Source organism: Pithys albifrons, chromosome 3, assembly GCF_047495875.1.
Source record: "Pithys albifrons albifrons isolate INPA30051 chromosome 3, PitAlb_v1, whole genome shotgun sequence".
Lineage (NCBI taxonomy): Eukaryota > Metazoa > Chordata > Aves > Passeriformes > Thamnophilidae > Pithys > Pithys albifrons.
In genome coordinates, this window is record NC_092460.1 from 29,046,365 (window position 1) to 29,118,453 (window position 72,089).

At 39.4% G+C, this 72,089-nt stretch overlaps 3 protein-coding genes across 3 annotated transcripts in view; 2 read left to right on the plus strand and 1 right to left on the minus strand.

Moving 5' to 3' along the window:
- Positions 1–5,113: 5,113 nt before the first annotated feature.
- On the plus strand, positions 5,114–33,216 carry FAM180A (family with sequence similarity 180 member A). Its single transcript, XM_071549758.1, has 3 exons — positions 5,114–5,356; positions 28,709–28,809; positions 30,321–33,216. The coding sequence occupies exons 1-3, from the start codon at positions 5,281–5,283 to the stop codon at positions 30,660–30,662; spliced, it is 519 nt and encodes a 172-aa protein (XP_071405859.1). The 5' UTR covers positions 5,114–5,280; the 3' UTR covers positions 30,663–33,216.
- A 2,078-nt stretch (positions 33,217–35,294) lies between these two features.
- SLC13A4 (solute carrier family 13 member 4) lies at positions 35,295–60,429 on the plus strand. The gene is made up of 16 exons (XM_071549759.1): positions 35,295–35,408; positions 41,723–41,851; positions 44,155–44,291; positions 44,498–44,679; positions 45,357–45,411; positions 47,032–47,071; positions 47,770–47,847; positions 49,351–49,541; positions 50,755–50,874; positions 53,382–53,483; positions 54,603–54,704; positions 55,752–55,849; positions 56,997–57,124; positions 57,920–58,081; positions 59,490–59,627; positions 60,230–60,429. The coding sequence occupies exons 1-16, from the start codon at positions 35,310–35,312 to the stop codon at positions 60,365–60,367; spliced, it is 1,899 nt and encodes a 632-aa protein (XP_071405860.1). The 5' UTR covers positions 35,295–35,309; the 3' UTR covers positions 60,368–60,429.
- Positions 60,430–69,502: 9,073 nt separating this feature from the next.
- STMP1 (short transmembrane mitochondrial protein 1) overlaps positions 69,503–72,089 on the minus strand; it is a 6,268-nt gene continuing 3,681 nt past the window's right edge. Inside the window, exon 3 of the mRNA XM_071549760.1 lies at positions 69,503–69,964. Coding sequence (XP_071405861.1) covers positions 69,884–69,964 — 81 coding nt within the window. The 3' untranslated portion in view covers positions 69,503–69,883. The remainder of the gene's footprint in view (positions 69,965–72,089) is intronic.

Sequence of the window (72,089 nt, forward strand, 5' to 3'; positions counted from 1 at the left end):
AGGAGATGACTTCTCAAAGAAATAAGTCACAGTAAAATATGTTTTCTGTCTTCTTCCTGAACATGTGGAAAAAAACTGAAACATGTAAAATGGGACTTGAGAGGGGGTCTTTGTAGTCATGTTTTTATAAGTATTGAGGCAAGTCTCAACATTTTGTTTAAAATATGAAATAGGATGCAAGCAGATCAGTGTTTTCAATGCATATACAATGATACAAGCATTTAAGAAGCCTCAGAGGCAAAGCTTAGGCACACAAGGAATTCAGATATCTGCAAAGCTGTATGTGTAGAATTTAAATTCCTGTTATTTAATGTAAATCTGTAAAGTATCAGCTCAGCATCTGAGTGCTCTTGTGAATGTGAGCTCAGGCAGCCAGGTGAAGACAGCAAGGGAGCTCTGGGGTACAAGGACAACTAAAAGTTCCTCTAAGTTGCTTCCAACTTCCAATTCTATTGCACAGGAAGGCTATATAAGATTCATCCTGCCTGTGGCTGCTCTGAGGCTTGGTGAGATTCTGGCATCCAAATTGTTGCTGCAGAAAGTTGCAACCTTAGCTGAGAAGCCTGCAAAAGTCTTTATGGACTATGCAGTTCAAATGCCAGTAGTCTAGTTTCAAAAGAACTTTTCCTCTTCTAGGAGTTGTGCACAGCTATTTTTCCCCTCTATGTGCTCCTAGTTATGAGGATAATTCTTGGCCTCTTGTGGAAGCTACTTTCTCTTTTTATTAGATGGCACCAGTGTTATGGGAGCTCTCACAGTGTCAGATCAGGCCCTTTTATTTTGGACAGAGGAATGGGTCAGCTCTTGGTGTCTGCCCTCAACTCTGCCATCAGTTCATTCAGTGAGTGAGTCACTTTTTGTGTATGTCTCCATTTATCCATCTCTGTGGTGGGAACACCAATGTCTGTGTCATGCATATTGTTCCACTGTGCTGACACTAACAGGAGATACTGCAATGCCTGTGCTGCAAGGCAGGGCTGTGGCTGCAGAGCAGAGTTTCTTGTTCAGAGAAACTCCACACACACACTCTGTTTTGAACTGAAATGTGGTAAATTAAAAAAAAAAATCTATCTGATGGAAGATTTGCAAGGGACTCTCACAGTGACTGAGGTGTCAGGGCAGACTGCAACCCTGCCTTGGGTTTGGCAGAAGCTCGTCAAAGCCAGAGCTGAATTGACATCATGAGCTGGTATTTCCCAGTGATACTGAGATTATTTTTCTTGAAAGTCCCATAGGCTCCTGATCTTGGATTACCCATTGCCTTGTTCCCCTTTCCATTCTCTTTTTAGATTATGTTTTTTCGCATAATGAGCTATGAAAAAAGAACACAAATGGCACTTCACCAGATGCACTGGTCACTTCAGAGCATCCCCTGGAAGTGCAGGATTTCTATGTACCCAGCCTGCTGAAGTTGTCCTTTCACCATGACAGCATCTGTGATGGGAAGGAAGACAGATTTGAAGTAGCACTACCAGTCCTGCTCTCACCCTGCCTGGGCTGCAAAAACACAGCTGGCACCTCCCCTGTCTGGTCTTCATGCACTTCTTTCCACCCCACCCTGTTTCCAGGTTCCTTAAAAAGACTGAGAGTATCAGGATGAGAATCAAATGGAAAAGCTGCTCCATTGGTATCTAGTCACTGAGAGTTGCATAAATGTCCATTTTCACCTCAAACAGCCTGCCCAAAGCAGCGGTCACACCTTTCCTGTGCCTGAAAGGTGTCAGTGTCACAGCTACTGGGAGCACTGGAGGACTTGCAGCTCCAACACCTAAATTTATGAGATGGTAAAAAGGTAAACATTCAGCTTAACATAACTGTGACAGTTGTCTAGCACTACACTTATTTAAGACCTGAATATTGACCAGTTGGCAGATCAGCTCGCAGCCTCCTGGCTTCAGCAGCGTGGTACCCTCTCCTTCTGGATGTGTCTTCAGGATGAGTTCTTCACTGTAAAGCTCCTCTGCTTCATACTTCCAAAGCAGTGTAGGAATGTTTAATATTTATAAATAGTGAGGATTTTTACCCTGCTTCAACGCTCATTATAGTTGCAGTGATCGAAACCTCCAGCATAGACAGAAACTGCCTTGAGCTGAAACTGAGCAACTACCTAATAAAATACAGTCATGAGATGAATAGAAGCTATACAGTTGAAATGCCTTGAGCATGCTTGAAAGATTTATTTCCTGGCTTCCTCTGGAGGGCTTTTTAATAGGGAGGATTTGACTCTCTGTGTATATACATCCATATGAGAGAAAAACATTTTAGAGTTTTAAGGGGGGACAGGGATATTTATGCTTCCTGAGGACATGTTACAGAAAAAACATTCCTTATTTTACATGGGCCTGTTATACTTACAGCTGCATTTCCTATAAGAAAACAGATGCAAGTACATCATTCACAGTCTTTAAGACAAATTTGCCACACAATTGTGGTACATGCAGAGAGACAGACAAAACTGGAATGCTTGAAGACTGCACTGTGGACCGGGACATTGAAACACAGATGGGCAGAGATTGTATTTGAGCTCAGATGAGCAAAGGGCTGCTAAAAAGGATTTTTTTAATCCATATTGAGATTAAGGAGAAATAAATAATAATTTTTAAAAGTTGTGTATTATGTAACTCCAGGACAACACTTCCATAGTCTGAAAAAAGAGAGCTCAGTAAACATTTCATAGTCTCATATACCTTTGATTTTTATGACCATCTTATGACACATCTCTTCCATCTCAGCTGCAACTTCTCTGATGCTCCTAGGATGCTTGTTCCAGAGGCTAGAGGTGGAGGGGAGATTAAGCAAGGAAATTCCTAGGATTTTGCTCCTCAAACTTTCTACATTGGATATATGAAGCAGTGACAATTAAGAAGCAGAGTAAGTGTCCCATTGTTGCCAGCCAGAAGACATAGCCATTTTGCAGGGCTCTTTCTGCAAAATGGTTCTGATCCTGTCTTAGAGGGATGTAGAACCCACCTGGATTCCTTAATCATCTCTTATCAGCAGTTGCTTCCTTAGACATAAGCAATGAGATGATACAGCACCTCAGAAGCTTCCACCCAACCTCCCCAAACACCACTGTAAAGATGTTGCTCTGATACTCCACAGGATTCAAAGTTTTCCCATGATTTTCTTTTATTTCTCAAGCTTACAATGTGCACCCCAAGTGCTGCTTTTCTCTTGTCTACCTGACTTTGAAAAATCCAGTTCACAGACTCTGCTGACATTAGAATCATCATGTTAGGGTAACTCATGCAATTAAGTTAATGAAGCCATCTATACCCAGAGCATTTGCTTATTGGAGGGCTTTCACTAGGGTTATTTACTAAATTAAAGTGTAACCTTCTCAAGCCCTCCCTATTGAGTGAAACCTTTCCAGTAGGAATTATACTACAATGTTTTTTTCTCAGTGGTTGACTGAGAAAAAAGTGGTTGACTGTCCCCTTGCTATGATGAAACTTTCACCTTCTTGATGAGAATCATCTTGATGCACATTATCCCACAACTGGCCATGCTGATCTACCTTCTTCAAGAGCAACTCATCCTGTCCTAAGTGATTTGAGCAAAGTAAGAATAATCATCTTCCTGTGGCATCTCTCTTTTTCTCTTCCCCTGTCTCTAGGGAACATAGGACTCAGTTTACTTCAGCTCCATAATTTCCAGTCAGATACACAAGTGAGCCCATGCCTAGATTGAATCCTGCATTCAGACCCATCCTTAATTTGTTATGGTAACAAGAGTATATACAGAGTTGTTTAGCCACCCTCTACTTGAATTGCACCTTTTGTAATTTCCTTGGCATGTAAGATACTGTCTTCCATTCATGTGCTGTTCATGTGGGAGTAACCTGAGGCAGTCTGAGCATAGGAAAATCTGTACATGTAGGAAAAGAAGCGGAGTTGCCTTCAGTGAGACAACCTTATTTGACCCTCCTCCTTCCTTTACAGCTGCTGTTTCAGCTGGGACAGAGAAGAATGAGGGGACTGAGGCTAAGGCCAGATGTTGGCATGAGGCATGCAGGACCTGAACAGGTTTTCTCCATGCCTTCCTGCCAGTGCACATTAATCCTGAGCCACAGTGCCCTCTGTCTTTCCAGCCCTTGATCCTTTCCCTTAATCCTTCTATTTATATCTTCTGAGCTGGAGTCTCCTTTCTTATGTGCCAGTTTTACACTAGTGTAAATTCATGGCTGTCTGTAAATTTGTTCCTGGCTTAGTCTCACCTATATAAAAAGAGAACTAGACTCATCACTTCTAGGTACCAGATGGAGTATCTCCTGTCCCTTGGTTATGTAAATGCTCCCTGTGTTCCTACTTTTCGTTGATTTGTTGTAACACACAGCTGCCTCTTGTTAATCTGGTGCTATGTTCCCACAAAGCACACACAATGCTGCTGCTGAAACTGTGACAGGTACAGTACATAACTGCAGCTTCTTCCATGATGAGTCACTCTGGGATAAACTCTTCCAGTGTTGTCTTCCTTACACCAACTTCAGCAAAGTGATGTCTACCAGTAGCCTTTTTTTTCCAGCATCACCCATCCACATTCAGCCTGGCCATTGTAGATTGTCCTTAGGATGGTTTAGTGTTCCTCTTAGTACCATTGAAGAGAGCCAGTTAAGGATTTGGACCTTCCTGTTCTCTGGACTGGCCAAATGTAGGAAAAGGCCAGGACTCGTCTTGCAGAACTGAAGCCTAAGCACAGCATGATATGTTCTTAATAAAGGAGAGATTATATGAATCACAGTAGCAAAATGTTCTTGCAGAGCAGATTCCCCACTCCCTGACTTAAGCATCCAAGGGTGGCTGTACATCATTTCAGAGGAGGGAATGACACACACCCTTAGACAGGGGTTAGCATATAGCCCCCTGCATTACAGAGGAGTAGCTACAGAGCTTGGATTCAGGAGTGTCTTTTAATGAAGTTACTTGTGGCTGTTTATTGGACAAGAATAAATTCCAACTGGCCCATATAACAAATGAAACTCAACTACAAAAATGTAATGATATTTATTCACCCAGCTGCCAGCAAACTCACATGCACTATGAGTCATTCCAGATGTGGATAAAAACAAAGTCTGTCTGTGAAAGTAAGTTTCCTGATCCCGAGGAGACTTGGTTTGGGAAAGGAGCTGCACACTGACTTCAGCTGTGCTCAGAAGAACAGACAGGTTCTTCTTAAAAGGGGGGGGGAGGAGAGGAAAGGCCATTATTTATTCCTGAAAAGAAAAGAGGTGGGAATTAAAAAGCTACTATACAGCTAGACATACGTATTTTAAAGAGAAGGATGCTTTGGAAGACTTTGCTGCTGCTGCTGTTCTATTACAGTGCTCATGCCACTGTGACCCACAGATGGAGCAGAGGTAAGATTTAAACATAAAAATTATTTAAGAGAAAAATTTGAGTTTGTAGATTTTGTCTGAAATTATGCTGCATTATACATGTATATACATACATACATATATATATATATATATACACATTCAATTTGTCCCTCCCAACTCTGGAACTGTTTTTCTCCATTAAACAGGTCAGTTAAAAATTATATATATAAATAGAAAAATACACATGAATAGGAGCAAAAAGGTAAAATTATATATACATTCTATAAAAATAAAAAACTATATAAAATATCCCAAGAACCAAAATTACATTCTTGCACTTTTTCATTTCTCTCTTTCTTCTCATTTTTCTCCTGCATGAACAAAAATTATAAGTTATGAAATCTGAAATAAAAACCTTTGCAGTCACAGGTGGCATAGTCTTCTGCTCTACCAGGCAGATACCTGGTAACAGTAAAGACAAGAATGTCTGGATTGTGTAAGGTGCCTGGGAATGTCTGCTTCCTTACCCTGACAGACTAGCACAGACAACACTGGGAAAGCCACCTGATGTGTTATCAGGCTTCAGCTGCCGGTATGGCAATACATAGTTGTGTCATATTTGTGTTCAGGTGTGTGACAGTAATATATGGAATGTTTTGGGACTATTGGATTGCGTAGAAATCAGATTATTGGATTGTTTAAAACCTAGTGATGATGTCCTTTCCCTTTTTTGGTTTTATTCTCTCCTCTGGTATTTGGCATGGGTTCAGTAGCTGCTGGAAGAGGAGAAAGGAAACACCTCCCAGAATATTTCTTTGGTTCTGATATTGAGATTCACATATATTTAAAGGAACCAGAGCCTGCTAAAAAAAATAGAGCATTCAGATGCTTCCCTCCCCATTCCAATCTTCCTTGTCCTCCTCATCAAAGTTGGCACATTTCTAATCTGCTGCTTGGGGTTTGTTTTGATTTTGTAGGAGAGGGAATAGCTGAGTGAATTAATGAATAGCTACACAGTTCTGCTCAGGCTGTACAAATGTTTTATTGTTCCTTACACTTAGCAGGAGCTCACTGACAGGGCACTGACCTGGGGCTCACAATGACAGGTTCTTTCCCCAAATTTTCCATCAGCCTCTTGGATGATACTGCATGAGTCATTATACCTATATGCACCTTACTTGTCCCTTACTGTATAATAGAGGAAATAACCCAAATTCTCATCATAAGGTCCCTTAATTGTGTAGGTAAGGGTTTGTTGTTCCAGGGATGACACATAAAAAGGTGAGGAAATCAGAACTAGATCTGTATATATTAAAAACTCCCACAACTCCACCTTTTGGAAGAATGAGATGACCTTACCTAAGAAATGGACAAAAAAAAAAAAAAAAAGGCGTTCATTTTCATGGAATAATCACTACGCAATTTAAGGATGTCCTTCACTTTTGCTAACACAGTGATTCTAATTAAACAACAACATCATAAAAGGAATGCATGTGACTATTAAGATCCAATTTTAATCACCATGAATATTTAAAGAAAAACATCAGAACTCTATTGCGCCTTTTGGGAAAGCAGATTGTTTTCAAGCTGGAAGCTCTGGAGCTTGTTTTTGGAAACTTCAGAGGAAAGAGAAAATTCATTCCCTGATGTGATAAGGAGTTCAGTTGTCACAAATATCATACGCAGATATTTATTGAGCAGGAACTCAAATTACTTTTCCACAGCTACTAGGACTATTCAGCTCTAAAGGTGTTTTAAATGCATGACTCCTTCAGCAATAACTACTTCAGAGAAACACCACTCCCCTGAACTATCTATGTGTCAGCCCAACCAAACCCAGCCTAATCTGCAGTATTTAGAGTGAGCCAAAGCATTGTCCTAATTTTTGAATTGGTTAGAAACCTAAGACAAGATTTGACAACTGAGATATAACCTATACTTCCACACAATCAGACCTTTTCTCTCCCTCCACAAGCATCAACTAAGTCTTGTTTAGGTTAAACCTCAGTTATTTAAGCCTTATCCAATGCCTAATCTGAGTTTTGCAATGAAAAAGCAAAGACAGATCAACATCTGGTCTGACGGAAATGAAAGACAGATCTGTGTATCATCTCCATATTGACTAGTAGTCCAAATTGTTTACAAAACAATAAACAAAAGATCTTACTGTACTTGCCACCATTGTTGTTTGCAATAGAAATGAACAGTCAACACTGGATAAAACACGGTCTAGCTTGTACTGGTTTTTGCACTACAAGGTACTGGGGGAGCCCTCGATCCACAGCTCAATCGTTTAATCTTTGGTTCAAGAAAAAGTCAGACATGAGAAAAGATGAACATACTTGTGCTGATTCATGACTGGGAACTCCAGACTGCCACCTCCCTTTTGCCTTTGCTTAGAAACATCAATAAATGGTTAAAAAATAAAACAAAAAAACAAACAAAAAACCTCTGGCAAGAACACAGAGAGTGGGGGTTTGTTGTTGTTTTTGGGGGTTTTTGTTTAGTTTTTTTAAGTCCCTTAGTGATTTGCATTAAAAATGTCACACACTCCTCAGCCCTCTTAGGCTGAGCTGTGGATTGGTCCAGAAGTCACAGGTTTGGTCTCTAGGATGGACATGTTCAGAAAAATAAAGAGAAGATCCTGAATTATGATGAAATAATTTTCTCGTCATCATATCAAGTTTCCTTGAGCCTCTTTTAGGCTTAACTATATGGAATTTCCCTCTTGTATTTTGTATTTTTCTCCCTGTCTTGGGAGAAAAGGTAAAATTAGGTCTCTACTGAGTGTTATTCCCTATGCCATGGCAGAGGTGAGATTCTATTAATGTCTATAGTAGTTTTGGCTTTGGTCAGCATAGGTCCCCATTTAGGCCTCAGTTTTTAGCAGGCCTCAAAGGTTGTGACACAGATTAGAGGGGACAGGTATCATCTGACTTAAGCAGCCAAAGAGGTATTTCATATCATCTGACATCATCAGGAGGTGTCGGGGAGTATAACGAGCAAGGTGGGAGGAGTCTCGCGCTCTCTTTGGTCCATGCTTCTGACCAGGACGGTTCCAGCTCCCTGACTGCTGATATCAGGCCCTCCTGCCGGTCCGCGCGTCTGTTTACCCGGGGACGTGAGCACATTGCTGTTAATTCCTCTTTCGCTCTTGCTGGGAGGTTTCCTTTGGGGAGGGGGTTTGGTTGGTTTGGAGTGTCACTTGTTAGCTGGGGTGACCTCGGTGAGCCTGTTGTTGTTTTCTGTCACTATGTGCTATTTCATATTCTGTGTTAAGCTCTCCTCTTCTCTGTATAAATATAAAAACCTCACTGTGTCTAAAGGCTCGTTTCTGCTGTTTTCCCTCACTCTCCTGCTCTGGGAGTGGACTTTTTGACTGGGTACCAGGCAGTTGGCATTTTGCCAGCTCAAACTATAACAATGTCTTAAGATTCCAAATAAAAAATCCACTTCTTAAGACATATTTTTACTGGAGAAACAAAGGAACAAATCCTGATTTTTGACAACAAAAATAAACAAAAACAAACCAAAACCAACCAAACAAAAAACTCACACCAAAAAAACCCAAAGCACACACACAATATAAAAAAAACAAACCCATGCGACTGTGGTAATGAGAGACAGTGTCACTACTTCCCACCCAGTTGCTTTCATCAAACTTCTTTGACAAATACCAGTCCACTGGAGACCAGAAATTAGCTTTATGAGCATTCTAAGAATTGTCTGTTCCCTGAGGAGAAACCCTAAGACAATCTTTATTAGCATGTTTCACCTCAGCTGGCTGTAGTTTATTTGCTGTAAGAGCTTCCTTATTCTAATAAATGGCACACAAACAGTAGCATGCTTGCTATGTGGTTACTTAGGGAGTGAACATGCAGATTTTTTATGGTTGTGGCTTTTAGCCAGTGGAGAAGCAGCTGCAAGAGTAAGTGCACTCTTCAGTGGAGGCTGGAAAAGGAGATGTTGAAAGACACAAAATAAGCAGGTAAAATGCTTTTCCCCCATCAGTGAGAAAAGGATATATTAGCACCATTGAGGTTTCATGCTTTTGGGGAATGTCTGTGCAGTTCCTTCCAGACCTCAAAAGCAGAATTACAGTCCTATCCATATCTATGTGGTCCACGTGCATTATTTTCTACCCAGTCTCTAATAGCTGGTGAAAGTCAAATGGCTCTCCATAGCATCAGGGGAACAGTTTCTTCCCCTTTAAAGCCTTTCTGCAGAAGGAATTACTTGGAAGAACAGAAGACACATCCTCCTTCATTGCCCCAGAACAGTGCAAACTTTTAGTATTTACTCTAGTTTTGTGCTAACTTAGTTTGAGAGTTTGATGGAGCAGCTGCTATGTGAGCAGCCCTTGCCCACTGTTTCTACCTGTGGGCTTAACTACTACAAGTAGGCAGCTCTCCAGTGCCAGGAGAGGGAAGACTGTAGAAGAGAAAGATAAACTGGCTGTTGCTAAAAAGTCAGACAGTACTTTTACAACGAAAAAGTGTTTAGTGTATCCTAATCTTGGTGATTATTTGTTGGGTACCAGGTTGCTGGTGATCTTTGCTGTGTGTGCAAAGATCGAGTCCCTTGGAATTTAGGAAATGCCCTGCATCCCCACAGCTTTTAATCTTATTTACCTCTCTTTCTCACTGTATCTCATATTGCATCCTTACAGCCAGGTACTCCCAGCTCAAGCAACTTCCACCACTGACAGTAACACTTGTGGCATTTTTGGCTTGGACAGCACAAGCAAAGGGAATGTCGCCTGAATGCAACACAAATGGCAACACAAATAATCAAACACACATACACATATGTGCCCAGTGGTCCCTAAGTATCCCAGGTTATAGTCTGGGCTTATTTAGAACATGATAATGTTTCCAGAGGTCTGGTCCAAGCATAAAAAGAAATTACTCCAGCTGGACCAGCTACCAGAACTTCTTTAAATGCAGCATTGATTCAACTTCCTTTGGTTTCTATAAAGTCATTGTTATCCAGTTCTTAATATGTTGTGCAAATGAAAGATATGAGATGTCATGAAACAGAGCCAATTCTGTATGATCCTGGCTGTGTAAAGAGTGTTATTTCTTATGGAGAAAATCCAATATTTCCCTTTTCTTTGGTTCTCATGTGATCCCTTGGAAAGTTGTCTCAACTGTCCCAAATTCCCTACTTGTTGGGGCCATTCCAGTGGCCTCACTGAAGCTGCAAAAGAATTGATTGATCTGCTGCAGAGATTTTTCCCACCTACCCCAAGTCTGTTCCATAAATTTATCCAGTTCCTGGGAATGCATGTTCGTAGGTTGGAGTCCCCTGATGCAAATTATTACTACAAGCTTAGCAAACATACCTGTAAAGAGAGGAAGGCACTTCCTGAAGGGCTGCCTGAGATTGAAATTCAGAGGAATTAGCTTTGCATCTGAATAGCCTGAAGAAGATAAATTATATATCTGTGCTTTTACTTCCCAAATTCTTTTGCAAAGAGATGAGCATAATTTTAAGTCACAGACCTAAAATTAGGTCCATAAAACTAAAACCTTCCTATGCTGTAAGGTGTTGGAAGGAGGGAGTAGAAGAATATTTTCTGCCTTATAACAAATAAGAAGAAAGACAAAAATACGTTTTCAAGCATATTTTCTGGAAAATATTTTAGAATTAATGAACTAAGGAGGCAACTAAAATATCTGCATGACACAATTGTGTGTGGGTCAGAGATCACAGATCCAGGACTGAGGCAAGCTGCCTGCCTTGCACATCACAGGACAGTACAGGGACTCTAGCTGATGTCCCAACAGGGTGATAGCCATGTGCATGGTATGTGCCCAAGGAAAAGAGCTATTCCTTTCAATGGGGATCATCTGGTTGGACCCAGTGCCACAGTGATATGATCATACTGCTTCTGGCTCTGACATCTCTGCCCTATGCTTTGCCTTGCAGTACAGACAGAGCCTTCCCATTCCTTATGGCACATGCCTTGGGCATCAGCTGTGGTGGCAATCTGAAAGTATCAAACAAAGCAGTAATGCAGGAAGCACAGAGAGAAGACTGAAGTAAGACCTGAAAATGGATTAGTTATTAGTACCTAGTAAAGCTGGTTGGTATTCGAAAAGGTAGCTGGAATTTAAGTCACTGAATGGATTTAACCTCTATAGGTTAAATATCCAATAGGGTAGAGCTGTGACTGTAATCAAAGTCCTTTCTAGCATGTCCTTATTCCTCAAATACTCCTTTAGGGGCAAGATTAATTAATTTAACCTGCATGGAGGATGATGCCTGAATCAGAATTCACAGTGGATACCTGAAACTGAAAGACATAAAAAAGATGTTTAAAAGAAAAATAAATAAAGTTTCTAATCTCTTCTAGGGTAATGATGCTAAACTGTGATGAGATCAGAGGGAGGATAGATTATAGAAGTTTCCATACTTTAGTTTAGATCACAGATGGATATTATGCTCTATAAGTGATTCTGAGGCTTTATTCACCATAGGAAGCCAAGAAAAAATGGCTAAGCTTACAGCTCATACAGTCATAAAGTGACAGAATGAAAAGTTAAAAAGAGAGAGGACAATTTTGAGGAAATCTGGGTAAGCAATAAGAGGAATACACATGAGGTAAAACAGTTTCCTCTTTGATATACGCTAGATTAAATGAGAACTATTTGCTGAAGGTAACACCAGTAGAATCTTCTCAGTGATCCCAGTTCCATCCCAGTATTGAGGACTGGCAAGCCAGTAAGACATTTGCTGCCACTGTGGTCTTTTTTTTTTTTTTGGATTCCTGCATGCTGTAATGTCACATCTGTTTACCTCAGTCCCAGGTACAGAACTATTATGGAATCTGGATTAGTTTGCAGAAAGGTCCTCATGTCCCAGCTAAAGTCCAGCTCAGAAGCACCTCCTACCATACAAATCTCTCCTTACACTTTCACAAGCAAGTAGCTTCCTTCACCTTACCTTTATCAAGTGCTTCCTGCTATTAATGTATACTCATCAGCCAGTGTTCTCTTCCAAAAGCGAAGCAGCTCTGTGATAAATGAAATAGCTTATGTACTCATAGACTGTGGGTACCCTCCTGATTATCTTATACTCAACTGCTGGGCCCAGAGACTTCATTAGTACTTGGCATTATACAAACACACAGAATAAAAAAAAAATCCTTCTCCAAAGAACTTTCAATGTGATTTCATTGTAATTAAGGAGAGTAAATGTTAACATCCCTTGGATGGCATGGAGTAATGAAATCCCTTACCCCAGAACTCTTCAGGATGACTCTGTGCATGTAATCCTGTGTATTGTTAATACTTGTGATATTATTTTTATTCTGTTTCTGAAGCATAAAGCGCTTTTCTTGTTTTCTCTGTTTAGACTGTGCCAAATTCAGCAGGAGTGTAAGGACTTCTCATGCAGAAAGAAATCCTGTCAGAAACCCTGAATAGTACAATCTAATTGAAGAGAAAGACGGCAGGTGTTAATGAACATCATCAGGCTTCAGAGGCTCTGATTACCCACATAGTGACAGGAAAGATGTAAATTGCTGAGGTAAAGCACTGAGTGGTGCAGCAATTCACTTTGTACAAAGTGCCAGTGCTCAGGTTCAAGTCAGGGCAGGGCCCATAGGACCAGCCTGGAGTGCTGGAGGCAAACACTTGGTTCTGCCTGCAACCAAACTGAACTGGGGCTCTCTGAAAATCTCTGTTTGCACCCCGATGGCTCTACTCAAAGAAGTTGAGTCCATCCAAACTGAAGATAAGCTTTTCCTGGGTTCCAGGATGTAGCTGCACCAAAACGGAGCTGTGCTAGTGTTTTTGTTTGAAGGGGGCAAACCAGCCTGTTCCTTGCTTTAAAAGCACTTAAACATGAGAACCAGTGATAAAAGTCAACAGAAGCATTTTGTTCTCAGAAGTGAGGCCACAATCTCATTCATTATCTGGAATTTGGCTTCCTGTGGTAACCCTGGTTGTTAAAATCTTCCAGCCCAAACAAGTTACTTGTTAGCTAAAGGGTTTTTTAGTGAAATGGCACTGGTATGGGTGAAGATGTTGGAGGTCATCTATATAGATAGCTGATGCTGGGAAGCAGAGGGGAATATGCATCAAAGCATCATTGAAAGTAACAAAAAACAACTTGAGGATGTGCTGCAATTAACATTTGTTATTTAACACTAATTAAAATCCCTAAGGGGGCCATTTTCTGTGGGGTTTTCTCTCCCACTGGAAGGAAAAAGAAAGCCAAGGAAGGGATCCTGTCTCTGTTGCCCCTCTCATTACACTAAAATCCTGTTCAATTTGGCTGTTTCTATGGCAGCTCTGTGGTATATCCCCAACAGCATACTTGCTCATTCAGAAACATTAAACTAGTTCAACTCTGCACCACAGTTTGTGGGGCTGCCTTGCCTACTCAGTGACCAGCCCTCAGCCAACAACTCCTTTTATCCTCCCTGAGATGCTTCAGGCTGCAGCAATAACCTGTCTCCCCTTGTCTCACTCTCACTGTGCTTGTGGGAGTGCGAGCTCTGTGCTGGGCTTGAGAGCAAGAAGAATGTGAGGAGAGAGGCAGAATTAAACAATCTCCACTACTCCCAGTTTCCACAAACATTCCTTTCCTCTGGTAAAAGTGTATGTGGGGCCTTTCCTGGCCCAGTTTGCTGGTTAGGTTTGGCAGCCTCCCAGTTCCCCTGAGAGCAGCACACATACCACTCGTCCTCTGGAAATTCCTCCCAAGCCACAGGGAAACAGGTCACCAGCCAGAAGCTAGGCTCCAAACCACTGAGTCTCTCTCTGCTCAGGAGGAGCCAGGTGGGTAGCTGAAAAAAAAGTTGCTGACAAAGGGAAAAATAAGTTGTTCAAAGGTCAGAGGTTGTTTGGGAAGAAATGTGGCAGCGGAAGGGCAATGCTTAAGTCTCATGTTGGAGATGCAAAAGCACATGGTCTTCTGTGATGCCTGTAGACCCATCCAACCCCTAGTATGGCACGAGGGAAGCAGAACATTTCAGTTAGGTTTTGCTTAATTGTAAAGAAAGTAAACTGCACTGGACTGGATGTGGATATCTGCTCCAAGCCAGAGCATCAGGATTTAATCTCCGTCTATTTGGCAGGCGGTGGCATGCCACAAAAGGAGTGGATGCTTCTGATCTCTTCTCTGTTTTGGGAAGAATGCAAACTTTCCAATCTAACAGAGATAATTTGAGCCACAAAGAGGGAAACAGCAGCAAAGGCAAAAGACAGAGATGCTGAGAAAGAATAGAGAAAAAGCTGGAGGCAAAAATGGCAAATGGAAGAAAGTAGTACAAATGACAGGAAGAAAGAAGAGAAAGGAAGTGGAGAGAGAGAGAAAATGTGATAACTGTGGATGGGAAATATTAAAGCACGCATACCTTCTAGATTAGGGTGGCATTTGCTCCCTTGTCAGCATGGTATGCAACCCCATTTGAACCCACCCTTCAGCAGATGCCCATCTGCCACAGCTGGTCTTCATCTTACCCATCTGCCTCTCAGGCTCATGGAATGGTTGTTTTTCTTTGGTGCCAACACTGCCTTTTTCTCATGTAAGCAGGACTCAAGATTGCTTTTGGTCCCCACCAGTCTCTCAGCCCATCAGAATACTGAGAGACACTAGTCTGGGCAACTCACCTTCAGTCACATTATAAAAGTTAAAGTTACTGCTGCTGAATCATGAATATGTCAAGATTTCTTCACTTTCCTCCCTACCCCACAACACTTTGATCTTCTAAACTTTGTAGGTATGCAAAAAGGTTCCTGCTACTGCCCAAGAAACAGCCTGTTTTATTCCACAGAAGCTGCAAGAAACTTGTTGTTTTACAGGACTATGAAGCTACAGCATTTCCCATTAACATCAGTCATAGGAAATTGTGCCACAGCTGCAGAAGTCCCTGTTTCTCCCTATCAGTCCCTGGAGGAATGGATCAAGTTCTGAAAGACCTCAGTTTCCTCCCTGGTTTTCATAATGCTCACAGCCATGACATTACATTTTTGTTTATGCCTGGATCTGAAGAAACACAAAGTGTTTATTCAACTCATTTATTAAGCACAGATTTTATGTCTGAGAGAACTGTTCAAGTCTTAAGCCCACTCTTAAAATAAATGACACTTAAGGCATGCTTTATTTTTTATTTGCTGCAATTATTCATGGCTTGGCACTGAACAAACTCCATTTCCAGTTAAACACTGCTTGTAGACATCCTAATATAGTACAGCATGTGTTGAGCAAAACTATTCATTTGTCATAGTCACAATAACTCCTGGTTTTCTGCATTGCCAAGACAATTTGGCAGAAAATTTTGGAAGGTAATCGATCTACTGGTAAAAGTATGTACACTGTTTATTCTGTTGCTTTCTACCACCAGGGTTTTCAATAAGCACAACTCTAAGGGGCTGACCTGCCTTGACATGTACTTAGCAAACATAAAACTCAGTTGTGTCCTAACAAAGATACAAGGATAGAAAAGTATCCAAGGATTTTTCCACACTGGGCTGTCCCGTAACAGGCATTAGATATAATGAACGAAAATCAGATACAATCAGACCCAGTTAGGCCCAAGTGGCAGAGGGCATTGTGTGGCTGCTATGTTGGTCTCTTCAGCAAAAAGAGGATGATGATACAGTCCTGTGTACACATGGGGTGTCTGGGAGAAGCCAGGGTGAAATGAATGGGCAGCAAGGTGTTCAAGTTCACCTTAAAGGATCACAGTGTTGATGAAGGAAGATATCAGGCATCCTTAGTCATCCATAAAAACCAGCCAAAACCTGTTTTCGTATGTTCACTAACCCTCCTGCTTTCCTGTACCAATTCACTGTCCCTCATTATGCTTTTTCTCTCTCTAAAACTAGTCCTGCAGTACAGAGGGAAAACAGCAGCTACTTGGTTGAGGCCTGGCCCATGCTTCATGCTGAGGATGGAGGAAATCCTCCAGGAATGCAAAGGTGGGGTTTGAGATGTTTAGCAATAGTACTGAGAAAGATGGGGCAGTCAAAAGCTGGCAGTCATACAGACTGAGAACTAGTCTTGCCATGGTGCTCCAGTTTCCATGTTCACAGAAGGGAAATGCTGTGGGTTCCAGCTGATGAAGTCTGTCTTTAAAAAGTCTGTCCGGTACATAGTTAAGTGTAAGGGATACTATAAGAAATTATATTTCCCTAGAAAGACACTTCTTTTACTAGTTATAAATTGTATTTAGGTAGCAGGCTGCTGGACATTTGCTGGGAATTTCTGGATGTCCTTCAAACCCCGAATGACTAACTGCATGTGCCATAGACCATCAATCCAACACACGCCCAGTTATGTCAGCCCTAATCTCTGTGCATGCTGCTCACAGCCAGTGTGGTCCAGGAAAAGTGAACACCAAAGCTGAACAACGTGCTCTTATATCCTCCAAGGAACATATGGGGACTCTTAAGTAAAATATCAACCATCAAGGCAAAGAGCTCAGTTTCTACTTGGATAAGTTGGACCGTGAGGTAAATGTATCCAACTTGCCACATGTCTTAAATATTCTATACTCTTCCTATTTACATGTTCAAAGATAGAAATGTGTATCATGTCCAGCTGGCTTTTCACACCCATCTATGATGTCCCCCACGAGCTTTTCCCTCCTGTCTGGATTCACGCTGCTGAAAGAGGTGTAAACTGTCAGTGAAGAAAACGTATCACTCTTGATGCCTCTGTATATGAATGCTGCTGAACTCGAGGCTGGACTACAGCACCCCCTTCTTATTGAGTCCCTCTCATTGCAATTCATCTGCGAGCAACTACTTGAACATATTGTGTTTTGCTTATCTGTTTTCAAAGCCCAGCGCATTTCCCCATGGGTGCTTTTGCTGACAAAGTAGTGCATGCATTATTTAGATGAAGTTATAAATCATCTGAGTGGCCATTTTGCACCAAATTGGAGCACTCATGCCAGCCTGTCTCTGCATCCCAGTGCAATGGTTAACAGCTACTAATCCAAGGACCTCAGCCATGACAAGCTGGTTTACATTCTGCATCACCCTTAATCCTCAGCACTCAGAGGTCAAAATAGACTTTAAAGATTACTGGGGGCTAGCATTTAGAAGTATAAATTGGGAAACAAGTAGTCCCTGCCTTTTTTTTTTTTTGTGGCCACACTAAATGTCAATCTACTCCTATAAACAATGTTTGTTGTATTAGTATATTCTCAATGATCACCTTAATATGACAAAAGGAAGAGAATCTAAGATGAATATAAATCACATTCATAACCAGATGATTTCTATAAAATTACCTGGGAGATCATCATCACTAACAGAGAAAGACATGCCATGGAGAATTACTACATGATGAAGTCCAGTTTTTGCAAGGAATGCTTCTGTAGGCACAAGATAACAAACATCAGACTGATCAAAAGAATTTATACTAGCAGTCTATAATGACAACCCATGAAGTGCACACATGATGGCAAAAACTTTTCTAAATAATCTCATTTCAATGTGCAAGCTTCAGAGTGCTTGAATTAGCTAGCAGAAAGCTCAAATCTAGGAAAAAAAAGGGGGGGGGGAAAAAGGGATAAAATTTACTATGAGTATCACAACAACTTATCCAAAGTGCTTTTTCACAGAAATAGTCTTTACCAATCCTCATGGAAAGAGGAGTTAAATCAAAGAATGAACTCTCAGCTGGTTTCAGTCAATGGTATGCTAGAGGATTTCACTGGAAACCAAGCCTGTCTCCCTTTCTCCAAATTTATTCTTCCTAAGTTTAGAACATGAGGTCGTTAACATTTTTTCCTTAAACATTTACTTAGACTATTTTCCCATAAGCCAAATTCTGTTTCACAAGTTCAGCTCAAATGGCTCCAGAAGAAGAGAATTCATGTTAAGGAAGAAGAGAACTGAATCAAATATATGGGACAAATTGGGCCGGGAGCCACTGAGAGATGGCACCTGCAGGGGCAGGAATTGCAGCAGTGAAAGAGGTTGAACTTTAAATTTCCATCCATGTCAGGAGCAGCTGTCAGCATTTTGTGCCTTTCAGGTCCCACTCCTTGGAAATCAGGATATGTGAGTTATTTTGGTTCTGTAACCCTGAATTTGACTTTCTTCTCTTGCCTGTGATCCCAAGTGTGCCTTTCACAGCACAGGGCTCTCTGTGAACTGGCTGCCTGCAGAGCAGCATCACAGGGCTGGTGATGCCAGCTCAGGTCATCTGAGGACCTCATACACAGTGTCCAGCAGCTTTTAGCAATTTGCAACATTTAGAGTTTTGGCAAGGCTTTCTGTATTTAGTGGTGAATCCAGTTGTACATCAGTATCAGCGTTATTTCAGCAGACTGTGAAACCTGAAAGATCTAGAAATAGTCAGTTTTTAGAGAGCATGAAATAACAATGAAGAGTGGAAAAATATCAGCTTTGTAAAATGGAAATTCCATATGTGTGTTTGTGGAGTGGGGAAGGCAGCTGCAGATAAAATCCATTTTACATTCATCCTTCATATTTCTTTGCTATGTTTATGACAATATCACAAAGACTGTCTTGGCCCACCATTGCATCTGCACACATTGAAATCCACTGATTAGATTTTGTGGATGATTATATTTGAATGCCATTAATATTTTAATATTATTTTCATACAGATGCAGAAATTACCATAACGGGGCCCAGGCATTCATGCAAATACGCACTTGACAGAAAACATGACTTCTCATGCTGATCTTCACTTACATCTCCAAGAAAAATGTGTGGTTCCCCTGACTCTCACTCAGGGATGCAGTCCAGCTTTCCTCCTGTTCTGCTCATGTGGCAAAGCAATTGTACCAATCAACTTCAGGGACAAACCTGAATCCATCCATTCTTGTCTTTAACCTGACTACTAGAAATCATACAATGTTTTGAAAAGGCATTTTCTTCAAAAGTAAAACATTTCCTCACAAAAAAGACCAAGTATTCCCATATTTTTTGTTTACTGGGTAAGGCTAATTTATACTGCTTCTCATCTAGCCCATATTCCTGTTATTAAGACAATCAGCAGCAGCAGGTGCACTGACATTTTGAGTTCAATGAACAGCTGGATAGGCAGCTGGGGTTTCCCTACATTTGAAGAACAAGTGAAATCCCAGAGCAGAGCAAGAAGAAAACTGGGATTTATGTACAAACTTCCTTACAATTTATTTCAACTTGGATGTGGACTTGAAGGAAAAAGGAAGAAATTTCTGGTTGCTTTTAATTGAAGGGAGATAAATGGTCTAGATAGTGTTTATTCCTCCTCAGTTTTGAGCTGTGACATTAATACTTAGTGAGTATGAGGAACAGCTTGTTGTTTCATGTTTGTGCTACTGTATGTGGGTGAGCAGTTCATCCATGAATTAAATAATAATAATCAGCTATCAGTTCAATAGCTGCTCCTAGACCCACTGTCAGACACTTGAATGTACTTGCTAATGGAAACCAGATGGCTTAAGTGAATGAGTTCCCTTTATTTCTGAGCCATCATGTGATAATTAAATTAATTTCCTACAGACCTGATAGATCTGTTAAAACTGGGCCTTTGATTACTTTCTCACCATCCACTTTGGGAATAAATTTTACATATTCTTTGTGCCAATTGAATTTGCTTTGTTAAAAGTTCAGTAGGATCTAAGCCTAGAAGGGAGGGAAGTGTTTGGCAATAAATGGTCCTGCAGCTGACCCTCAACTCTAGCAGGAACAATGACTATCCTAGTTGAGTGGTCATCCTCAGAAAAGAGGTTTTGAGCCTGGTGTGTGAAAATGATAGAGGTCTTCTGCTTTTCCTAACCAGTGCTGATGTTCATTCTTATGCCATCTGAGAACTGGAATCACCACCACATATTCTAAGACAGTTAGACCACACTTGCACTGTGAGTTTCCCACATGTAGAAGTGCTGCTGGCATACCAGATGTGATGTGAAGTGAGGCCACTAAAACCTACCATTCTTTTTTGTTTGTTTGTTTGCTTTTCCCCTTCATTAATGACTAGACAGATTCCTGGCTTAGTGCCCTGTGTGGCCACACAAAGGGAAGGAGGGGAAACCTCACTGCAGGCAGATGTGCTGGACTGCCCCTTGCAGCTACAGCTGTGATGAGGTCAGACTCGGCAAAACCCTGGCTACACACCCACCTCTGCCTCCCACCAAACCCAACCATTCTTAAATACTGGACACCTCTTTTCTGGGCTTGGTCACTCAGCTCTGAGGAAATATGTACCTTGGAGGTGGTTCAAGGCTCCAGCCCATTCCTTTGGGATCTGTGATGCTGATATAAAAAGGGCAGAGTCCTAGAAAGAGTGATTTGGTTTTGAAGAGCTTTCCTTTCAGAGTAGCAATAGGGAGGAAGGGTAGGCTCCACAATAAAGAAAGGGATATAAAGCCCTGGTCCATTCCCCAACTCTGCCTGAAATTTGCTGTTACCAGAATTATTTATTGCCTATGTGTTAAATTGGTAGAACAGAGATGATATTTCCTATCTTTATTGCTGCCTTTCACTCATATAGTTTTCATCATAATCTATCCCCAGTTTGTGGTAATATGACAGCAAACTGAAGGACAACAATATATTTCACTTAATTCTTCTTTATTTCGGTTTCTCTATGTACCTTTTTTCTTTCCACACCTTCTGCAGAAACTTCACTCGAGCATGTTATAGGCCTCCCCTGGCTGACTGGAGCTTTTTTAATAAGCATAAATAATTTCGGGTGGGTCCCCTCCTTATGACCAAGGGAAGAATAAATAACACAGTATACATTGCTCCAGGCTACTAACAGGTGAAAATGCTGGATAATGGAAATTCCTTATGAGGGAATAAATTCTTAAACCATTTTAGTTGGTTGATGTCAGTGATATCTTTGAAACCATTTTACTTAAATCATAAATGAAAATATCCTCTGCCTCTCATAAACACAGGCTCAGATACACCATTTTCTTCTCTAGCAATATCCATTTCTGTAAACGTAAGGGGTTTTTGGTCTTTCTAATACACCTTTACATTTCTTATGTGTGCCAAGTAGCTAGAGAAGTTATTACCACTCTAGTTTTTTATATGGAAACTCTGTTACACATTAATCTAATCTCATAGATCTCGGGACATATGAAGTCAGAAGTGTATGTTGAAGAGGGTTCTGTTTTATGCAACTGAGACACCATTTCAGAATATATGTGTTTCTTAAAAAGGAGATAAATTAATAAAAGCTAACTTAGAAAAAACTGATCATGTATTGCACTATGGAATTTAATACAATCTACTGTTAATCCTAAGTGTTTAAAACTGACTTTTTTCCTAAGAACAGTATTGCCTGTTGCCAGCTTTTGCAAGGAGATATACTTCCTACATACTTTTTGACGAAACTTAGATTTTAAAGACAGAGCTTTATTTTTCTTTTAACCATTTTTAATAACTAAAGAAGGTGTTAATGTCTATTCTCACTTTTAGACAACAGGAATAAAGACAGACTGTTTTCACTATTAAGTTTAGTCTTAGGAGCTAAGATAGCAAGGATATGAAGTTGAAAATAAAAAGAGGCAAATTCTCTTTTAAACACGCTAGTTCACGTTGGTTTGTAATTAAAACATTTTCTCTATCTCGCTGTTGTGTTCTCTAAGGGCCATTTGGATTTAATCTCCCAATAATGGAGATTTAAGTGTATTAAAGTTGGAATGTACAAATCTCTACATTGCACTTTTTGTCATGAGAGAGACTTATGTGAGTAACTGCAATTCCAGATACAAGTTTCAGATGCTGGGCTATTGCATTGCAGTATTTTTTCTTGTCTTTCTAGGTTTGTGTATGTGTTTCTCCTATTTCTTCCTCTTATTCTTCCTCCAGCTTCTCATTCTCTCAATTTCTCTTGTGCTAGGGCATTGTTGAACCAATTCTAATGTAGTGGTTTTGATACAGAAAAGCAAAAACTTGTTCTGCCCTGGCAACAGTTGCAGACTATGATAGTATGAACACATTGCAGATGGTGAAGATGCACCCTTCTGGGGATGAATAAGTGCAGGGCAAGAAATAAAATGCCTTTTCTGCTATTTACAGTACTACTTTCACTGCCCACTACACACCTCTCATAGGTCAAAGCCTCTCCACTCTGGAGAAAGTGATGCTTTTGCTGCCACTGCAGGAGGGAAAGGACAGGTATTTCACAGTTAGTCTGAGGCAGTAAATAGGGGATAGGGAGTTGTTACTCTAGCAATGAACCAATTCAACATGGACCTGCCAAAGTGCCATCTGACAGAAACATAACTCTTTATGTATAAAATATACATCTAGTCTGTATGTAAGCCCTCAGATGCAAGGTTATCAAAGAGTAACATGGAACAGATTTTTTCAAGTGTTTGCAAACTCCGACACTCATGCCCTCTTCTGTGGGGTATAGACAAGGAGAGTCCGAAACAATGCTACCTGTACACTGTCACAGTATCACAGAATGGGTTGGGTTGGAAGGGACCACAGTGGGTCCCACAGAAAGGACCCACCCCATCTGGTCCAAACTCCCTGCTCAAGCAGAGTCATCTGAGAACACACTGCACAGAATTGCATCCAGATGCTTCTTAAATATCTCCAGTGAGGGAGGTTCCACAAGCTCTCTAAGCAATCTGTTCAGAGCACAGTCACCCACACAGTAAAGAATTCTCTTGTGAGTATTTCAGACATTTGCCTTAAGATCCAAACCAACAACTTCTAGGAACTGCCCAGCAGTGTCTGCAGCAAAATGGCTTCAGCCAGCCTAGATCACTCATAATTTTTGCTTGGCATTAATTTTAATGTCTGCCTATACAAACAGTTTGTGGACAGTGCTGAGTTTGTCTTCTTGGGCAAAAACTTGAATTCACCTTGAAAAATCAACTTCATCTTTCAAGAAAGTCCATGTTTGAGAAAATCTGTTACCAGGTTATCAGCAAATGTCTTCTCTTGACAGGAAGTTCTGTGTGTGCTGAGATCAGTTTAGTGCAAATTCCAGACAGATAAGAGAAAAATGTCGTGACATGAGGAAAATTTTAAGCTCATTAGTAGAACCAAGGTATGCTCCAGGCTGACTAGCATCAAGCTTAAAAGAGTGGTGCATCTGGCCCAGGAGATGGCTTTTTTGACTCTTGTAGAAGCTGGCACACACAAAAAAAAAACTAAAAAAGAAAGGTCACTGATGTCTTATGTTTCCTTTTTAAGATATGTAGTGTTTAGGCTAGGGAAAAAGTCACACTGATGGAGTATAATTCAAATTATCTGTTTTTCTGGGCTTGTTATAGGACAGAACAATACAACAATAGACAATGAATTTATACTAAAATACTTTACATATCTTACTATGAATTCATGAAAAATAAACTAAGAAGTTTGTTTTCCTTTAATTTAGGAGTATGCATGTTTGTTTCCATGCATAAATGCACTCACAGCACTGAAAGTAAACACTTTTATTCCCTGCTTTACCAGTAAGATGAAGCCAAATAGGGAGAAATTACTGTTTTTATAATTTGAGATGCACTAACTTTTTTCTAGTGAGGTCAAGGAGTTCAGTCTTCAAAAGGCCTGAGCAGGAAAGGGAAAATTTCACTGTGATAGACTAAGCTGGATGTATTGCTAAGCTTGCAGTAGCTTCTCAATTCTAAGAGGTGACTGGGACTTGTAGTAGAAAGTCAGTTGTGGTGGTCTATGAGGACATGGTTTGGCAGACCCCTCATAATTCCTGTAACAACTACTAGAGAACACATGAAGGAGTTTCAGAGATCACTGTCCCTTTTTAAGTCCAACACGGAATAGGAACTGCTGCTGCTTGTGCAGTCACTCCCTTGCACTTCCAGAAAGAGAGTGCTGGTCCCAGAAAGCCAATGATGCCCAAAGAAATTACTTCCATGAGTTTCTTTAGAGTCAAGCCTTAGTTATCTAAGACATGAGCTGCAGTTTCAGTCAGCTGACTGAACTTGGCTTATAGGACAACTGGACCACTTCCCTTCCCTATGTCAGCAAGTGACTCATGTTTGCTTTGCTTGCAGGGAATCAGAAGATTTGGGCCACAATTCCTTCTTGTTCCTCTCTTCCTTCTGCCCTTCATGAAGGTGGTCCCTCTGAAGCAATGTGATAGTCCTTTTCCATGCTTCTGATGATAAAAGTAATTCCTACTGAGTCATAACCCCAATTAAACTGTGTTCATGTCCCAAAACCCCAGGGAGCTGTATGTGCTTTGGAGTTTTGGCCTGCACAGGGCCCAATTCATGCTTCATACCTTTCCAAAGGCTTCATACCTTTTTGTAGGGAAAGAGAAGGACATTGATAATGCACTCCTGCACTCCTACAGCTATGCTCTGTACTTACTGAGCAAACACATCACAGGCAGCAACTGGGAAATCATGAGCAGATGCATGAACTGGAAAGCAAAACTAAACATCTGCGCCCTCATCAATGAAACTGCACAGAAAACCTGGGAGAGGATCCCAAATATTTACCTCAAAGCTAATGGTGTCCAGAAAATTCTGGCAGAGTTCTTAAGAAAGATGAAAGCATCTCTAAAATAAAGCTATTATCAGCCTCAAAGGTGATGTTATATTTAAACCATATAGATGCATTAGCTAAATAGTTAGGAGCAAGTCAGGGAGTTGGAAAACATGGCTGAAGCTTTTTTTAAAAAAACATGGTTATTCTTGAAGAAGATTGGAATTGAATCAACAGAGCCATAGAAGACTGGCCAGGCTCCTGCAGTAAGTAGTGCAGAAAATAGGAACTTCTGAGCCACGTTTTGATGGGCACTTCTAACCACTCTTGGGACTAGACTTGTGGGCAGCCCGCCATCTTCAGGCAGAGGCATTGGTGCACTCCAGGGCACAGGATGACACCATTCAGGGTCAGGCAGGTAAGCTTGGATTGAGTGGTTGCCCTCAGGCACACTGCTCTCTCTCATCCACCTCCAGCCCTGATGCCTCAATGGGCAGAAAGGGAGGTCAGATCAGGAAGAACTCCCAAGGCCCCTCTGAAGAAGGGATTTGGAAGAAGATGAGCCTGGCAGTACTCAGATATATAATGGAAAATGTTTTCAGTAAAGATAATCAAAACCTTATTTTTCCTACCTCATCTCTGAGAATCATAATTTTTTGTTACATGACTGATCAGCCCTTAGGACAGAAGCCCCCACATCTCCATTGGAGATGTCTTCACACATTTGTAAAAGAAGGAAAAAAAATAAATCAATAGGAGACTCTCCACTGACTTCAGAGATCACTGGGTTGGACTTTCTCTATTAATACTAATTAGGGATCTCTGTTACTTAGACGTTCATGGCTACTGCCATTGAAACAAATTGGCTGCAACATCAACATAAAATGATGCAAATCGCTCTGCATCTTCATATGAAATAATTGTTTGAAAACTTTGCAGGGAACCCCCTTGGGGAAGAAAGTAGTAATGATTTGGTAAATACCGTAATACTCCTCTGCTGTTCTTTGATGCTGCCCACACAACTCATTTGGGAGATGGAAATAAAGAAGAGGTCAGCAGAAGTGTTTCAAGTGAAATTTGCAATCACTAAATGCAGAGAATGGCTTCAAATCTCTTGACTTTTGTGCTTAACTTACAGGTGTGTTAAGTGAGTATCATGAAAATCAGAGAGTGCTTGCTTTATATGCTCATACAGTCTTGAAGGAACTCATCAGTTCACAAAGAGAACTATGAAGGGGTGATGGTGGAAGGACTTGACTACTGTGCAGAAAGAGGGAGGAAGGGAAGGACTGAAACAAAATGCAGATCAGGAAAATCAGATTACTGTGACAAATACAAATGAGCTCTGAAAGACTTTCTGAGTAGAGTCTCTAAGGACTGTAACAAAGTTTAATATGTTTCGGGAACAAGATAATGAGATGAGGGAGTCAGGGCTAGCCTAGTCCCTATAGAGGAGGGCATGTTTCTGATGTGCATACAAACTCCTTTGTCACAACAGCTCAAGCTCTTATCCCTTTAAATCTCCTAAACTAATCCATGTTATCCTGGGGACAGCGGGCTAGGAAAACCCTGCTGCTTTCTAAGGCATTACCTGTGATTCAGCAAGTGGGTCAGTACTGAATCAATAATATGGCATTCATTTCTGTGGGAGTCTTTCACTGAGGTTTTTCTGGGTGAGAAGTGATGGACTGAATCTGGTGACTCCCACCTCAGCTCCATGGTGGAAATCTGTGCTTGAATTGAAATTTAAAAGCAATAGTGGAATGACAATAAGCTTAATAACACTGAAGGAAGATGTCACAGACACTCTTTCCATGGCTCAGGGGATATTTGAGATGTAAATCACCTGCATATGTAGAGGTACTCTGTACTCTGAGTCTGCTTTCACTGAAAGGGCATCTAAAAGAGTTAAAAATGAATAGTCATCATTATAGACTGGATTTCTGCCAGCTGCTTAGTAATTAGAGTTTTAATTGCCTGGTAGCAAAAGTTTCAATTACTCAGCAATTAGTGCTTGAAGTTTCAAGTGCTTCCCATGCACTCAATTGCATTCATGAATTGTCAAGAGCAAAAGATGAAGCAGCTCCAGTGTGTCTCAGCAGAGGTCTGAGCAGGAGGGAAAACATCGGGGAGGGGGCAGCAGCAGCAAATGGGCATAGCCCCAGTTGCCAGTGGTCAGTCAGGCAAACACTCTAACAGAGCAGAACCTGCAGGCAGCTCATGACATTTCCCAAACTCACCACCTCCTCGGCTGGGCCAGACAAGATGCTTGAGCAGTAAAGGCATCATGCTGGGTGGGGAAAGGCTGCTGCAGAGACCAAGTCCTTTACTACATCTCTCTTCTTTTCATTGGTGCATTCATTCCTTCAGGACTTTAGTCATATACCCTTCCAGTACTATTGATTGTTGTAAAGAAGTTTTAAGCTAAACTTATGTGGATTGAATAGGAAGCAGCTAATTCTGTAGGTGTCCTAGCAAAATGCCTGAAACTCATCCCTGCCAAATGTATTTACTGTTAGTAGTATCTAGCTACAGTATCTTTACTGCAGTTCAACAAAATATTTAACTACACTTTAACCCTAGCTAATTCAAGCCAAAAAATACCCTTTCCTGTATCAAGTATGGATTGCTTCATACTTAGCATTATCTCAATTAATTTTCTTTATGCTAAATAGTAAAGGTCCTGCTAGTCTGGTTTATTTCTTCTTGCATTACTAGAACTTAAATATCCTTAACTAGTTAAACTTTATCAAAGTTAAGAGTTGGCAATGGCACAGGAAACAAGACGGCATTTAGGCTATAGAGTTTAGAAGGAACTACATAGTTGTGACCTACTTGAGGCAAGTTATCTGATAAACCATGTAGTCAGGGAGCAGAAACTTTTCTATAAAATAATTACAGTTGCTCCAGCTTTCTTTTTCATGCCCAGCAAAGAGTTTTAAATGATGTTCAGGTCTTCTACAGGCAGCATGCAAAATCCATCACAAGAACTTTGACAAAGCAAAACAAAACTGATCTTGTAAAATTATTTAATAGAAAAAAATCTGGTAGAGGAAGGGTGGGATGCAACTTTTCAGAAATTCAAAGTAAGCTGTTATGTTCTATAAAATGTTACTCATAATTGTAGAAATCTAATTTTTGAGGAGGGACTCATAATGCCTCTCAAAAGGTGGGGGTTTGTTTCCTTTTTTTCTTAGACTGGCTTCCAAATGTATGTATTGGTAAACAAGAGCTAAAGTTGAGAAGCTGCAGTTCACTGGGGTGCTGAGTTCAGGGACTATGTTTTCTGTCTCATTTATTTGAGACCATATCTGTGGTGCACTTCACAATGGTGAATAAATATTTGATCATAGCAGACACTGTTGTTCCTAGCAACAGGACACTGTGAAGTGCTAAAGCATAGTAAGCTGGGATCCATGTTATTGAATGTGGTTCTCTTGTCTAAGCTGGAAACAGGTTCGATGAATAGACACCGACATCTGGTGAACCACTCCTTCCAAATCTAGATGCCCTGGAGATACGAGGTGATTATTCTCTGGTGGAGCTTTCACTATTAAATAAGGAGAGACCAACTTTCAGACAGTTGAAACCCAGAGAAATGTAGAGTCTCAGAAGGACAGAGTAGGACAAGGGACTGAAGAAAAGAGGTTTTGTTGAGTGTCCAGGAGAAGGGCCTGTATTTCAGATAATGTTCATGTCATAATCACTATTCCTTTCACCTCCGAGGCTGCAACTGAGAGTCCCAGGCTTGGATAATAAACCACCCTGTGTTAGACACCATACAGATATAGGACAAACAGCTAACATCCATTCCCAGTAGATTAGAATCAAAGCAGTCCATACCATGCATTTTATTTACAGTGAGAAGTCATACAATACAGTAAGTCTTTGTAACAGGCAGTTCTTTTATTGACTCTTCTGTTGAAAAGTGCTTGCTCTTTTCAGTGGCTGGCACCTTATGGAATGTCTCTTTTCTATTATTTTCCAGCTATGCTTTTCCCAGCTGCTCAGAGAGTCAAGAGGTCCTCAGCTGCCTTCTTTAACCCAGTGTTACAAAACTCGCTGGAAGATGTGGTCCTGCTTTACGAGGTTCAGTATATGGGAGCAGATGGTACCTTAAGCCTTAACCAAGACTGGGGTTACTGTCCGTAATGGGGTTATCCATTATCATCTTGTCTTCATGTCAGTTTTACGCATCCCAGGAGTAAACCCATTGCTGACCATGTGATAGATCACCAGAAGGGTGATGATGCCGAAAGGGTTTTTGTTCTGATTTTCACATTTTGTAGATTTTAGGAACACGGTAGTTGTAGATTTTTAGAGGGTTAATATTTCTAACAGTTTAAGTTTAATGCCTTTCTATCACTACCCCTGTCCCAGAACAGGGAGCTCAAATTCCTTTAGTTAATTAATCTTGTTTAGACTTCTTTCCAAGGTAGAGCTGAAGGATATCACAAGGCCTACAGAATGAAACATAAACATAGGTCAGAGTGACCCAAAAGCCAGAATTGGATGAACTCCAAGAGACCTTTGTGTGCCTGAGGAAGAAGAGCTGATGAAGACAGAGGGTCCTGACGACCCCAGACCCAATTCCAGGGGGTTGGACCAGGGGTGGGACTGGGGCTGGACTGAGAAATGTGTAAAGCAATGATTGGAGGGATCTTATTATAAAAGCCATGGAAACAAGAACTAAGACACATGCATGTCATCCTGTATTCCTGTGGGCTGTAGGCCCTGTGTTATTAAAGGACCTTTACTTTTTATCTTACCCTACACTAACGTGGCTCGAAGTCCTGTTTTTGGGGGGAAGGGTCATTCACGGCATCAGTGAGAACAGATGTATATATATGACAAATTCAGTACTTTGAGCACTTAAAGCAGGCAGAAGCTGCCTGCTGTACCTCAAATGTGGGTTCTAGCTCAGCAACAGACAAAATGAAAATCAGAGCAAAAGGCATCCACTTCCTTCCCAAACAGTTGCCTATTAACAACACACTCATCTAAATTCTTTGCACTAAGTCTCAGTCCCAAATTATTAAGACTACAAGTATCAGTCATTGCAAAGTAATCTCAAGGGCATGACTGTTTCACTTCAAAACAATTAGTGTTCCCCTTTTCACAGGAGTGGAGACTGTAATCTATAAATCACAGGCTGGTCATATGGTTACCTAAAGGAAAGTGGCTCACCTGAAGAAGGTTCATGGGTCAAATCTATCTGTCTCACACCTCAAGAAACTAGCATTGGATGTCCAAACAGAGGAGATGGGCTGGGAAGCTAATGCTGTGCTTTCTCACACAGAACTAGGTTATCCCTGGCAGGGTGCTAGCAGCAACCCATGCCTGGTTTGGACAACAGAAGAGGATCAGTTTTTTCCTTTTACTCTGTACTTTTTTTTCCATAGCCTAACTCGAATTTTCCTAAGTAGCTAATACAGGAGTCCAATGCTCATACAGAAACTTTCTGGTCTGCCCCACCTCCAGTCAGTGCAATTGTCTCCATTTGACATAAAGACCTAGGGCCATGTTGTTGATGCACATTTACTCTGCCTAGAGTCTGTGGGAGAAAATAAATAGTTTTCTGTGTTCTGATTTTGTACCAGTTTCTTTTAGCTGAGCTTGACATTGACAAAGGCCAGAGAATCTCCATCAAAGATGAGGAGCTCGCTTCACTGAGGAAAGCAGCCGAGTTCGACACCATCTGCAATGAGATTATCCCCAAGAGCATCACAGAGATCCGCAGGCTGAGTAGCAGGCTGTCTTCCTACCCAAGGGTCCTCAAGAAAGAAGACTTTGAAAGGACAGTGCTGACGATGGTCTACACAGCCTACAGAGCTGCTCAATCCCAGGGGCACCAGAAAGACACTTGGGCTGAATCCTTTGTCAATCTTTACAGAGCCCTGAAGCATGACTTGATGTTCCCACACAAGAAACAGCCATCATAGCAGGAGACTAGATGCAATAGAAACTCAGCCACCTTTTCTGGTTGATAATGGACACATGTAGCACGTCCACCACTTTATTCTGTAAAGAGTTTAATAGCCCGCTTTGTGAAAGATTATTTGTTTTCTAGCTCCCTCTTGTGGCATCCACTTTATAGTTCCATTTTAAATAGTGAAAAATGTCCAGTCTTGAGAAATCCATTTTTATGCTGGCTTGGAGGCACATTCAGGGACAAGAAAAGAAGGGAGTCTGGTGTACACTCATACAAACCCTTGATTCATCCTTTGCATTTCCTATAAATAATACATAAGTAAACTATGCTTATGCTCACATGCCTATGAGTAAGTGCTAGAGAGTTACTTTCCTAGCCAGGGAAAGGAGTTCATGTTCTGACTGTCTAGCAAAAGAATATTATAAAGAGATGCAAAGGTTCTCTGTAAAAGGAAGATGTTTTCTAACTGTCAGTCTTCAGAAATTATGGCATATAATATTAGTTCCAAATGTTCTTTTAAATAAGCACTCTCTGATTCACTTCATTTGGCTGAGGCAGTTTTTAATTGCAATAACATTTGCAGAACACAAAGGGCATTGTGAACCCCAGCAGCAAACAATGCCTGTGGACATATTCCCTGCTTCCTAGAGCTGCCCTCCCAAAGAGTCTGCAATGATTCTTTCATTATTTGCACATGACTTTGCTTTTGCTGCTTGTATTTTTTGAAAGAAACATGTATTTTTCTGCAGTGGTATCAAAGGCAAGACAAAGGCCCTATTTAATTTAATAATGGCAGATTTTTCCTGGTTCTGTCAATGGAACGTAGGTCATCTAAACCCATGCTTCAGAATCCCCCTGAGGCAAGGGAGGAAGGTGCATTAAAACATACTTGGTGCTGAAATTAGCACTTTGGCCCTTTTTTTTTATAGTAAATTGCATATTCATTTGAGTATCCGTGTGTGTGTATGTCTGTGTATGTTCATGCATGTGTGTGCACATAAGTGCTGAGTACATAGAAGAATCCTAAATTGTTCAGTCGGGGAAAAATTGCATCTGATCACTTAGCAGAAAAGTCTATTTACCAATTCAGTGGTGCGAATTATGAATTTGGGAGCAGCAAAAGCAAAAATTGGAGAAATAGTGCAACTGGTTATAATAAACCTCCAAACAAATCATGAGCAGAAAACAGACACAAGAAGATAGATGTCAGATAGATGGCTAGCTAACAAAATCCAAATGCTTCTAAATCAAATTCCCTGGGTTTTGTGCACAGTTGATAAAAACCGTTTTCCTATTGATATTAGTGGCAATTATACTTCCAGACCTTGGGATAACAGCCGAACATTTATAACATCCATTCATACCATACTTGTTTATCTCTATATTGGCATAATATCTTAAGGATATAGGCCAAATCACAAATCCCTGAGATGGTAGAAGTGACCTGGGCATTCCAGCCCAAGTTATGAATCATGTTTAACTGTTTAACTGCTTTTGCATCACTTGAGCAAAAGGAATTAATTCTTATGTATCCTTTAACAAGGATACTCCAAGGAGTGGAGCTGAAAAAATCCATCCAGCACTACCTTGTTGCAGCAAACAGCAAGTAGCACAAGCAGTCAGAGCACACTGTGTTTGGCAGTCGCCTGTGAGAATGTGGAACCACAGCAGCCTTAGGAGCAGTCTGGCCATGGCATTAGCAGCTGGACAAAGGACTTATACAAGACAAAGTCAGTCTTGTTTCTCCCAGGAGTTTCTGTATTTGTATGTTTGAGTGTGCATGTCTACATTTAGACACACATACTTGAAGGTGCACTTTTATACCTGAAGAGTTTTGTTGCCCATCTTCAAGGCCTGTCTGGCATATGGCAAAGGAAACCAAAAACCTCAGCCACAAAGCTGTGGACCACAAATATCTCCATCTCCTCTACTTGCACAGAGTGCTCAGCTTCCACAAAGCAGCCTTACACTGCAGTCCTCGTGCCCTTTGAGCCCTCAGCTTTAAAAGCAATGTTTTCCTTCCTGACCATGCTTTATAAGTACATGGAGGGGAAATGCAACAGACTGTGCTACTGCCTTTCCACCTCTGCTTCTTGACTCCCTGAAGCACCACTTGCCAGAAGAGCCTGCAACTAGGGCAATTTATAAATCCCTTGCAGCCAGTTACTCCAAGTCTGCAAAAATAACAAGAAGGAGGACTAAAGCAACTATTAATTGCTAGCAGTCACCATTCAGAGGAATGAATGCTGACCATACCCAGCCATGCTCCTCAGCACACGACAGGACAGTCTGGCAGTCAGAGGTTACTCATCATAAAATATCTAATAGAAAAAAATTACAGATATTTTTAATATCTTGTATTTCCCTGTGGCATACATACCTTTCTGTACCTTACAAATTGGTAATTGGAACCTTTATCTCCTCAACAGAATAGAAAGGGTTTATGAGTTTATTTCCCTCATCTCTATACTGTTTGTAATGTAAGAAAAAGATTTATTCCTTGGGAATGTGCTTGGACTGCCCAGGTTAATTTAACAGAGACTCTCAATATAATTATAAAAATATTCTATGTAAAATACTTGTCTTTGTATTCCATTGATTTCAGCAGCAGATTTACTATTTGGCAACTTCAGCTTGAGTAATTGCTCATCTTGGAGTGTGAAACTTTTTCTGGGAGCAACAGTACTGGAGAGAAGAGGGAACAGCCCTTCCCTATGAGGAGCAGAAGTGGGTAATAGGAACCAGAGTGTTCCTTTTCCAGGGTTTTGGTGGAAAGGAGCTCTCTGCCTTCAGGGCAGTTCATTGGGCTTGGGGCAGTTTGTTCCCTCAGTATTGCTCAAGGTGCAGGTGTGGGTTGCCTGCTCCCAATCTCAGTTTATATTTTATAGGCAGTTCTTCTCTCACAGGCTGGAAAATCACTGCCCCTAAATGCCCAATTTTATACATTCTTTGACCTTATAGATTATGAAAATATAAAATAAAGGTTAGATTATTGTTTTCATTTAAAATAATAAAAAGTAGTATTTTAGACTTTTATTTTTGGTTTCTCTGAAACAACTGGCAAAACAGATATTAATTCCTTAGGTGTATTGGCCAAAATCTTCACAATTACTATATTTTTACTTCCAGAACTAGTTGCTAAGTTTGCCTGAAGGGCCTCAAGGTTCTGTTGCTTGCTGAAAGTTTGAAGAAATATTAAAGCATTCCACAGTCTGAGAAACAATTACTAATTTCAGGAAGAATTCACCCTGCACGTTGAACTCCTCTGCAGGTCTGTGTTTGCCAGTTCTCCAGGACTCAGGGTCACAGAGACATTACAATCCAGTCTGGGGAGCTCAGTTTGTTGCTGACTAGTAAAGGGTTGGGAGAGGACAGACGAGCAAAATTTTTAGGGCACAGAAATTCCCAGATGTGTGGCTTCCTATGAGATACAGACCAAATGGATATCTGTCTACAGATTGTGCATGTAACCAGCCAATGGATTCAGTCCTAAATCTGTGACACTTCTGGCTCCACAAAAAGCATCAATAACAAAAGAGTTAGAGAAATGATTTTGCACTAGAAGGCTAGACTAGAAAGTCTGAACATTTCCAATTTGATCTTGAATTCTATGGTTACCTAGGGCACATGAATCAGTACAGAGACAAGCCTTATGAATTAGTGACATTCAAGAATTGCAATGGAAGAAACATGAAGACAAAAGATACTGTTTAGAAAACAATGATCATTTATTTATCTTCAGTACTGCGACCTTGAAACAATAACAAACTGTTCAGCAACTTAAAAAAGGTCTTTTTGTATATTTGTGGGAATGTCAGAAAGAGGAGGCTGTTGATTTTCTCAAATGTTCTGATTGGGTTTGGGGCAATGGGTGGAGCAACTTCCAGCTTCTACAGCCCTCATTGGTGAATTAGAGCTGCATGTAGCTTTTTAAGAAATTTTTGTCCTGAGATCAAGTATAATCTGTGTTGGAATTACTGCCCTTTGAATTCCAAGCTCAGGGCAAAAGTAGGGTAAAGGTAGACACAAGGTAGAAGCAAAGAAATAAAGTCTGAAGGAGCTGCAGATGAGTTTTTTGGGGGCTTTTTTCTAAAGAAGGAGTACCTGAAAATTTACCTCTATGCACTGAACAATAAATTGTTGGTTTTAATAATTTTCCAACAGAAAAAGAAACTGTATTTGAGGCACTCAGACTATCAAACAGAAGGAAAAGCATCAGCTCTAAACATCTTACCTGGTTTATGAAAACAGGAGTCACAGCGCTAAATGATGGAAGAAAAAAAATTATAAAACATGGGAATAAGGATACAACTCAGCTACAACTGTGAGTCTAAATCAAAAATAAAATTGTCAAAAGATCACTATGCTCCAACTTGCAAAACTCTGCATGTTTTGCTGTGATAATAATTTGGATGCGCTGGTAAGCCCTACATAAACTGAATGTCTTTTTAATTGAAAAACGGTCTCAAAACAACAGATTGAAGAATAAATAAAATAGGTATTTTAGGTGACTGTGTGGGTACAGGAAATGAGGTGGTGAGAGACCTTTTGGGAAAATCTAGGCACAGCTGAAGGAAAGCGCGGTGTGGAATTTGGAGTATCTGAGGAACTGGAAAAGAATCTGAAGGAGAAGAAAGCCACAAGAAAGTAAAGGAGTATGGCAGTGATGAAGGAGATCCTGCGATCCAGAAATCTCTTGCTTGTTGTTCTCATTCCACTTCTGCTGCTTCCTCTGCCACTCATATACCCCAGCAGCGTAAGTACATTCTAAATTTCTTTTTCACAGAGCCTCTGAGTGCAGTAGGCAGTCCTGCCACATAAGTTTGAAGCGTGCAAAAAGAAAGTCAAAGACCTAAGGAAGCATAGGTCCTAGAAAAATTAAAAACTCAAATTTGGAGGACTGCGAGGGTCACTGAGAATTCAACTCAGCAAGAACCAGAGCTGCCTTGTCATAAGCAAGCTGAAGAGTCAGGCGAAGCTAGTAAAGCACTGCTTTAAAGCAGGAATGTTATATCTCTTCATTTTCTACAATAACGTCTGTGTGGAAGAGGGAACAGAACAAATATTGTCTTTAAAAGGAATACTTAGAGTGCTTTTTGTTTTCTAGTAATAAGTAGCATGGAGAGACTTTCAATTTAATGTGGTTTATAGGGTAGCAATCCAGGTGAGACAGGAGCTGGGACTCAGTGACAGAGATGTAGGACCATACACAGCATTGACTATTCCAGAGCAGGTGTAGATGTCTCTGCAGCTCTGACAGTGGTTAAAACATGCCGGCCCAGACACATGCAGAGCAAAGCAAAGAAGAGAACAATCTGTGCTTAACACATAGACCAGGGAACAGGAATGATTGCAGCTGTATTCCTGACACTGTTTTGGACCTACTGAATACCCCTGGCCACATGGGAAACTCCTGTCTGTGCACATCTCTGCCACTGTAAACCATAAAATTGCAGTGTTTTCCTACTTTATGGAGATAGTGATATTTAACTTATCAAAAAATGCCATATATTAAAAATTCTGCGGCTCGTCTTTCTACATAGTCCTAGACATAAAACTGGCCAAAAGGTGCATCAATTTCCATTCTGTCTTCTACCTTGCTAACATTTAATTCTTCCTTATAGTATTAGAGGATTTATGAATGCTACTATATTATCAAATCAAAATGCAAAGGATTGTAAAGCTGTAATGCGAATTGTAAAGCTGTTTCCAAAACCAAAACATTAATATTTTCTTTGGAAAGAAAGCCAGGGTTCATAGAACGGAAATGTTTTCACATCACTGAACTGTGTATTTCACTTTGAGCTTTCCTGTTTTGAACTTCATTGTGTGTCTCAGCTGTTCTCTTACAGTAGTTTTTCATCTCTTCTGTCTTGAGAGAGGCAATGATTGGCAGACAATTGTGCTCTTCTTCAGAGGACAGAAGGACTCATCCTTTCAGAGAGGCTTGCTTTACAAAAGGGTTTCATGTCACTGGAAGGGTGACATAAAAAGACATCCTCCCTGACATGCCCATATGGCACTGCAACTGCAGAATGTTCTGTGTCCCTTGAGACCCTCCCGTAGGAAACATGAGATTCACTGCATTAAAATTTGTCACTCTTGTTTGCTCCCCACTGGATTCAGAGGCATAGGATGAAATAGGGAATCCTTAATAACCAAGGAAATTGTAATAGCACCGTGTGGGTGCTGAAGCAGAAGTTCATAGACAGCATCTATGCAAGAATTGCTACTATACTGTGCAAGTTCCTCTGCATTAACGCTCTGTACCTTGTGGTGTTGCTTTTCTGCAAAATGATATGAAAATGCATCAGCTGATGTTTTACATCCACTTTGTATATGTGAATGACCACAGATGGTTAAGTGCAGCTGAAAATCTGATTGAGTATTGGACAGATATTTATAGTGCTATTAAGAAAACATCTTCACCAAATAAACTCAGCTGACAGTACACTATTCAAGTGCTTTTGAGTAGAATTTACTTTGCTACAACCCATTGACTAAGATTTCTTCTTAAATGTGAAGATTAAATTTCATGCCTGGCCACTTATTTATATTTCTATTTATCAGGAAATTATATTAGTTTCCTGTCTTTCTTACAGAGAACAGAATTACCAGGTCATTTATTTTGCAGGGAATTAGCTTGCAGTTTCCCTGATGATATCAGCACATCTCTGGAAATGTTAAAGGAGCATTACATGTTTAGTGGTAAGAGTGATCAAAGGGAGCACAAGAATTCAGAACTGTTTGTAGATATGGTTAATGGGCATAAATCCCACAGCTTATTTTCTATTCTTTTTTTTTTACAAGAAATGGTTGTGTAAAAACTAAACTTGAGAAAATTTGCTTGAATTCTTTCTCCCTTTTCAGAGCTGTCACTGAACTTGTACTGCAGGTTTGGGTGCACATAAGTGCCTTTCAGGTCTGACACATTTAGAAAATAACATTGTGCTTTGCAAACTGTGGGTCTTTTTCCTTTTTTCTTTCTTTCTTTCATTGTTCACAGTGACATGAGAGCATTTTTGCCTCTTTCTTAATCTTTACCCACCTTTTTTTTTCTTCCATAAATCCACTGGAGGTACCATAAAGCATGTCACATGGATTCAGTCAGTTGAGGGCAGGTTTTTTATGACCACTGGCCCAGTGGCCACACTGTACCCAATCAAGGACATTTGAACGACTCCTCAAAGGTCATCTGTTGACAGAGCTGAGAGATCTGCAGTATCAGGTGATGTCAGCACCTTGACATGCCAAATCAGCAGAACGGACCCTCCAGCACAGAATGTGCTCTGAGCATGCACAGAACAAAAACCATACTTTTACTCACTTTTGGTTTTATTTACACAAAGTGAATGGAGAGAACTATAACATGATCCCATAGAACCAAAGATGTTAGTCCAGAGGCTGGACTACCTCTTTGCAGAGCTTAACCACTCACCTGCATGCAAGGTATGCAATGTACACCTTCAAGTGGATAAATTTCCAACACAGGCTTTATTCTTCCTTTTATTCACTTTGAGATCCTTATATATTTTAGTTGTTAAAGTTTTATGTGTAACCCTTCATATCAAAGTTTTAGCCATGGCTTCCTTACTGCTCCTTTTTTCACTAAGGCACTCACTGAAGATAAATAATTAGATGATAGTCCTTCCAACAGTAACATGTTTTCCTGTTCTCTATTTCAAGTCCTGAGGTGGGCTTAACTGCAAAACAGCAGCTTTCAGCTCTAAAACAAAAAATGAGAAGGGGGAAACAGGAAAAATTATGCTGCTACAACCTCAGTCTAGCGCTTAGTAGCTCTGGTAACCATTAATTAAATAAATAAATTCAGTTCAATTAAATAGAAGATATTAATATGGTTTCTCTTGGAAACAAGCTGGTTTAAAGCACAGAGAAAATAAATAAATAAAGTTGCTAGACAAGCTGATTAAGTTTTTAGTGGAGATTATCACCCTTGGGTTTCTGAGTACTTGCCACACAGCTTTATAGCACTTAAAATGAGCTTTATTTTAGGTTCTCTTATTTTTGTAAAATAATTACAGCCTAGTGTATAAGAAACACAAAAATGCAGTGCCTGTCCCAGTTAAGTTTTGGTAGAGATGCAATTTCCCTTTGTTTATTTCATTTTCAATATAAGCCTACCTATTGCCCCACACAGAGGAGTAATAGAAAAATAGCAACAATCAATGCTCAAAGAAGTTACAGAGAAGTATATTTTTAGAGTGAGAAAATGGTTTCGATTCAAGTTAGGATGCAATTAATTTTATTAATTTTGGCAAAACATATCCCTTGTATCTTACATTGGCACTGCTTTAAAACAAAAATAAATGTTTTCTCATTTAAGGTTATTTTTCTCCTTAGACAACTGCTGGATGTCATACAGATCCCATGCAAACATACTGGTTTGTTAGCAGAAACTAATAGGTGAACATTAAAAATGTGCCAAATAGTGACTAGGTCATGAAAATGGCCCTCTGGTCTGCTCTCTGTGGAACATTAACCATGAAGTATAATGTAGTTAAGGGTGACAAAGCAGCAAGGTGGCTGGTTTTGAGCCAATCTACCAGCTCCTTGACTCCTGTAAATCAGTTTTGTCTCCCTACTAAAAATCTCATATGCCTATCACTTGTTAAACGTCCATTTTTAAGTATTTTCGTTTTTGGTTTTTTGGTTATTTTTAACTAAGTGACCACTTGAAATAGTTATAAACTGAAGCCCAGATTTTGGAGTTTCAAATATCATAGCAATTACATTTTATAAAATAATAATAACCGTGAATATTAAAACTCCTCTGACCTGATTCATTTCAATCTAACCTTCTTTACCCTCTCCTAGAAATTTTTCTTGGTAGCAATGAAGATAAAACTTCAAGAGAATCTTTTATTGTAATATATTGCTGAAGGACCATAGTCATCATAGAGGACTAGTGAAATCTATACTGAGATCATAAAGCCTATACCACTCTTCTATAATAGCTAAGGAAGAGAAAAAATATGCACATTTCCGTGTAGTTCAGAGTACTTATCCATCCATTAATTAAAATACAGAGCTAAATTTCTCCAATAGCCTTTCAGACACCGTTTATAATCTCTAAAGTATTTGGAGTTTATCTGCTTCAAGCAAGTTAAGTTTTCTTATAAAATTATTTCAGTTATTTTGGTGGCCCTGATCAATAGAATCATAAATCATTAAGATTGGAAATTGAGCGGAGCCATTAACTCAGCACTGCCATGTTCACCACTGAATCATATTCCCAAGCACTACATCCACATGCCCCTTGAAAGATTCTAGGGATGGTGGATCCACCACCTCTCTGGGCAACCTATTCCAAAGACTGACCACCCTACCAGTGAAGAAATTTTCCCTAGTATCCAATACAAACCTACCCTGGCTTAGATGAATTACAATTGTTTGACGTTACACTTTTCTGAAATAGGAGTTAGAGCAAGACCTGGCAGCTAATTTAAACCCAAACTTCTGAGTAACTTTGTCTGAAATTCTTATGCAAGTAAGGGAAATAGTACATATCAATTTATCTTAACTTTTTCTGCCTGTTATTACTATGAGCTGTCCTAAAGAAAAAAAAAAGAGAGGAACAGCTGACTACAGCTGTTAGAGGTAATGTAAAAATGACATGTATAAACATGATTTTAAATACAAGGTTTCCATTGAATCCACATAGCTGTATAATTTCACTAGCCTTTCCCACATTGTTCACAAAAGTGATTGGAAAAAAAATGAAGTGTGTATGAACTGATTGAAGAAAAGGAATGCTCATCAATTTGCACAAGGATCTGTAAGACTTGCTTTTATGACTTCTTGAAAGCTGCTTTATTTAGAAGTCATCCAGTGAGGAAACAAAATTTTAAACTAATTACAAAATTATAAATTATATTTTAAGACACTCAATTAGCACTTGTGAACAGTGAATTTTCTAAACAGTAGCCATTTGTGAGCTGTGAGTCCATACAACTCAACAAGCTCATATGGAACCTTCAGTGCATAATGAAGAAGAGAGACATTTATAGCTGCTGTAAATCATTGCAGACCTACCAGCTTCTATAGAACAGCAGGCTAGACCCAGTACAAGAGTTGGCTTCAAATCTGAAAAAATGGAAGGAGAAATTTTTCCTGAAAGTAGTTTCTGTAATTATTACCAGGAGATATCCTCAGTTTCTAAGTATAGCAAACTGAGCAGAAGGAGAACTCCAATGAGTGCCATAAAGACATATCTATCTCAGAAATGGACCAGAAGAATTACATGGCCTAGCTGTGCTTTTCTATAAAATGATGCAGCCCAGCTCTCCATGAGTGCTCAGCACGATGCTGTCATGACTTTTTCTACCAGAACCTTGGACAGCAGCAAGTTTGTTTGAGTAACTCCATTAACTCATTGCCTCTAGGCCCGCAGGTCTGTGGTCTTCTTCCAAGGAGCTGTGAAAATTAGCTAAGCAAATAAAATCAGCTAACAATAAAGTTTGCACTCTGTTAAAAAAAAAAAAAAAGATTTCTTATCCATACTATGGCAAATGTGAATGCTCTCATCTGGTCCTGAAAACTACCAGTTCCTGTCCTTGTCTAGTGATGTAGAGGGAAAAAAAAAAACAAAACCAAAAACAAACAAACAAACAAAAAAAAACCACCAAAAAAACACGCAGAAATAACAGGTCCACAGGTCTAACTGGAGGAGTCATGGTTGAATGTTTGGTAAATATTGGATTCTGGAAATCATATGGAATCTTTATGGAATTTACAAATTTGTAAATGCACTTGAAACCATTATTTTGCTGCCAAATAAGCTTATTCCAATGTTTTGCCCTGGCTTATGTGTGAAAACTTTCATTAGCATCCTCTTCTGAAGTTGACCTTTCAGGTGGTAGCCCAGAGTTCACACCCAGACTGCTGAACTTTAGGAGGTCCTAATACAGTCCTTTTTAGTTGTGGGTTTGTTTTGGTTTGTTTTTTAAGTCCAGGCACCCACAGTCTGATAAATGCAGTGAACAAGATCACAATGTCTCCACAGCTGCTGGTGGGGCAGTGACATGTAACCTCTGTGCTTTGTCCCCGCAGGAAGCCTCATGTGCCTACGTGCTGATAGTGACGGCTGTATACTGGGTCTCTGAAGCAGTACCTCTTGGTGCAGCCGCCTTAGTTCCTGCTTTCCTGTACCCCCTCTTTGGAGTCATGAAGTCCAGTGAGGTCAGACCAATATGCATTTTTTATCATTTAATGTTCTTTCAGTTAATTATTTGAACAAGACCAATATTAGTGCAGTAAGAAGACTTAGAGGTATGGGAGGATGAAGTGTATGTCCTGTAATGGCTTACTTGCTCTGACCAGATTTTTCTTCTACTGAAGATAGATATAGGATATAATATAGTCTATATTAGGCAGGAAGGATGTCTACCCTTTCAGCTACTGCATCACCAACAATTCCCTAAACCTATTGCATCACCTTTCCCCTCCTTCAAAACCATGTAAAGAGCAGCTATGGGATATACTGTGAAGTTTCCTTACAGTTATATTTATTAAGAAGACATATAAGGCAAGAGGCTGCATATGCTAAAAGTAGTTACCATTTACTGCAAAAGACTAGACAATTTTGATAGCCAGGTGAGTGTTCAGTCTGTTTGTGAAGCTGTGACCTAGTGCTGCCTTGTAGCCATGAGTTCTTAAGCATATGAAAAATCTATATGATCTGTTCTGATGTGCTTACTTGAGAGTTTTTTTGACTGTTACTTTCTTTCATGATAAGCCAAGAGTTTATTTTCTTTCACCTAGAACTTTTTTCTCTCTTTTTCAGGGGGGATGATAAAGGAGGCTCTCACTTGATTATAGGACTAGAAACACAGATAAGAACATAGAAGAATATACAGTAACCATAAATTTGTTGAATTTCTATCACAATATCACACTGGGAATACTGATAAATAAACAGAGACAAACATGAAACAGAAGTTTTATGACCTGTTTTATTTCTCCCAGTGATGTAATAGAATCAGATATATTTCCATACCAATACAATTCAGTATTTTCACAAGTTTTTTTCATATCATAAAAGTAAAGTAAGTAGGCATTTTCATTAAAAATCTTGGATGCATATTGAAGAAGGAAAATTTAATGTCAGCCTGACATAAATTCAATGTAATATCAAATAAAATTACAGTAAGACTATTGCAGAGAATGTATTATTTACTTTAGGAACACAAATAAGTCTCTGTATTTTAAAATTAACAATTCTGATGATGCTGCAGTATTTCCAGTCTGCTGTTCCAGAGTGACCCAGGGCTCTTGCCTAGCACTGTAAGCTACAAATAACTCACAGGGACTTAAGAACATGAGTCTCATATATATGTATTTGGGTATTACTAAGACTATTAACATTCTCTGTTTCCTCCAAAATTACTGTGAAAGGAATAAAGGAGAACAAGAGATTCTTTGTGCTTTTGTCTTGATGGGTTTCTTTCAATCACTTCAAGATCTTTTTTTAAAAAGGTAGCAGGAAAATAAAGAAAGCTAATGAGAAAAAAAAAACAGTGGAAGAAATTCAAAAAAGGTGATATTTAAAAGTTATGGCACACAACTATGATGGCCAAGCCTATTTAGGTCACCGTGGGAGTTTATTAAATAAATTTAATTAAATACATAACTTTTTGCAGATTTCACAAAATAACGTTAGAGTCATACTTGCACTTGATGGAGAAGTGCCAGTACACTGAGGACAATGGCGAAACAATTGCTTCCTCTGATCTTGTTTTAAAATACTGGCACCTGCATTTGGTTGAAGGAATAGTTTTAAACTGAAGACACTAAGTTTATTGAAAAATATTCCAGCAACATCTTAAGAAGGATTGCATCAGAATAAAATGAAAAATTTAGCTAGACTCTGAGCATCTGTTTGTAACTTCTATTTTTTTCCCATTTTGCTAATCCCTTTTAAATTAAGATTATGTTTCTTGAAACTTTTCAGCAATATAAAAAACTTTCTTAATTGCATTCAAAAAGCCTGTCCCAAAGGACTATTCTGAAGTTGTAGGCTCTGGGGATGGCACATTTTTCCCAAAAGTTGAACAAGACAGAATAAATATAAACAAGATAGACAATGATATCTCCAGAATGAACAAGCAGATAAAGCATATGAATAAGCTGCCTTCAGCACAGAGTTTTGTCTGTGGTTCTTTCCATCTGAGCCTAGCTGAGTATGACAGATTAACCACAGGCAGTGAACATTCTGTTCACGAAAAGTAACATTTCTCATGATCTCTTCAAAACTTAGAAGCCTACAAACAATAGAGTACAGAGCCTTGTTATTTATAAACACAACATGAAACAGATTGAAGAGAATATTTTGACTTATGAATTCTTCATGTTCTCCAGCTCCCTGTCATTCTTACTCTCTGGGGAGTAAAAATGCACAATACCACATTTCTCATTCAGCATGTTTCCTGTGTAGGGTAGTTACTGCTTTTTCACTAACTGTCTTTCCCTGGCCCTTACTGCAGGTGGCTGCTGAATATTTCAAGAACACAACTTTGCTCCTTATGGGTGTGATTTGTGTGGCAGCTTCTGTAGAAAAGTGGAATCTCCACAAACGAATTGCCCTGCGCATGGTCATGATGGCTGGAGCCAAGCCAGGCATGTGAGTGAACCTTTGATTTTGGGGTAATCTGACTGTGACAGCAGCAGCTTGAAACAACCAATCTTCTCATCCATGGGCAAAAGCTAGCTTGGTCTGGGGCTTTTTTTTCATATCCATCTTCCCCTTCAGAGTTTGAAAGCTTACAGACTTTTTCATCCTCTTTCTGCTACGTCCAACTCCTTGGATTTCACTGTATTACATTCCAGGTTGCTTCTTTGCTTTATGTGTTGCACCACGGTGCTCTCCATGTGGCTTTCCAACACATCCACCACAGCCATGGTGATGCCAATTGTGGAGGCAGTGCTCCAGGAGCTAGTGAATGCTGAGGAGGAGTGTGAGGTCATCAGTACTGCAGGCAGCACTATTACTGAAGAAAACAAGACAATAGGTATTTGTCAATACTGGCCATTCTTTTCTCACTTGTTTAGCAGTGATCAGACTTGCTGATACATATTATTCAAAGGCTATTGAGGTCTGACTTACACTACCAAAGACACTGATCTGTACTCTTTCCTTTCGTACTCTGATATTCCTTTCAAAAAATGAAAGAATGTTTCAAGAAGTGATGGAAGAATTGGAGTTGGGAAACTATACTGAATAGGGCATCTACTGGAGTTTGTGTGTCATAACCTCTTAGGTCATAGGATTTTACAGGGTTGGAAGGAAACCTCTGAGAGCAAAGTCCAGGAAATTTAGGTGGGGCCCAAAAATGTGTTCTTTGACAATGCCAAATTAAAAAATTGATAAGGGCTCTAAAGTTTCTTTTGTTCATTTCTTCACAGAAAGAAAGGATTTAGGAAGGAAAAGATCTCTCCTTTCTTTCAGTTTACAATCTCCAGGCTGAAAATTATTTCATCTAACCTTGTCTATTATATGTAGGTATGACAAACTTTTAATTGTCAGAGGCATGTGAGCAGTACAATACAAAATAATAAAACGCTGCTTAAAGAGAGCACCTGAGTTGGTTTGGACAAGTTTTGTTTGCAGAAGTTTCTCCAGGTCCAGTGGTGTGACCCAGGGGCTCAGCTCTTACCCCAAGGGCTGCTTTCTCTTCCTTTGTTACAGGTCTCAGCGAAAAGCATGGTCAACCTTCACTGGAGCTTATCTTCATCAATGAGGAGTAAGAATGAACCCTGTACATCAGGACTGGAGATTTGAGCCCTACACAGGTTGCAATAAGATGAACCCAGGAGTAGAGCCAGGAAGGGCAAGCAGAAGCTTACAAGTGAATGTTTCATATGTGACTGACAAGGAAGGCTTACATGATAAATGGGATTAATGTAATGGTCTGGATCTCACTAAAGCTTTGCAGTATTCACTTATTTTTTAACATTATTGACATTTTAGGGAGAAGGAAAATGTCTCTTGGGATTTGAAAGCACTTTTGAAGTCTGTGTCTGTGCCATGTAAGAGAATGCTGTCCACAGACTGTTATTTCTGTTCCCCTGAAGGAACAGTGATGGAGAACATCCAAGAAGGGTATGGAGTGCCCACAGAACATATCCAGAGGAAATCACTTACAGAGCATTCCTAAAGAAAGTCAGAACTGTCTGCATTTAAGAGAGAGAGGAGCATGAGGGGAGGGAGGAGGGGGGGATGATGGGAGGGAGAACCAAGAGGAAAAGACCTCTCCTCTCCTAAAAAATTTGTAAAAAGTGGTTTTTTTTTAAATATGGACAATTTCTTTAGAGGTTTGAGACTCTAACAGTTTCGTCCCGGTCTCTATTTGGGGTAGAATTTATTAAGATGAAAAGGGTAAATCAAGTAAAGGACTAATTTGTCAAATTAGCAAATTAACCATCGGGTCAAAATACACCAAAGCTAATGTCCCAAAACTGTATTATAGGCTAAATCTTGAGGAGCATCTTCTTATGAAGTGTGAATAAATTGCAGTCTCTTCTTGAGCTCCTTCTATACTGTTCACAACTGTTCATAATAAAAGAGACACAAGTTCTTGTTTCTTTAAATTTTAATGTATTTTAAAACAAATATTATAATTTAAACAGCATAAGTTGATGACTTTGAGTTAATTTGCAAGATCTAAACAGTAATCTCATTGGTCTAAAGTCTAATGGGTTCTCCAATATTCCCTCTGTTATCTCTTTTTATCCCAGCCATATCTTCTGTGCAATACAGAATCAAATTTTCAGTTAACCATTGTGTCATTAATCTCTTTAAGCCCTATTGAAGAGTATGTGTGGGATATTTCATACAGTACTACTCTTAAAGTAGGATTACTCAAAAAAGAGATGGAAATTTGGCAGAAAAAGTAGCATATCTTCTGGAAGTAAGTTCAGTGGATTATTTACATGGTCCAAATTCTACACAGAATGGATTTTAGTGAAGGTTTTAATGTGGCACAGGTAGGTACTCAGAAACAGCATTGGACAAGTTGGCAGATGAAGAACTTTGCTAGGACAGCAGTAGTGCTGGATTGCCTGGTGATTAACTCCACTGTGAATGGAGTCCTCTCCTAGAATGGGGTATATACTACAAAGAACACAAAATTTTCTTGCATGGAGCCCCATTGCTACACAGCTAGAGACAGAGCTGGGAAACCCAATGATGACTCTGACCTGTCTCTCCAATATACCAAATAAGAGGCTCTAATAAATGGTATTCCCCATTTCAGTAGACACTAGTTCTGCAGAGGTTGCTCCTCCTACCCATGATGTGTGCCTTTTGAAGAAGCTGGGATAACATATATTTATAAAATGTATTTTCCTTTCTTTGTTTTTAGTGCTACTACTACTGACTTCAACTCCTTGATGCACTCAAAGGTATTGTGATAGGTACAGTGCTACAGTGCTACAGTGTCTTCTAATGCAGGAATCATCAGAGCAGAATTCACACAGCTCTGAAAAAACCTGCTGTTTCCCTTATTTCAAACAAGTGGTGGTTATTGGCAGAGAGCACATACTGCAGAACGTCCTGCTTTGTATTTAACCTATCAACCTGCTTGTACTAATCAAGTTGGGGAACATTAGCTCCAAAAACAATAACAACAGAAATATATAGCAACATAAGTTTGTTGTACTTATTGCTGGAGATCCTGAGATCCACTCAGTAAACTCAAAATTCCATATGTTTTCTTGAAAAATCAGATATGATCTTTTATTGTGCAGGTATTGTCAGTTTTGTCAGCTCAGACCTCTCAATTACTTGAACAGCCTACACATCACAAAGTCACAGGCTCTAGCAAGGGACCTGTTAGATTCTCCTACATGACAGAGGGAGAAGACGCAATCTCATTATAATCTGGCTTCTTTTAAATCTTTTTATTTTCTTTTCCAGTTTAAAATTTACAGCTGAAATTTTAGTGGGTTGGATTTTGTTGTAGTTTTGGAATTTTTTTTAGTTTTTCTTTTTTTCCCCAAAAACTTACTACCCATGACCTTTAGAAAGCATCATAAATTCTATTCTAAGTGCCCTTAGGAACACAAAAAAGGCTAATCCAAGGGTATTTTCCTTCTTACAGAGTATGAATGGTGTGCACATGATAGCCAACCCTATTGGAACAATGAATTCTCAGAGCAATGGGCAGCACCTACCCCAGGTAAGGAAGTGTTAGACCCAGGGGTGAGGCAAAAAACAGATGTGAATATCACCTACTCCTTACTGTTTCATATTTAATCCTTATAAATAGTGTTACATGGAATCATTCTCCACCATCTTTCCACAGCTGTGACTTGTCCTTTGCTAGTTCTTGCTCCCATTTAGATGTGCCCAGCACAGGTATGTTCAGAAGATGCTCCCTCAGCAGCTGGGGCAATTAATTTAGTTTTACATCCAGTAATTTGATAATGCATTTCCCTTATTATTTGATTGTACTAGCCACTGTGTTTCTGCAAGTCCTGCTTGGAGAATAGCCCAACTCAAAAATAACAATCCCTGACACATAAAATTCTGCTCAGAACAAAACCAGCAGCAGGCATGGACTATTAATCTGTTCAGCCAATTTGTTAGGTAATCTTAGTATCCACCTCCTTTTTGGTTTCCAAAGTATTCACCCTCAAAATCCTCCATTAAATCAGTCCACTCCAGTATTTCTACTTCTCTTGAGTGGATCCAAGAAGAGACTGCTGTTTGGATAACAATTTTTTAGTATCTTGATTGCATAAATTGATGTCCATGAAAGAATATGTTAAAATCCACACAAAAATTTGCATCCTCAGTTCAAAAGAATCTAAATGTATGTTTCCAAAAGAGACTAATGCATTGGTCCTGATACTTAATTTTCTCTTATATCCATATTAATAAATATTCAGTGGTTATTTTTAACTAATATATTCACTCCACTTTTAACCTACAGGATTTCAGTAATTTTTATACTCATGATGATGGTGAACCTACAGCATGAATGATTTTACTAGATGAACCAAAATAAAAACTAGTAAATGTAACAATTCTATCTGAACTTCTTGGTGCCTTTTTCTTCCTCCCCAAATTACGCCTTGGCTTGGATGTGAAGTGCCTTTAAGTACTGTACCATTTTCCCAGTATGAGAACTTGAGTTACCAACAGAGAGATAGTTTCCTGTCATTGATAAGAAAGCTTCTTTTGGAGAAGTATTGTCTGGCCTCTTTTTCTTCCACATTCTCATTGCCCAGCCTTTTCCATGTCAATTTGAGGTCCCTAGAACCCCATGCCTAATTAGAAGCCCTGAGTTAGTAAGTGCAAAAAGTTCACCAAGTCTTTGTCTGGTGTCTGCCCATAAGCCTCATGGATTATGTATTCCTGCTGCTGCAGGGCCGGCATCCCAACCCTGCAGCCCTCAAAGGCTTTTGGTATCCCACTGATATTCCAGTCAGAGCTGGAGCTGACCCAGAATTTAGCCAGAAGTCTGATTACTGTTTGTGCTACATTTCTGCCAAAGACCAGGAAAATTCAGGCCCCTGGACAGGTTTTCATGTCTGATCCTAGTTAATCCTCATGAAGAAAAAACTGCCCTCTCTTATGCAATCCTGTTATTTCTGTGGGATCTGTATCACTATGGCATTAGAGCAAGTGGGGCTGCTGTTCTGATCATCTTCTCTTTGGTGAATATATCCCCTCACAGGCTCAGATACTGGTCCTACCTCCTGAGCCCTCAGATCTTGGCCTGACTAACAAGTACCGGTATCAAACAAGACATGACCACATGGTCTGTAAATGCCTCTCACTGAGCATCTCCTATGCAGCAACCATTGGAGGACTGACAACCATCATAGGGACCTCCACCAGCCTCATATTCTTGGAGCACTTCAACAAGTAAGTGATACTGTGAATTCATGGGAACAATGTGTGGTTTTCCCTGTGAGTTTCTACTGCCTCAAAGAACTCTCATTAGACAGTCTCTGAAGGAAAATTTGCTGTCTCCTCTACTCTAATGTTGTTACTAACAGTTAATGTTTGAAAGGGGGAGCTTAAATTAACACATATCCATGTCTTTCTCCTATGCAAAATTTTAAAAAATTCCTCAACATGTGTAACATTAGGTTTCTGCAGCAAATTCTTTGATTTGACAAATTGATTATCATGAAGGCAGCAGGCACTCTGGGAAAGTAAACACTAAAAGCCATGAAGATATACCAAAGAAGACAGACTCACAAAGAAGAAATGTAATACAATAAGATGAGTTGTTCTATGAGTTCTCAGAAAGTGAGTTCTTACACTGAACCTAAGGACATCACTTGGGCTGCTCAACATGTAGTGCAAAAATAAATAAACTTAGAAATTTGGCCTTACCCATTTGCTTCAGAGACAATTGGAGGAATCTCTCTGAATACCTAAGTATTTCCTTTATCATATGACCAGGACACTCAAAGACATGAATGTTTCAATGACTGAAACATGCATGTTTTTCTGTCAGAAGACTGGTGATACTTCTCCTCATACACAGATATGCATCTAAGTTCAGATCTAATTCTGATCATCCTACTGCTGCCTCTACTGCCATAATATCCTTCATTTTTCCCTCTGAAATGGTGGTAGTAAAGTTCAGAACTCATACTTAATGCAAGGAAATGGATTTTACCAAATTTCCGAAGATCTTGCTTTTATGACAGTTGAAGCAAATGCACATATCAAACATCTTTGTCAGACCCCAGCAGAAAGTGGTCATTCTTTGCATGGTCCATGATAAAACATACACAGAGATACTGGGTGAGATCATTCTGAAGTCTGCCAACACTAAAATGAGCTTTGATACAAACCATAGGTAGGGACAGAATTTCCCTACTGGTAGTAGTGCTAGACAATGCAGCCCATCTGGTATTAAAAGTTTGTAGTGCTCTATGGCTCAGCTGTCGGACAGGGGAGGTCAGTGACTGACATTTTTTTGGTAGTTAGTTTCACCATGCACATGTAATGCAGCTGTTGTAAATGCATATCAATGGAATCTTTCATGCCATGACAAATATGTATACATATATATGTGTGCAACTGTGAACTGCCCTTTTGCATCCTCTTTTTTTCCCTACAGCCAATACCCAAATGCTGAAGTGGTGAATTTTGGAACCTGGTTTTTGTTCAGTTTTCCCATCTCCCTCATAATGTTGGTGCTGACTTGGTTCTGGCTGCATTGGCTGTTCTTGGGTTGCAAGTGAGTGAAGTTTGCTCAAGATGCATGAATTATGAAAGCAGGGCATGGGTGGCTCCTCTAAAACATGTCTCCTAAAGTTGCTTTGACTGGCAAATGACAAAATTTAAGGCATAATTTCCTTCTTCTTGCCAGAACAGTTACCAGAGGATATTTTACTCCTCAGATGTACTGCATAGACAGCAATAGACAGTATTGCTGCTTGAGAGTGAAGTGCCAAGGTATTACTGATAAAAATCCTTATTAAGCATTCAACTGGGTGTTTCTTTTACTCTAATGACTATGAGGATTCCCTTGTTGACCAAAAGTCTTGTTATATGTCCTTTTGGAAAAGCACAGTTTAAAAGATGAATAGAAATATAACTGGAATGGAACAAGTTACTTTTCAGATCTTCTCCCAGCTCAACAAAATTAATGTAAGACCAGTTTAAATTAAATGCAAATAGACTCCACATATATATTTCTCTTTAGAGTGGAAAGGACTCACAGCATAAGAGACAAATACATTTAATACCACTAAGTCCCTAAGCCCCAAAACAAGAAAAAGGCTCAGTCTTCTAGTTCATGTGTACCACGTATTGTCTTTACAGAGGTACTCAGTAAAGTTAATGAAAATTGCCTAAATGTGTGCATTTAAAGTGGATTAGTTAATCTGCATTAAATTGTGATGCAGACACAGTCAGAATTAAAGTGGCCTTAATTTGATTTAGTTAACTCTTAAAAGTAAACTGAACTGACATCACTATTTCACCTAAGACAATGAATAAATTGATAATGACGTCTGCTTGTTGCTGACCTTGACTAGATTTGAAGAAGTAATTTAGAGGTGAATGGCTCCATGCTCTTTTCAGTCTCCTGAGTCTTGTAGTTCCAAATTAAAAAGCTAATCTAAATTCACCCTCCCCCCATTTGTTTTCTTCTTTTTAAACCTTGAAACAGGTCCTAACATGACCCTCAATTACTTTAGTATTTTAAAAAATAAGTATAATTGAAATTCCACATTGCATCCAAGACTTCATGCTGATTAATGTTGTTCTAAATAACACCAGAGACAAGTATTATCGACTTTTTGAGAAGTACTAGTTGATTCCAAACCTCCTTAATCTCTGACTGCTATTCACTGCAGTTCATTAAAGGCTACAATACTTTGCTTTCACATCCTTCTAAACCTAGAAACACTTAGAACATGTTGAAACAGCTGCCTAATGCTTGTGCATAAATGTTTAATCAATTCCTGTAATGTTTATGTTATTTTCCTAGGAAGCCCAGTGCCATCAATCTGTTCTTCCTTGTCCCAGTAGGAACAAGTCAGACTTGCTTTCAAAGCTCTATTCTAGGTCAAAAATGAAAGAGAATGGACCCATCAAGTGTTTTTTGCCAGCAAAGCATAGCTAAGGGTAGAATCATTATCATAGAACTGGCCATTATAAACCATATAGTTCTCCTCTTTCAACCACTGCATTACTGCTGATGGAGTTTACTGGAGTCTAACAGCAAGGTTAGCAAGGAAATTTAAAATACTTGCAGGTGCAGAGCAGTGCTAAATGAGCTTAAAAAAGGGCCCATGCAAAATGAAAAGCCTGGTTAAGTCTTTTTGTTAAACAGACAGGGCTTGTCTGGAGCTTGAGCTATGCAAATTCCTTTGAGAATCTGCCTTTAACCAGATACATGGAGGGAGGTTTTAGTCCATGCTTTGACCACTGCTACAGCTTGAGTCTCTAGTGGGGTACCAAAAAAGATATTAAAATAGCAGGAACTATAAAAGCATCTATTAAGCACTTACTTAAAGAACTATAAAACTTGTTCTCCCATGGTACTTCAACCACTGAAGTTGCTATTGCTGTTGCGTTTTTTAGACTGGCTTAGACCATCCCACCTCTGTGTGACAGAGGGTATAGCAGGAGTGAGAAAGCAAAGACTTGTGGCTCAAAGCAGAGCAAGGTAATGCTGCTGGAAAGAATAAAAGGAAAGTGTTAAAGTGAACTTGCAAGTATCTTAATTTCAATTAAAAATGTCCACGCTTTGTTATAGAATGAAGCCAAACTGAATAAACTAAGGACTTCACTTAACATTCATGGTGCTCATCTGGCTGTGCCTGGTATAGAAACAGCAAGTATTAGCAGAAGCAGACAGATCATGGACTGTAATGGGATCCTAAGCACAGCTTTCTCTCATTATATTTACTGATTATTTACTATATTCTGAATATTCAAGTCAAATATGGTCTCAAAAGCCAGACCAAACCCCAAATATGTCAGACATCCCACATCCAGCTGGAAAGCATAGTTATCCCTTTAAAATTTTCTGTTGATAGCTGGCCTCTGTCACAATCTTTCCATGTGATAATAGAAACTAGCCATAGCTTGGAGGTTTCTGGTACCAGAAACATCTGGCCACCACTAGCTCTCTGAGGAAGCCTACACAGAGGGAGCCAGTCATAGCTTGAGATGGCTTGGTGATTTTTGGCCACTTTATGCCTTTGTCTAATTTTATTGTGCAATCTGCTTCAGTTTTAAAGAGACCTGTTCTGTGAGCAAAAAGAAGAAGACTAAACGGGAAGAAATGTCAGAGAGAAGAATTCAAGAAGAATATAAGAAACTGGGCAATGTTAGGTAAACCAGACCCACTTTCCTCAGGAATTTGCCTCTCTAGGCAGAACTATGCTCTCCTATTGCCCTTCATGTTGCTCTTGGCTCAAGTAGCTTATTCTAAAACTATCAACTCTTTTTCCTCCCTTCCAGGAAAGAAGTAGAACTAAATGCAAAAATAAACTAAAATCAAAGACTTTGTTGCAAGCATCCATGTATTTACTAATTTATTTATTTGTAATGGAAAAGGAAATAAAAGGAAAGATTCAAGTTTATACCAGGGTTAAAAGGTCATCTCAATCAAGGTTTGTCTCTGCCTTTGAACTAAGTCATGAAAGGATCCCCCTTCCCAGTTCGGGCACATACTTATTTGGGTACATAAAATTTCAGCAAAGGCTTTATCCCATGCCATGAGTATTCCAGCCCTTTCAGCTACCCATAATCTGTATGCATGATGGCAATAGATGTTTCTTGAAAAGATTATTTTGCAAGATTTTTTGTTTTTCAAAAAGGATGGTCTGTCAAAAAATCCCTCCTTCCCCAAATATTTCTGTGCTGTTCAGCTGAAATGTCATCAGGTAAACTGGCTGAATACGATCAACTCTGGAATTAGACTGTGGTTCAGACTGTTCCTAAATATGAAATCATACTTAATTTAAATCTATGTTAAATTAAAAATCCTCAAGTCACCTCAAGTATCCTCAAGTCACCTTGTGTGCACCATCTGTGCTAATTTACATTGACATTTGCTCTTAGGCTTTCTATACTTGTAAAAAATGCAGTAGAATGTGTTTACAGTGGAATGCTAAAATGAGCATTACCTTGTGAATGCATTTAATCAGATAATAATGCAAATACAAACCAAGCATTTAGAAATACTTTCCTTCAGGTGAATGATTGAATTGCAAATACAGATGGATATTTTTACCCTATTTTTAGTGGATTTTGATGGTTCCCAGCTGAGAGCCAAATCTAGAATGCTTTAATTCAAACTAATCTTCCTTACTATTTTTCATATGGTTTTTAATCTTTTTTGGAAGCCAATTTCTACTTTCCTACTTCTTCTGGAACTTGTCCTTGGATTTTCAGACAGACCTTGGATTTAATTCCTAGTTTGTTTATGTTTTTCTCCTTAATTTCCAGCTATCCTGAGATGGTGACTGGATTCTTCTTTATCCTGATGACCTTACTTTGGTTTACTCGTGAGCCTGGCTTTGTACCAGGATGGTCATCTTTTTTTGAGAAGTAAGTAAAATATCCTCAACAGCTGCACAGGAACATGGCTTTGCTTCTCACTTTATACAATAATTTTTGTTCTTAAGACATCATCAGCCACATTTATCAGGGTGGTGAAAAAATAAGTCTATTCAAAAATTGTGATTTTTACTTTTTAAACTACATCTGTCTATAGAGAGGCAAATTCTATTCTTTCTCAGTAAGCAGAGTGAATTAAATAGAGAAAGTGAGTTAAACACATTTAATGTGCAAAAGAATAGGAGGGTCAGATTTTGAGCTTAAAACATTTTAGTCCACTGACAGAGACATTTCACTGGAATAGATTGCAACTATAATTAAAATATTTGATGAAAAGGGTTTATCAAGAAAATGTCTATTAAATTAAGTAGTACAGAGAATGGTGACTATGGCAATAATTTTTCTTTTGTTTTAAATAATTTTGAAACAAATTGCATTAAATGTTACCATAACACATTGCAGATGAAAGAACTGATTTGAACATAAGGGGTTTTTAACATTTTTACTGTATAAAATGACTTTAACTTTTCATCCTAATTTTGACGAAAACAATTACTACTACTGGGATTTTCTCAAGATCACTGGAGTTTGGCATCCTCAAAATGCTTTTTCAGAAAGAGTTTTAGACATTTAATTTAAAATCAATTTACAGTCCATTTCTAAAAGATCAGTTGGGTTTGGCTTTCAACCAGAACCTGTTTACTGTTTCTTGCTTCTAGTAAGCACACTATTTTTCTGTACCTCTGTACCTCCAAGTTAATAGATTTGTAAACCAAAATTATTTTTTTTCCCCACAAGAATGTTACAAATTATTGAGCAGTGATTGAAGCTGGCTGCAAGAATCAGGTCAATAAATGGGGGGGAAAAATCCTATTTTTATCCTTGATATGCAGACATATTTTTGTGGTGGGCTGTTAGTATGACTTCAGATGTGAAAATAAAACTGCACCTTGCAAAAATTTGCTTGGAGCTATGTGCCTTGTTTGGAAATATTTCTGTTACTGTGTTTTTATGATAACGTCAATGTTTCTCTCCTAGGAAAGGTTACCGGACTGATGCCACTGTTTCTGTATTTCTTGGTTTTCTCCTTTTCCTGATTCCAACAAAAAAGCCATGTTTTGGAAAAAAGGAAAAAGGTGAGGAGGATGCAGCAAGAAAGAGAGCTGGTACATTTTCCAGTGTCTTTAATGACATTTTTCTGTTTTCTGTAAAACATTCCAAAAAGAGACTTTTATGTTGGTAGATCAGGGTTCAGTTTCTCCTCTGATACCAGCCCTTCCTACATCAGACTTCCTTTTCCTTTGCTATAATTCATATTATCTCATTCAGAGGATGATAAATAGGTTTTGTATCTGAGGCTGCCACCTTTCTGCACTAGTGGAATTATTAAAATTTAGGACTGACTTTTAGGAAAGGTTCAGATGGAGTTTTATATTAAAGAACTGTGCTGCAAAATCAGCTGAAGATAAAACCCCAGGAAAAAAACTGGTCATTACTTTTACAGCAAAAATCACTGATAATGTCATTAAATAAACATAAAAGAGGTCAGAAAATGCCATACAATGTTCCAACTTTGTGCAACACTTCTCTCATAGTGTTCTTGATAATTGTTCTTGGTAACGATTGTTATTTCACATTCATGTTTGGATAGCGCTCAGTGGAACTGAGCAGCTTGCTGTGCCATGCTTTCAGCAGTGCTGAAGCACTACTTTTCTATGAAAATAGAATTGTCTGCATAGAGTCTCATGTATAGATTATAAATGTATGTAAGTATATTTTTTATATACTGTCATATATTATACAGGTTTTAGGAAAAAAAAAATTACACTTTAACTCCTCCTTCAAGAAAATACCCAGCCATCTAAAACAATAAATCTAAAATTTAGATAAATCTAAAATTCACTTTGTCAGGCTTCATAGCCCTTCCTCGATAATATAATCTCATTGTAACACCATCTTTTAAGTCTATAGATATATGTACATACATATATACAACAGAGCACGGAGTCCCTTAAAAAGCTATAAAACAAAACACAAGGGTTTACAAACACTCACATCAACAGATCAGCTAAAGGGAAGTCAGGACATTTGGAATTAATATGCCGCATTTTCTAAGGCCAAACTAATCAGAGAAATAGGCTATTCACTGCCTCTTTGCCTCTCAGATATTTCTCAAGAGAACTGCCATGCATATTCAATTATTCCTACTAATGTGAAAAATGTGAAGAGCATTGTAATAAGAGCAGTATAATACTGGTCACATATTTGCTTTCTTTGATATAGGAGATGGCAAAAAGTCAACAATTAACACACTGGATCCCATCATTACCTGGAAGGATTTCCAGAAGACCATGCCCTGGGAGATTGTGGTGTTGGTTGGAGGAGGTTATGCCTTAGCAGCTGGATGCAAGGTACTGATTTAGTTTTTTTATCCTCCTTCAAAAAGGAACATCAGCCTGGACTTTTATCCCTTTGTATGCCCTCTAAAAACTTTCAAGTTTGTACTTAACCTAGGGCTTACTCCCTGCATCTAATGGACAGCTTATATCTAGCTAACAAAAGATGATTAGAGCCCAAGTCATTTGTGTAAGCATCTGCCATTTCAGGTTCTTTAGAATACCGAGATATTCATGTCATGTGTGCAAGGTCAGCAGACGTGACACAAGATCTGAGGGACACCTCACACCTTCTCAACTAACCAGACAGAGGGGGAGCATCTCAGCTGCCACTGGGTGCTCTTTATGCAACTGAGTGAAACTCCTAGTGCTAAATGGAGAGATCATACTCTAGGCACTTCTGACTATATCTACACAGTATAATTCATGAATACACATCTAGCTCTCCCACAGACTCCTACATGTAGACAACTAAATGTGTGCATCTTAATCTCAAAATTAATTCCAACCAGAATATGCAATCCTTCATCACCAATCTTCCATACTCCAGTTCATATGCTGAAGAAATAGGGAAGATCAGCTTTGCTGCCTTTTTAATGTTAGTAACTGCCAAATGTATCTCTTTCTTACTCTTTATTAGGTGCTGCAGTGAAATCCAGTTTACTGAGCTAAAGGAAATGCAGAAAGCATTGACCTTAACTTTGTTTATTTGCTGGAGGGATTCTCTGATGCAAACTGCCACAAAGAGAAGAATCTATTTTACAAACATACCAAGTATTTAGTAATTCCTGTGCTTCTGTCCTTTCCCAGACCTCTGGCCTCTCTACATGGATTGGACGTCAAATGCTCTCCCTGAGCAGCCTTCCCTACTGGACTGTAACCCTGCTGGCTTGCATTTTGGTGTCCCTGGTAACAGAGTTTGTTAGTAATCCAGCAACTATAACCATCTTTCTGCCTATTTTATGCAGCATGGTGAGTTAAAACAATAACATTTTTAGTCTGTTTTTCCTGATGGGCTTGTGGAAATGTTTCAGGATGTCAGGGTATTAGCACTCTGTTCACATGAAGTGCAGCTTCAGTTCCCAAGACGCTGTTCTGTAGCCTTGGGATTAGGAAAAAATAATAAACTTGGGCAGCCAAAAGTATTTTTTAGCACCAAGGAATTTATTCAATACCTCTCAGACAAAGTGAAAACTTAGCTCCTGTACTGAGGGATTCAGTCCAAGTACAAGAAAAGGTGATGATGTAGTGAATAAAATAGGTGAATTTCACATAAAACTTGAGATACTTTTATCAAGGTTATTTTAAATGTCTTGTTCATTAGTTAGGCATCATCCCCTCCCTTCTTGTAAGAAAAGACTGGAGCACTGAATTTTATTTCAGATTTAGAAGTCTTCAAGGAGTGATCTGGTAAGCATATTATATTCCAACACAAAAAGCAGAGATGTTTGTAAGGGACAGAAAAAAAATCTGGATACTGTTGACAAAAGCAGAGGAAAGATATACTAAACAGCAGTTAAAGAAAACTATCTAATTTCTTTTCTATTATATAATACAAAGCTTTTCTTACAAAGAAGGGAGAAAATTAATCATATTTCCCTATTATAACAATTTTATGGGATTGTACCAAAGCATGTGAACAGCTCTGAGATAATATGAAGATATGGTCAGATGAAAACAAATAATTACGTTTGTGTGGCTTAGGAGTTCACATTTACTTTTGCTCCATGCAGAAAGACACTCTCCTAAAGAAATGTTTAGACCAGTAATCTGCTTATAGTGGTCTGAACTGCCATCTTAAGGCAGTCCCTCTTTTTTGATTGCAAAAGTAACCTGGAAACACTTTCCTACCTGAAATGATGTTTGCTTTGCAAATACCTTTCCCTTTTCCTCTGACACAAAATTAATGAAAAGCACAAATTTTCACCACCACTGAAAACTGCGGAAGAACAATTCTTTAACCTACTGTAAAGAACATTCCATCATCCCTGCCTTCTCACCATGGCAGTTTGGACCATGAACAACTACTTTTCTTAAGGAGGACATTACAGAATGGTCTCAGTATATTTGGCTACTGAAAGAAGTAAGTTTTTCATCTTAAATGAAGACTGAAGTGGCAACTAGTATTGAGATCCACAAGACACAATACATTCCCTCAGTGTGAAATGTCTCAAGAGACATCCCTGGAGCATGACCAGCTCCAAATGACAGCATTTCTCTAAAAAAAAAAAAATGAAAACAACCACCCAAAGAATACTTTCACACTTAAGTTTAGAAACTGGGGAGATTAGGTTCACAAAATGTTGACAGAGAGAGTCTTTTCATCCCAGTTGTCAGCAGTGCCTTTTATTGATTAGATGAAACAACTTTCTTCTTTCAGTCAGAAACCCTGCTTATCAACCCTTTATACACCCTGATTCCTGTCACCATGTGTATCTCTTTTGCGGTGATGCTGCCAGTGGGTAATCCTCCAAATGCCATTGTCTTCAGTTATGGGCACTGCCAGATTAAAGATATGGTGAGTCCTGAGACTGGATATATGCTCCCATGCCTCATGCAACTTCAACACCTAGTCCTCACATCCAGCAGCCCATAATAATAATGATTATATTGGTGCTAATATATAATAACACTGATCTGCAGTGCAACAAGCTGTCAGGTTAAGTACATCAACAAATCTCCTGTAGAATACATATTTATCATTTTTATTTTTTTATGAACGTAATGGGCTGAAGAGCTTTAGGAGTATGCAATTCTTTGCATTGGCCTGTTAAGACAAGTAAAGAAAGCATGAGAAATTAGATTTATCACATAGCTCCACAGTAAATCATGTATCACCCTTCCCCATTCTGATTATCTGATTGAGAAGTTCAAGTGAAAAACTGAGCAGTTTTCCAATGAACTTCCCAACAGTTCATCTCTGACTACCACTCCTGAATACTGCACAATCTGTACCCTGACACATAGTATTTAGTCACTGTGCTTTTTTGGCTCTAGATATCACTATACATGAGTATCACACTAGGTATGTCAGTATAGATACTACTGATTTTTTTTCTTTTTTTTTAATGTTAACTGGTTTTGGTTGTCATTGTGCTCTGGTGCATTTTGCTTTTGCAGGTGAAAGCTGGTCTGGGTGTAAATCTGATTGGCCTGGCTGTCGTCATGGTGGCAATCAACACTTGGGGAATTAGACTCTTCCAGCTGAATTCCTTTCCAGAATGGGCAGCAGTCAATAACATCACTAGACAAACATAATCTTCAATGAAAAAACAAAAACAAAAGTAAAAAGTGCAAGACCAAAGTGAGTTGGGACAAAATATTAAACCTACTTTGCACACATGAAATTAAAAATAAAACTTGTGTATACACAGAATCAGGATCTACAGCAAAACCATGAAGAAAATCCACAGGGATATCTTCTGTAAAAGCTTTTCACTTCTGAAAATCAGCATGAGTTAAAAGGACAGATTAGCTTTGCTTTATGGTTGCTTTCCCTGGGATACCATAACTCAGAAAAAATCCACTCCTAATTATCTGCCTATAGCTTTTTCATACCTTAGAACAATTATGCAGGACTTGTATACAGGACTCAAATAGTGGAAGACAAGTACACACACACTGGTTTACTCAGCAGTGGAATCCTCAGTCCTACCACTGACTTCTACAGTGAATGTAGGGTGAGTCTTACTCCCAAGCCCAGGAGGTTATAAGCCTACCTCTTTAAAGGCAAATTATTATTCGCTTTATGAGGTGACTCATCACTATGGTGCAAAAATCCACTTTCCCACATAACCCATATGATCTGGACTGGAATACAGTTACCAACTACCAGCTGCAGCTCTTCAAAGGGATAACAGAAACCTCCAGAGAGGAAGAAGTCTCCTCAGAATATATTTTTTCCCACAGCACTAGTATAAATTTCCAATATTGCAGTACTTGCAATCTCTGCTTTGGAAGGGTTTCAGAAACTGAAAACTTTGTTCAATACTTTTTTTAACATTACTGCAGTGGGAGTTCTTTCAGCAGGGGAAGCTGTGACCAGCAAAACCTTCGCAGGCCAAGACACCCACTGTTCTTTCTCTTTGGCTGCTGTTTAAACAGTCATGGAGTCACAAATCCCCTGGCAGAGAAAGTACAGGCTCATCCAAGAGGGCACTCAGTGCTGCTCCATGAGTAAGAAGGGAGAGGGCTGAAGTGGAGTGGTGCTGGTGTATCTCCTTATCATGTATATTCAGTTAAACATGATGCCCACCTGCTCTCTAGCAGCCCAGAGAACAGGAATTTCAAATCTAGGAAACAGTGACATAGAGCAGAAAACTACCAAATCAAAAGACCACTCTCTTTATCATCAGCAAAGTGAATGCCCTGCTTTTCTGACTGGATACCTGTGATATTCAGAAAATCTCATGTTTTTTTTTTTCCTGTTTTTAATAATTTCTGTAATTTCAATACATTTATACTGTATATTAGGATGATTGGATCTCATGTAATCACACTCTTCAGATATACACTGTAATAGTTTTATGTTTTGCACTTATAATCTAGGCTCTCTAGTTGTTAGTGTGAATGTCTATTCTGCAAAAATAAAATATCAATAAAATAAATTATTCACTGCTGCACTTTCTGGTGCTCCATGAGAATATGAATAAGATATATTTCACCTCATAACCCACCAAGCCTTTAGGGAAGTAGTGTGGAGACAGAAGGAGGTGATGGTTTTCTCCCTCTGTCAAAAGAGAGGGATCCTAGGGACTTGTTTTGGAAACAAACAGATACAATAAGAGGTCACAGGCTAGCAGAGGGGGTGGAAAATGGGAAAATCACAAAAGCATGTCTTAGACCTTCTACCAAAAGCAGCAGGCAGCATCCTTTAGCCAAACAATTGCTATTCCTGGTAGCTCCTGTAAATTCCATGTTGAAACACAAAGTGTTTGTGTATCAGTGGCTCGGTGCATTCCCATGCCCTCCTAATCCATGAAACAAAACCTTGGCCTCACTTTTTCATCCCTTCTCAACTCCCCAGTTCCTGTGTTCCCTCTCTCCTGAACCTGCTGCTCTGCTGCATTTCAGCATACAAAGCTCATATCTGCCTCTGGGATCTAGATCCTCCACATTTCAGCTCCCCTGCCTTGGTGTTTTCCTGCTCCCCAGCAAGAGGCTGCTGCTGAACACAGACCCCCAACACAGTGCTCAAAGCAGAGACACTCTGGCCTCCCCCAGCACAAGCTCTACCCTGAAGCCACTGGAACAGGAGAGACAGGGGCTGCAATGCCTGTTCACCAACATGGACAACTTTCTCTGGGAACAAGCACTTCAGTGGGTGGGACAACACTACAGTCCTGTCCCCACACACAACAAGCAGAACATCTCTCTCTTCAGAGTGCCTAAATTGACTTTTAACCATTCTTCCCCTGCCAAGAAACTCTTTCTGGCTTGCTTTCTCCCTAAGGTTTTAGCTGCTCTGCAGCTTTCACTTTGCACTCATCTTCTAATCCTTTTCACTTCATGCTTCATCCACCAGCATCTTCAAATTGCCTCACTGCTCGGCAACAAATCACTTTCTAGCCTCTTAATACTAATTTCTCGGCTGTGCTCAGCTCCCATCACACCTTGGTGTCCCAGACCTTTCCCAGGGGATATGAACAGAGGGATATTCTCATTTATGAGAGATGAGCAGCTGGCATGCCAGTCATCTTTAGGGAGATCTGGGATTACTCACAAATCAAACAGGGTGTCCTGCAACACTCTTCAGTAATAATAGCAATAACAGCAGGTAAATGGAAATTGCTTGTTGCTGTGCCGCACATCTCAAGCAATATTTCTTCAGAAATATTTCCATTAGGCTCTGACATAGCTTGTGTCTCATGAGATTGGTGCAGAGAACTTGGAGTGGACTCAGGCCATGAATTTCCCCAACAGGCTGTTTCTCCTGTTTTGGTGTTCTCAGCATATTTTCATGTTCACAGCTGATGGCACTTGTCACTGCCATGTCCCACTAGGCAGTTGCAGGAAGGCAGTGTGCTGTCCTGGCCCTTTTTCCATATGAAATCAGTCAGTGGGTGCCCTATGGCCAGATTGCATCCTTAGACTTACAAACCCCTTCATTTCATGGAAGGCATAAGAAAGTACATAAGAAAGCATTTACTGTCAGGACCTGAATGTCACAAAGGAAAATAGCAGCAGGTGAACAAACTTAGGATTGGGCAAGCTGCATGGCTCATAGTGTGACAGTAATGGCTGCTGACTACCTTTTTTTTTTTCTCCTTTTAATTATAATAAATGGCAAATGGACAAAGAAGTGGGAAATTTTCACTGGTGATTTATAGTGCTCTATCACTCAACTTCTAATTTGTCTCTACCAATAGCCAAGGCAGAAGTATTTTCTTTAGAGGGGAGATAAATCTAATTTGAAATTAAGCAATTTCCAGATGGTTTCAAGATTCATCTTTCAAGATTCAGCACATACATCAAGTGCTAAAAACAAAAGTTCTGCTTGCAGCCCAGAATTTAAGATCCCTATCCAAAGAGGAGAATCGCACTAACTAGTAGCAGTACACTATTTTATCTTAAATTTTTATATTGCCTTTTACTAGAATCCTATTAAGGCTACATACAGGTTTGTTGGTTTGTTTGTTTTCACATAATAATAATTAAAAAAAAAACCCTGAACAATTTAACTGAAGTAAATTGAGGTGATTTATACCAAGTGATTATTCATTCTGTGGCCCATAGAGTAATGTTTCATTTCTCAGGGAAGAAAGAAAAGCAAGATAGCTGTACTTAATACCCATACATGGGCTGTTCAATTCACTCTACTTTGCAGAAAATGTGAATAATAGACATTAAAACAGGCCATTATATTGGAGTCTTTTTCATATGTTGACTAATATCTTATTCCTTAGATTGCATCCTTGGGCCCAAAAGGTGCAGTTGACAGAGAGGGGCTCTAATCTGTATAACAAAAGGTTGCAGAATCCCTGTTGCCACACAGAAAACCAACAATATGTTCCACTGCAGCTTTTGGGCTCACAGGGTAGGAAAGTTACTGGTGTAGCTATGGTTTGAATCATTAATTTACAGGATGAAGTTATTTAGGTAGTTTCCAGATGTATTAAAGATAAGCCCAAACTGACTCTGGAAGGAACTTCAATTCTGAAGGCAACTTATGAAATTCATTTATTTTTCAAGAAAGTAAAATTGATCATCTGCAATTAATGTGTTTCAGATAAAAAAGCAGATAACCTTCAGAATTATTTTATGTCAGTACAAATTCAATAAAAATTACTTTGGCTTGGGATTTTGTAAAATAAATGTTAACATATACTACCAAGAAGTCTAACAAACAAAACTGCATATCATTTTGTCCCTCTGAAAAAAAATAAAAAGAATTGTACAGGAGCCTTTCCTCTGGATTTTACAAGCAATATACACCCTCTGATATCCACCATCACTTCCTAATATTCAAAACAATTCTGTATCCCATACAGAATATTTATATTGGTTTTTACATATGCATATCAGTGTACAATCTTGTTTCTGCAAACACAGATATAACCTAGGCTTATGAAATCAATACCTTATTAATTCTGAAAATTTCAATTTATTTCTTTTCAGAGGTTCAGTTTCACCTGGGATGGAGCACACATCATGAGACAAGGGGCTGTGGCTCTGTGATGTAAAACAGATCCACTGAAAATTCATGTTAATGAAGTTCCATGAGGTACATCCACAACCCTTATTTGAATTCTGGTGGTCCATAAGCTGATAATTAGCTTTGCTATCTAGAATTTTGTATATTTTCAGTACTAACTCTTTACTGTGTTCAGTGGAAGATGGTCTTTGAAGAGCCTTAGGGCAGCATTTTCCATCACAGGATAATAGCCTCAATTCACAGTAAATATTTTATAAGTCTGCTAGCTTATATTCCTCTCCTCCCATTTTGCCTTGAATCTTCAGCTCCTAGGAAATCACTCAAAACAAAACAAACAAAAAAAACCACAACCACATAAAAATGAATACAAATGTGTATTGGTTTGGTCTGAGTCTCTTGCCCAGGCCAAGCTGCCCTCCCCCCTGCCCCCACCCCCGCCCCTTTAAGCAAGGGAAAAAAACTGGAAAAAAACCTGAAACCTGAAACAAAACTGAATTATGTCAGAATATATATTTTTTCAGATATTTACAATTATATATAAAATTTGTACACACAATAGGGAGCTCCCAAGTGGAAAAGGGAAAAAGGAGGGAGAAACAGGGACAAAGGAGGGACAAAAAACCAGGACAAGCACAATCAAAAACCCCAAACCTAGCACAATTTTACTAATTTCCTTCATGAGAACGCCAGCTCTCTCTCTGATCTCCTGCATGACAGATAACATCAGTCTGCAACAGGTCTCAGACTCTGATAAGTGAGACCAACGCAGAGACCAACTGCTCCCAAACTTCGATGGAAGAAGAAGGAGGCAAGAAACTTCTTATGTCTGTTATGTATACTCCCTTGTTACGTAAAAAACCAGTGTGGAATAGCTGGGAAATGGGCATTTCCATAGTTATAACTGGTTACTAAGGAAGGCCTGGATCAAAACTACCACAAACTGGTTTTAGCAAAGGAAGGAAGACTGTGTATTTCCGCTGGCAATTCCAGCTATCCACATAGGCATTTGAAATGGGCAGAAATTCACAGGACCCATGTTAAGTGTGAAATTTGCTGCTAGGTATCTTCACAGTGCATGCATCCTTTGCACCTCGCCATGACACCACAGCATCCAAAGCACTCTGAGCCTCTGCATGCAAGATCTGCATCAAAAAGTCACTACTTGTGTGTACCTTCTGCCCTCTGAAAGATAAGGTTAAACTTTAGTATTACCTCAGGCTAGATAAAATGTGTTAAACAACAGTTGCAAAGTCGACAGAAACTGGGTTATAATGTTATCCAGAGTTACAGTTTGCTGTGTGGGAGTTAAAAACCCAACTTGAGCTAAAATGGAAAGTGCTGCAAACAGTGTGAAACATTTCAGAAGTCCTGTCTTTAATATTAATGAGCATATATTGTTTCTACAGCATTACAGCTGTAGCTCATTCACTTCCTAATATGATAAGAAAAAATAAACCATAACATCTGCTTGGAATGCTCAGCTGAAAAGAGCCAGCTCCAAATTACACTTTTAGGAGTAACACTGGCCTGTTTGGCAACAAATACAGATATTTTGAATATCATTTCCCTTCTCATTCTCATGGAAAGAAAGGGAGAAAATGAAGCATGTTTGAGGAAATAAATAATCCAAACACTAACATAATTTCATATAGCAAGCAAAGAAATATGAATGGGTTAGAGCCAGTATTTTTCAATGCTCGGCTCAAGAATAGGAAAGGTGGGAGGGTGGGGAAGAAGTTGAGGGAAATTAAGTTCATAATACCCATGAAAGCATCAAAACAGCTGTGCAGTGCTGTCTCACTCTATGGAAAAGTTTTTGTGCATGGAAGAAAATTCTTTCAGTCAGGTCTGAAGTCTATGAAATGTAATAAAAAGCTTTCTCAGGAATGAGAGTGCACAGAACTAATTCAGCAAAAGCTAAACCTAATTGGACTTCCTAATTTCCTTCACCAAGCACATTCTGGATATCTTTAACACACACTGCTGCCACAAGGCTTTTGATAGCTAATGTTAGCAAAACCATTTCTCTCTACATTTTTTTGTGTTTACCCTTGGCAGAGTCAGCAGCATCGCTACTAAGATTGTCTGACTTGAGGTGGCTTTTACATTTGTCAAATAACACTTTGCAAAGACTGAAAGCTTTTATGTGAGCTATACATTTCAGGGCAAAGGTGAAAGGAAGGATGGAAAATTACAGGTGAAATATTCCTTATACATATTTAAATTTCTTAAGGAGAACCCTTATATGAGGAATACTTTCCTCTATTGCTGAACTGCATTATCGAAGAACTCCATCACCAAACTTTGGCAAAGGACACAAACGTTTGGTGTATAGGATTCTGTAAATGTGTCGTTACTGATTTCATGACAGCTCCTGAACTCAGAATCCACTCAGATGTAAGCAAATTAAAGGCTTTGTGGTCGAGGGTGAAAATTACAATCGGTACATGGAGAGTCTTATATTTAAAAGCTTTCATGCTATGTTTACATCAAACAGTGCACTCCACTGGGTCCACTAATAGAAAAGTGTTAGTGCCCAAAGCTTGGCATGTTTTCCTTCTAAATATCTCCAGGTCAGTCTAATGGACTAAACAGCCATTAGAGATCAAAGCCTTTGTTCTGGTTTAGTCTATTCTGAGAGGAGTCTAGTCCATGTGCTCTACAGATTTCCTGAGATGATAATGAAAGAATGGTAAAAGGACAATTCACTCAAAAGGCACAATCTTCATCCTAACTAAAACATTAATGGAGAAACACTCTAGGCAGGCTTTAATCTAGAGCCTGAACTAACAGAGGTCATTGACTGTGCTTGGTTCTCCTACTTGTCCATCACCAGGTATTCTTAATAAAAACAAGAATATCTTTCTGGCACTTATCTTTGTCCTTCATATCCTGAAAGACTGTCCAGTGGACTCAGTGATTTATGCCACCTTATTAAAGAGTTGATAGGACTTTTCTATTTTTTCTATTAAATAAATTTTATTTGAGAGACTGTTGAATTAGTAAGATTTACATCTACTCAAATTACTGCAATTTTTAATTCAGAATTTACAACAGAATTCATGCAAAATTTGGTTTCAAACAAAAGCGTTACGATACGATATTTGCATTTTCTCACACACCCAGGTTTTTAGTGGTTGCAGTGGGTGAAGAGGAGCATACCAGACAAACAATAATGGGGACAGCAGATCCTAATCCAAAGAACATGGAGAGACAATAGAGGAAACAATGCCTTTGAAATGTAAGTTAAAGTTAAATGATGCATGAAACTGCCAATTGCCATCCCCCTGCACAGCTAAGGGGCAGGAGGTAGAGAACTCAAGAAAGAAGGAAGAGGTAGGAGAAAGGTGTCTTAAGAGATTGTTTTATTTTTCATCATCCTGCTCTGATTTGATTGGTAGTAAATTCGATTAATTTTTTCAAATCAAGACAGTTTTGCCTGTGATGGTAATTTACGAGTGATCTTTCCCTGTCCTTATCTTGACCCATGAGCCTCTCCTTCTATACTCTTTCCCCTGTCCAGCTGAAGAGGAGAGTGACAGAGCAGCTTTGGTGGGCACCTGGTATCCAGCCAGGGTCAACCCATGACCTGTAGGAGTGGAGAATAAGCAAGTGCCAATGTTGGCAGGGGAAGAACCATTTTCTTCACAAACGCTGGTATGGGGCTGTGTTTTGGGTTTGTGCTGGGAACAGTGTCAGTAACTCAGGGATGTTTGGGTTCTTGCTAAGCAGACCTTTTCTACCTCTTGCCCCACACCCCCATCCATGCCTGAGGAGGCTGGAGGGGCACAAGAAGTTGGGAGGGGACAAAGCTGGGACAGCTGTTTCTGACTGACTCCTGGGATATATCCACGGTGACATGCTTAGCATCTAAATCTGGGGAAGAAGAATGGAGATGTTCAGAGTGATGGTGTTTCTCTTCCCAAGTCACCATGACATGTGTTGGAGCGCTGCTTTCCTGAGCATGGCTGAACATCTGCCTGCCAATGGGAACTGGTGAATGAATTCCTGGTTTTGCTTTACTAACGTTGGCTTTGGCTTTACCTATTGAGCTGTCTTTGTCTCCACTCATGAGTTTTCTCACTTTTCCAATTCTCTCCCCCCACTGGCAGCAATGAGTCAGTGGCTGCATGGGGCTGAGCTGCCAGCTGGGATTAAGCCACAACAGCCCTTTTTAGCTCTTGGGACTAGCACAGAAAGTGGGAACTGCAATCTTCAGTCACCACAGGGTCTAATGCAGATCAGAGCTCAACAAGTGGGAATGAGATTGGCACCACTTACACCAGGGAATTGCCAGAGCCTGGTATTAATCTGCAAGGTGCACTTTGTTTCCTTTACCTGGATAAAAAAATACTCCTTGCCAGTATAACCCAGATCTGTTCCCCTTGACCTTTTGACATGACTCATAACCTTAGATCCAGATCCAGGATCTTTGACCCAGATCCATGACCTTTTACCTAGATCCATACTGAAGCAGGGAAAGGGTATGAGGAGCCCTCACCCTGAAAATGAAGGAGCAGCAGAGACAAAGGCCTTTTACACTTTCTGAAAAAAGCCATATTTGTGCAAAGTCTGCACTGCTGGCAGTGATCATTGAACATAATGGAAAAAGCAGGAGCCACCCCTCTTCTGCAGATTCATACTTTGACAAGTGAAGTTTCCCATCTCCAACAATGGAATGTGGATCTTAAGGACAGTGAAGTACCACAGCTCACAACAAATGACAAGAAACCTGAAAGTTACTTCTTGACGCATTTAATTTCTTTTGTCAAGTTCTAAGGACTGGGGTATTACAAAGGGTGAGGTACACATAGTAACAGGACTAATGACTCCAGTTGGATCAGGTAAAAATGGGTTACAAAATATTAGGTAAAGAAATAATGAAAAATACCAACAACCTTATCCAGTCACACATCAGCTGCAAATCCAATTTCTGAAACCCTTGAAAATCAGTCCCAGCAAAAGTTCACGGCTGCTCTTTCAAAAGAAGGACATTCCAGTTCTAGGAGACTAAGAGTGGAGGAACCTCCCATGCCAACCCTCTACTTGACCTTTGTTGCCTGAAAGGTAAATTGCACCCTTGATGCACACACAGAGGTGACCTGGGGAACACTGCTCTTTCAGGACTTGTCGTTAGGAGGTTTCTTCTTAGCCTCCACATCCTTCTTAAAATCTTCAAGCTTCTTCGCAATGTTAGGAATCTTTAAAGACAAAAAAAAAACCAAACAAAAACCATCAAAACCCTCACAAATTAACAAAAAATCCTGAGCTACATGAGTCTCATCAAGAAAGAATATCACAAATACAGAAAAAAAAACCTATGAAGTTTAAACTGGTTTCTAAAAGATACTTCCAGTAACTGTTACCTTGCACAGAGGTTAAAATCAAAGCACTATTAAGCAAACAGCAGATGAAAGCACCTCGTGTGAGGCTTCAAGACATATGTTGTTAACACTACAAGTCAACCAGCAGTGATGGGAAAAGGAAAAAGGAAAAAATATCACTTTACAGGAAATGTAGTAAGACCAGTTTGGCCTCCTCACTGAACGAGGACAAACTGCCAAGAATAAGCAGATTTAAATACTGAAATTTAAAGGGGAAATTAGACTGCACTATACTGGTCACAGAACCTGAGAGAAAAGAGATGTTCAAGAGCATCAAAGAAGTTCCCAAGAAATTTGTTAAGAAATACTCTTGGTTCATCTTATGGGAAACAAAATTCCACACTGGGGAATTCTACGGCATTGCAAATTGCCAACCTTCTGCAGTTTCACACTTCCAACGAAAATTCAATTTACCGCTTGTGGACTTCAAAACTTCAGCTTTCTCTTGCAAATAAAAGATTTTTGTTAAAATAATCCAACAGTAAATTTTGATAACTTGAAAAAAAAATACAAGCTGCAACTTCTAAGGGCAAGGAATAGATCATCTAGTGACTACCTAAAACTGGAAAGTGACAATGCAGGATTTTACAAGCTAACTGATTAAAATGAAATTTCAGCAAAGTTTCCACTAGTAGTTGTGAAAAAGAAATTATGGACTTTTACTTCAAATGTAACCTGACCACAGAGCAGAGCTAACCTAAACAGACAGTAGGTCTCTTACTCGATGGTCTGAGGCTCATAGTACTGGTAACATAAGTTTCTCTTACCTTCCTTTTCAAAGTTAAACTCTGTTAGAGCAAATGAAATTAAGTCCCAAGCTTGCAACACACCTGATTAAACCAAAAGAACTCCACTGCTGTCAAGCAGAACCCTCCATGTACTTATAACTAAGCACACATGTGTACAGCTGCAGAATTAGAACCTCATTATGAGCAGTTCATCTTGGACATCATCTGAAACAAGTAATCTTCAATACCAGCAATAAAATTACCATGTTCATCCTGCAAGTCAGTGCTACATTTCCAGGGAACCATTTCCTGCAAACTAAAAGCTGGAGTCCCCCTCTTGTGGCAACACTTTATCAGTGCTGCCAGAAAAATACTTTGCCATGGTTATGATACATGTTGATACATCCAAATATACTCCTATGAGTAAATTTTTATAACACTGTAAAACACATATTAGAAAGAAACACTAGGCTTTCATTAGTATTCTTACTGAAGTGACTGATAGGCAACACCACAAAAGTTTGTGCACAAACAAGGAGCAAAAGGTATGGAATTTTTAATGTAAGATAACTTAAATACTGAAGGTGAAAAGAAAGCAAAACAAAAATGCCATCAGAGCCTCAACACCTTTTTTGTTAAATTATGCTAATACAAATTGCATATGAATTAAAAAAACTATGTTAAATGTTGTTAATTCTTCTAGCCAGTAAACAACTAAGTGCCACTGCTCTTCCAAGGGATTCTGCTGACTCTACAGAAGTTAAAAACATATATTGAAGATTCAGCTTGAAATCTGCCCTCTCACATTGAAAACTCTGTTAACTATGAGAACTGAGGAAAGAAAGTTCCCTTTCTTTTCTCACTGTGAGAAAAGAAGGAGAGATAGAGTGCTGGTCAATGCACTTTTTGAGCTAGGAGCAGGTGCTGAATTTTCAAAAAAAAGGTGGCAAAATTTATTTTCATTATTCGTACAGAAGACAAACATTTACCTGGGCTCTGGGACTAAACAGCATTTAAGGCTTTAAGAACTACACTGTCAGAGAGAAGATGCCAGAGAGGTTGATGGTTTGGTTCCACTTTTTTTTGTTGTTGTGGTTTTTTATGCTATTAAGGTTGGAAAAGACCTTCAAGATCACCAAGTCCAACCTTTGATTGAACACCACCTTTTCAACTAGAGCAAGCCATGAAGTTAATTTCTTGAACACCTCCAGGGA

Excerpts from the sequence above, each read along its gene's own strand:
- FAM180A (XM_071549758.1), top strand. The coding sequence starts at position 5,281 with ATGCTTTGGAAGACTTTGCTGCTGCTGCTGTTCTATTACAGTGCTCAT. Across the intron at positions 5,357-28,708 it reads GACCCACAGATGGAGCAGAG|CTATGCTTTTCCCAGCTGCT; the intron begins GTAAGATTTAAA and ends ATTATTTTCCAG. Across the intron at positions 28,810-30,320 it reads ATGTGGTCCTGCTTTACGAG|TTTCTTTTAGCTGAGCTTGA; the intron begins GTTCAGTATATG and ends ATTTTGTACCAG.
- SLC13A4 (XM_071549759.1), top strand. The coding sequence starts at position 35,310 with ATGGCAGTGATGAAGGAGATCCTGCGATCCAGAAATCTCTTGCTTGTT. Across the intron at positions 57,125-57,919 it reads CCTTAGCAGCTGGATGCAAG|ACCTCTGGCCTCTCTACATG; the intron begins GTACTGATTTAG and ends GTCCTTTCCCAG. Across the intron at positions 59,628-60,229 it reads ACTGCCAGATTAAAGATATG|GTGAAAGCTGGTCTGGGTGT; the intron begins GTGAGTCCTGAG and ends TTGCTTTTGCAG.